Genomic DNA, 60,213 nt, shown 5'->3' with positions numbered 1-60,213 from the left:
CCCTCACTGACACCTCAAAACAGCTCCTCCAGGAAGCTACAGACCTACATCCATGTCACAGATGGGGAAATTGAAGCTTGGCCAGAGTACTTGCCCAAGACCACCAGCTAGGAAGTGGCAGAACCAGGATTAGGATGTTTCTTTGAGGATTTGTGTGTCACTGGTAAGTTGGACCAGATTCATGTAAGATTCACTTGTCATTCAGCAAATATTTCCTGAGCATTTACTATGTGCCAGCTATTGCCCCAAGAGTGAATGAGACTCCATCTCGCTCCTTGGGCTTCAGTAAGCTCCCTTCACAAGGGCTGGGAATGACCTTTTATTGAGCTCCTGCTGTGTGCCAGGAGTGTTACCTAAATGAGGTCATTTAATCCTCACAGCAGTCTGGGGAGGCAGAGATTATTAGTTTCATTTTACAGGTAAGACTGCTGAGATTCAAAGAAGGAAGTGACTTGCTTAAGGTCCCATGGCTGGGAAAGGGCAGAATCTGTCCTCAGATGACCCAACCTGTCTGGTCTATGTGTATTCCTGCCTCTGACCATTAGTTCAGGGATACAGTGCAGACGCTCTGCCAGCTGTGGGCATGGCCTAGAGCCCAAGGGTCCAGGTCTCAGCTGTGCTGGGGGGAACACACTTTTTATTTACATACTAGCTCGGGGTGTCATAAGGGCATTGAATGGGGCCTGGAAGGAGACCTACTATGCCTCCAGCTTTGGCACAGACTGAATGCGGGACCCTGGGCAAGTCCTACCTCTCTCTGGCTTCAATCTTGTCACCATGGAATGGGGTGTAGATTTCTGCCCTGCCTTTGCCTAAGGCCCTTGGGAGGATCAAAGGTGATCAGGAGGACGGAAGAGAGGCATGCCATTTTGGGGTACATACCCTCAATTCTTTTCTTCCCTTGGCAAGTCCTACACAGGCTTCAGTGTTGACTTTGGAATTCTGCCCCAGGAAGGCTTCCCTGACCTACCCATCCGCAGCCTGGGTCAGTGGCCTTCCTCTCTCATAGGCCTGACCACACTGTGTGGTCATTGTTTCCCCTACTACTGTCAGGGCAGAGACCAAGTCTGGGTCCCAGGCACTCTGCACAGTGCCCGCCCAGAGTGGGTTCAGGGTGTCTGGGGGGCCGGCTGAGTCCCGACTGTCCCTGCAACCCCTTGCTCCTCTCTTTAGCCCTGCCCACCCCCACCCCCCACCCCACGCTCCGGCCCTCCTTCCCTCACCCCTTCCTTCCCTCCCCAAAGTGGAGAAGGAGCTGGGATGCCCTTTGCCCAAGTCGTGCCCCCTTGTGGGCCTCAGTTTCCCATCAGCTCTCCCAGACCCCGTGCAGGGCGCTAGGATAAAGAGAGAAATCAGTAACAGTTCCTCAATAAATGACTCTAAAACCCGACCAAATGGCATCCATATTAAACACCAAGAGGGGCCATGAAATCTGCAGGGGCCGGGGAAGGCTCTCTGGCGACGAAGCTCGGAAAATGTGCATGGATGAGCGGAAAAACCAGGGGGCTCCGCGGGGCCGCGGGGGTCGAGGCGTGGCCGGTGTCGCCGGCGAATCACAAGGCCCAGGTTGCCGTGGCAGCGGCGGCGCCGCCGGGGCGACCAGACTCCGGGGACCTCGCTGCGGGCCGGCCGGCGCCATGCCCACCAAGTGGTTCAGCGGGGCGCCCTTCGGGGTGCAGAGCCACAGGTGGGGCCCGTCTGCGCCCCCAGCCACCCTTGGCCTGCCTGAGGGAGAGAACGCCCACCTGCATGGGCAGGGGTGGGGAGTGGGCTGTAGGGGGGGTCTAGGAGGGAGCCAGAGGGAACATGGTGAGGGGGCTGGGCTTTTCTCCCCTCACCCTGCTGCCCTTCCCTGCCCAGAGCTCTTTTACCATCTTTACTAAGTTCCTTAAAACCATTCCAAGAGCACCTACTATGTGCCAGGTTTAGAGAGGCCACATGACCTGGCCCATAGTAGGTCACTCAGCTAAAAAGTCATGGGTGGGATTTCAGCCCTGGTGTCTTTCTTCCTCTCTAGATAGATAGATAGATAGATAGATAGATACCTGTACCTACATATATCCATGTATCTATATATCACCTACTATGTGCCAGGCACAGTTCTAGGATCTGGGGCTGCAGCAGTGAACAAAGCAGCAAAACCCTGTACTCATGGAGTTTGCACTCTTGTGCGGGAGGGCAGAGGGGGTGGATAATAAAAATATGTATATATATAAAATGTTGGGTAGTGATAAGGACTATGAAAAAAATGCATCTGGGAGGAGGGGGGGATGGGGTGGGGTGGGGTGGGGGAGGGGAGCTCTGCTTCCCTGCTGCTTATCCACCATGGGCCAGCTCCAAGGTCATCTCCCCTGGGAAGCCAACTCCCTCATGCCCCACAGCTGCCCAAGCCAGGGCCAGGTGCCAGGCATTGGGCTCTCACTGGGCCTCCGTCCCTCCCTAGGTTTGACGTCTCTGCTGTTTATCCCAACCGCAAGAAGTACAGCACCTTCACAGAGGCCCCATACTCCAATCATTATTCTGTGGAACTGGTGAGTTTGCACAGCTTCCCTGACTCCTCCCATGGGGTCTGGCCACTGCCCCTTGGAGTCACCCACCATGATGGACGAGCTGAGCTGTTACGGGCCTGCCTTCTACCTCCCCATGCCTGCAGCCCCTGGCACAGAGCTTGGCCGGTCGGGGTTTCTGATGTGTGTGACACATGCAGGACTGTGTCATTTCTAGCTCTCGCACTGACCAGCTGTGGGTTCTGGAATGAGCTGTTGTGCTCCCGGAAGTGTGAGGGGGCCAGTGATGGAGAATGTCATGATTGCACCTTGAGTGCCAAGCCCTCCCGTGCCAGGCTTGGTGCTGGGAGTGGGGCCCACAGAGGGGGATTGCTCCTGCCCCCAGGTCAGGTGGGCGGCCTGGTGAGGACCTGCTCTGTGGGTGGACCAGGCGGGTGCAGCTGGCACAGCTCTGACCGTGCTCTGACTCAGTCCCACATAGGACCTGGAACCTACGGCTCCCAGGAGACCTGCTTCAGCAAGAAGAAGCTAAAGAAGGAGATGGGCACAGGCTGGGCCAAGGCCCAGGAAGCCGCCCGGCTGACCCAGATGCCCCACTTCCAGTACCAGGCCATCATGAGAGAGAAGCGGCAGCAGGTGAGGCCTCTGGGGCTGGGTCGTCCTGTCTGTTGCAGCTGCTCCAGGGTGGCCTTCAGTGTCCTCCCAGGGCCAGTGGAGCTCATCCTTTAAGGAACACCGTCCTCCCCTGGGCTTCTCCCTGCGTGGACATTCCCGAGTTTAAAGTTTTCACCTTCTGCTCTCTTCTCTTGGGGCAGGAGCAAAAGCTGGGGCCCGGCTACTACAACTTCAAAGACTTCTTAGAACAGCTGAAGCAGAAACCATGTAGCACCCGGGGGCTGCTCAGCTCTGGGGAGATTCGCTTCCGAGGACTCACCGGGGTAGGTGTTCTCATGTGGAGCAGGGTCCCTTCCGCCCTCCCCCTCTGTCTGCAGAGCACGCAGCCTGGGTGGTGCTGGAAACACCCTCCCTTGTACCTCTCTCCTCCCCGGGCTCGGCCAGGCTCTCTCCGGGTCCCCACAGCCCCTCAGCTTTCTGGTGCCACAGCCTTGGGCCCGCTGGGTGTCTCATATTCTGGCAGGGTTGGGTCTGGCTCATCTCTGGGTCCTCAGCACAGAGCCCAGCATACATTAGGTCCTCAACAAATTCATCCATCCATATATCCAGCCAGCCAGCCAGCCAGGAAGCAGTGCACCTACTAAGTGTCATGCACTGCCCTAGGCCTTGAGGATCCAACAGTGTTGAAGACAAGGTCCCTGTCCTCGTGAAGTGGACATCCTAGTGGCTTTCTACAACAGTAGAAAGAAGGAAATACATGTATAGTCAGGGCTGTGAGGACAGATGAGACAAGGAAGAGATAGTGATGGGGTGCAATATATAGAGTAGTCAGGGAAGGCCTCTAGGAGGAGGTGACATTTGAGCAAACCTGCAGGTCATGAGCAATGGAGACTCATATCTGTGGTAGAGCATTCTAGGCAGCAGTAACATGCTTGTTGATCAGACCAGCAGGCAGGAGGCCGGGGTTACCGGGGGAGTGGGTGGGGGCAAGAGGAGGTGAAAGCGCAGAAGAGTGAATAGCTGGGTCGGGAGGGCTGTGCAGCCAAAGTGGGGCCTTCGAGTGTTATTCCAAGTGTTGTCAGAGGACAGTGGAGGGTTTGACAGGGGCAGGACCTGATTTACATTTTTAGGGGCACACCTTGCTCGTGAGGGCCAGGGTTGGGGCATCGTGGTAGGAGGGGATGGTGGTGAGAGGTGGGGGTGTCAGCATTGTGGGGTGATTGTCCCATGTGGGGAGGACGCTGAGTGAGGCTCACACTCAGAGAGGTTGTGAGAGAGAAGGAAGCAGTCTCCCCCCGACCAAAGGAGCCAGCTCTGTGTTTGTTGGGTGCCCCTCCTCTGCCTTGGCCTTGAACTCTCTGCACTGGACACTCCCAGCTCCTCAGATGTGCCATGCTCTCTCAGCCAGGGCTTTGCTCCTGCTGTTCCCTCTGCTGGGAATGCCCTTCCTCCCCAGCAGCCAGTTTGCCTGAGGCACAGCTACTCATCCTGCAGCTCCCAGCTTCCGGAAGCCTTCCTGAGCCCCACTAGGGGACAGCCCCCTTCCTAGGAGTCCCTAATGTGATTGTGTGTTGTTTCTCCCCAACTGGACAGCAGCCCCTGAGGGTGGACCGGGTCTGCCTGGTTCATTCACTAAGGCATTCTGAGGTCCTAGCAGTGCCCGGCACATAGTAGGAACACAGGTGAGTACTTGTGTACTGCATAAGTGCACGCATGCCTACTAAGGGCCAGGTGCTCTAAAAACGTTCTGTCTAATTCTTTGCAACCACTGCAGATGATGCCCTGGAGGCTCAGAGAGGATGCGCAACTTGTGCCAGGCTGTGTAGCTGGCAAGCGGGCAAACTGGGATCCAATTGTGGGGATGTCCAACCCCAAGCCAGGGCCTTGCTCCCACACCTCACCACGGTGCAACCCTCTACAGAGGCTGGAAATTACTCCTTGCCATGTTCAAGGAACAAGCAGCAGCTGTAACTAACTGTAGCTTAGGGAGAGAGGAGGCCTGGAGGCATCTAAACATGAGTCATTACTTTCGAATCTAAAGTAATAATAGCAGACACTTAGCATAGCACTCACTAATTAATCTTCACTACAGCCCTGTGAAGTAGGCACTGTCATTATGTCCACTCCACAGATGAGAAAACTGGAATAATACAGAGAGGCTAAGTAACCCGTCGCCCAGGGTCACAGAGCCACGGAGCGGCAGAAGCAGGATTTGAATCCGAGGTGTCCAACATACAACACTGAGCTTCACCCACAGGCTTGGCTCCCTTAGCTATTGGATTTTGTTCCTTGACTCTCTGTGGAGGACGGGGTCGAATGTCAAAGCTCAGCCAAGCCGATGGCAGGGCTGTTGGGGGGACAAGTCTGACACGGTCCCTCTTCTTCCTGCCTTTGCTCCTGCCTGGGCAACCTTCCCACCATCCCCCACACCCATCTTTGGGGATCCTTCTCATTCTTCAAGGCCCAGCTTAAAAAAAATCTTACAAGTGATGATTCCTCCATTCCCACACCACCCCCCTGCCGAATGAATCATTCCTTCTTACGTCTCCAAAGCTCTGAAAACATGACATTCTAGTTAAAGTCATAGGCTTTCACATCAGCCCAAGTGTGGCACTAAACCTCTGAACTGGAAGATTTTAAGGAAGAAACGAGACCATGCCAAGTGTCGGGCACTGCGCCATCATGGTTTGTGGGCTCCCGGGGCAGGGCCACTCTCACGCCTTGTCTTGACCCTCAGGTCTCAACCTTCCCAGGACCTGGGCTACCCCCTGCCCTCCCACCCAGGGCCTTCCACAGCGCCTGGCACACAGTAGGGGCTCAGAAAGATCGTAGATTTTGAAGTTGGAACCCTCGTGCTGCCCCTTTCCAGAGGTGGGTCCTCAGACACACGGTTTGCCTCTCCGAAACTGTTTCCCCATCTGATAATTTTGGGTGATGCTGACTTGATCTCATCAGGTCTCCCCCAGGACCAAGGTGTTAAGGCCAGTGGGGGTCCTAACACAGGATGTAGGGGCCCAGCTACCCTTGGCAGTTTTCTCCAGAACACACGTGGGAACCCTGGAAGGAGAAGACAGATGGTGGCATTCCTCAGGGGTGAACGAATCCGATGCCCGCAGTGGCCTGACTCCCCCCAGCAGAGGTCCTTGGCCCCTTAGCGCCCTGCTTCCCCAGGGCCCGGTTTCAGGGCCCAGAGGTGAGCACGGCTGGGCCATCTGTGCAGCGGCAGCGCCCCCGTGTGGCTGTAAGGTGCAGAGCAGCGGCAAGCGTCCTGCCGGGTGTCTAGCCGAGGATCTCGACACACCCACCCGCCTACACCGTGGGTGGCTCTCCTCACCGCACCTGCAAAGACCACACTCCTGCCCGGCAGTCCAGTCCCAGGTGGTCATTTCAGCTATGATTTAAATCTCTCCTTCTACTCTCCGAGACAGTCAGCCCCCTGGCCCTGACTTATGTGTGGGTGCCCACCATGTGCTAGGCACTGTGCAGGGGCCTTCACGTTACTTAACTTCATTGTCATTGCGCTGGTGGAAAGCATTACTATGCCGTGTTACCAATATGGACCACGAAGCCCAGAAGGCCCAAAGCCACTCAGCTAGGAAGCAGCAGAGGCGGGATCTGAACCCAGGGCCACAGGTCCTTCATGTCACAGCATTGCTCACGCACAGTGAGAAAGCCATTCATGTCACGTAGGGCCACGATGCAGGGCAGAAAGGATGGAACTGTCAAGGTTGCCGAAGCTGGCACCTGTCTGAGGTGATGGGGAAGGGGGCTTCATTCCCAGGAGAGAGGAGGTCTGAGCTGGCCTTTCGGGACTCATAGAGTTTTCCCAGGCACAGAGGGCAGGAGGGGCATTCGGGTGGTGGTTGCAGCACGCACAAGCGAGGGCCAGGAGGCTGGGCAGAGTGGCACACGCCTGGGGAGCAGCAAGGAGCCCGTGTTGGCTGAAGAGTGGGGTGTGGCGAGGAAGTAGCAAGTCGTAACTTGGACAGGCCAGCGGGGCCCTGGTGAGGAGGCTGAACTTGGGGGTGAAGGTGTGAGCCACAGTGCTGGGTGCTGGGGGTGGGTGACACGCTGCAAACCCCCTTCCCCTGTTGGGGATGGCGGTCCCAGGTGTCTTTCCCCCAGGTGCCTCAGCACGAGGAGTGGGACTGATGGTCCTCATGCTCCCTCCGCCGCCCCACAGAACTACTATCCAGGCCCTGGGAATTACGGGGAGAAGGGCAACCCCTACACGAAGCTGGAGGAGAATGCCTGGAACCGGTCCCATTCGGAGGGCCTCATGTGCAGGATGACCAACAAGCCGCCCCCCTTGGCTCATCAGGTATCCCCCTCACCCGGCCAGGCCGTGCCTGCCTTCCCGGCCTGGAGGGAGACTCCCAGGGCAGACGGGGAAACCGAGACCCGATGGGGTGGGCCTGCCTCGGCAGCTCTCCTGAGGCCTCATCGCCTCTGCTGTGCTCCAGGGGAGTGGTCTGGGACCTGGCACCTACTTCTTAAAAAGTGGCATCGAGGCATACCTGGAGCGATCCGTCGGCACCCGCGGCCCCTATGACACTTTCTCTGGTGACCGAAGCAAGCCCCTGCCTTACGGACATTACTCTGTGCAGGTGTGTACCTGGGAGACGTGGGGTTCGTTCCCCAGGAGGATGACAGGCCTCGCTAGTTAACACCGGAGACACCACCCTATGTGCCAGGTGCTGCACGGGGCCCTTCCCACACCCCACTCACCTCACCCTCACAGCCAGGGCGGGTTGGGGCTCCCTGGGAGGAAACTGAGGCCGGCCACACAGTGGCTAGGGGCCAGAGCCGGGGTTTGAACCCCAGCGCATCTGTCTGGCTTCATGGTTCCCTGTCCCCTGCAGGGGCATGAACTGCACAGGGGGTGTGGTGGCCCACAGTGTCAGGGCAGGGCAGGTGACTGGCCACGAGGCCTGCGGGGACGCAGCGGTGCAGGGCTGGGTGTCCTGCCGTGTGGGAAACATTTCACAGGCATCGTAGACCCGCCTCAGCTGGCTGGCTTAGTGCCAGTGCTCTGCTGGTGAGGGCCAGGAGGGGAAACTGAGGTAGAATTTTAGCTTGACGCCTCCTTTCCTGCCCACCGCAAGTTTCTGTCAGGTGCTTTCATAGCACGCTGTGCTTTGTTTCTTCTTGATTATAGCAACTGGAATTGAGTGAGTATTTGTCTAATTACCTGTTTATTTTGTCTGCACTGTGCGTTCACTCAGTGTGTACAATTAGGCCAGGTAGGAGTCTAGGCCCAGGGAAATCAGCCTTGTGGAACTTACATTCTAATGGGAAAAGAAACACAATCACCAATGAGTGAAATCAATTCTAGGCGAGTGTTAGCGGGTGACAAGTGCTGTGGCGAAGGCCTCAGGAGGGACAGGAGGGTTGGTGGTTAACGGGGAAAGACTCTGGGACCAGTTGAGAGATCAGCCACTGAATTGAGCCCTGCCCCCCACCCCCAGTTTCCCCTGGGACCTCCCGGACCTCCCCCTGTCCTGCCCAGAACAGCAGGGGCTCAGACCCTCCACAGGCACTGTGGCCAGGGCCCAGGCCACGCCACACTGTTTTTGTTTGTTTACATAGGGTTTTTCTTTTTTTTGAGACAGAGTCTCACTCTGTTGCCCGGTCTAGAGTGCTGTGGCATCAGCCTAGCTCACAGCAACCTCAAGCTCCTGGGCTCAAGTGATCCTCCTGCCTCAGGCTCTCGGGTAGCTGGGACTACAGGCATGTGCCACCATGCCCGGCTAATTTTTCTATATATATTTTTACCTGTCCATATAATTTCTTTCTATTTTTAGTAGAGACGGGTTCTCGCTCTTGCTCAGGCTGGTCTCGAACTCCTGAGCTCAAACGATCCGCCCGCCTCAGCCTCCCAGAGAGCTAGGATTACAGGCATGAGCCACCATGCCCGGCCTTCATAGGCTTTTTAAAAGCTCAGTTTCAGGTTCACAGCAAAACCGAGTGGAAAATACAGAGAATCCTCATACACCCCTCACCTGCCCCCATGACACACAGCCTGCCCTCTCTCAACGTCCCCCCGCAGACGGGGACGTTTGTCCCAGTCGCTGAACCTACACGGCACGCCGTGGTCACTCAGAGTCCATAATTTACCTAGGGTTCACTCTGGGTGCTGTGCGTTCTGTGGGTGTGGACGAGTGTATGACATGCGTCCGCCACTGTAGTGTCACACACAGTAGCTCCCCTGCCCCCCAAATCCTCTCTGCTCCTCCAGTCATGCCTGCTGCTTTTTAAATATTTGACGTACCGTTCCTGCTTAGAACAGTGCCTGACTCAATAAATGTCACAGGTCACTGAAAGAAAGAAGGAATGGGTGAGGATGAGCTGGGTGTAGGGTGTGGCGCGTGGCGGGTACAAGAGCCTAACCCCGTGTCCACCTGCCGCTGGGGGGCTGTCTGCTCCCAGCCGCCTGGGTCGGGGGGGCCTTGAGGCTGGCCTCGCCCCTAGTACGGCCTGCCTGGGACGAGTGCACGGCAGGGTGGTGAGTGATACCGTGTTGCTGGTGGCGCTTGCTTCTCGCTGGTTGTGGCTGAGGGTTGAGAGAGGGGGCTCGTGATTTTGCTGGCATAACAGATCTCTTTCTCTCTGATTCCCAGGAAAAAAACCCCAGGGAGCTGATGAATTTCAAGAGCTTCACAGACGAACTTAACTCACGTCACAATAAGAAGCGAGGGGTTTTTTCCAAAGCTCCCCGCAACCCGAAAACCCCTTCGGAGAGGATTTACTGGGCCACCCTTAGCCAGTGCCCCCGAACACTGGTCAGTGTGCCCCCATGGCCGTCCTTCTGCTCTGGCCCGCCGGAGCGGGGGTGGGTGTGGTGGCTGTTTTGAGGGGGATCAGACGGACCTGGTTTCCAGTCCCGGCCTTGCACATACCAGTCACCTGGGTGAGGCCCTGCCACGCCCTGGGCCTCGGTGTACACCGTGTGCTGCGAGGACAGTGAGGTGGGTGTGAGAATTCGATGAGGTTGTGTACTCAGAGCCTCCCCCAGGGAGGGCCCAGCCAGTGTCCATCTGCACCCTGACCCTCAGGGCGCTGGGGAAAGGGCGAGGGGACACTGGAGCAGGCCGGGGATGCACCCTCCAAGGGCGCAGGGGCTCTGCCGTGGTGTCAAGGCGAGGAGAGGTGGGTGTGGTCCGAGCAGGCCCTGGGCTTCAGTCAGGCCTCCGAGCAGGGTCCACCCCTGAGTGTATGGGAAGGAGCAGAGTCCAGAAGGAAGAAATGGGAGCAGCATTTCCTGAGTGCCTGCTAGGTGCTCTCCTGCCCCCTTGTCCCGCCCCCCCACTATCGTTTGCATTTCACAAAAGGAAACCAAAGTCCAGATCTGGGAGGGGATTTGCCCAGGTGCCCCCAGAAAGGGGGAGAAGGGGCTGGGATTGAAACCCAGCTCCTCTGGCTGCAAGGCCTGTGCCGCTTCCACCCCCCAGGCTGGGATCTGGAACATCTCTCTGGACCCTACCAGACTGTGAGGGCCCTTGGGAACCTAAAACGAGGTGTCAGGCTTCTGGGTGGCGGTTGGAGTGGGGCAGGGGACATGGGCCATGAGGGCACTGCATGGCCCCTTTGCTGGGAGGCAGCTGGGCACCTCCCACCGTCCTTGGCTCAAGGCCCAGGGCTGCTGGGCAGGTGAGGTCAGCTGCCAGAAGCCCTCCCCTGCCCTGGCGCCAGGCTGAGCACTGCCAGGGCCTCCCAGCTTCCAGCCTTCATTCCTCACCCCTAGGCCACATCTGGCCCTGGCTTCTGGCTTCCACCGGTGGAGAAGCCCAAACACACCAACCAGCCGCCGTTCCTGCTGGCCTCCAAGCGGTCTGACACAAAGGCCTGCCAGAATGTTTTGGGGAGCTGGGTGAGTGGGTCTGGAATGGGGGATACGTGGGCAGGGAACACTCTCCTGCCTCTACAGGCAGCCCCGAACCCATCTTGTCCCCTGGGGGCTGATGCTCCGACTGAGCCGATGCTACCCTTCTTTTTTCCCCAGAAGACCTGACAGCCACTCCTATAGTCTTATTTTTCAGAGGCATTGGTTCTCAAGCTTAGGTGAGCAGGTATTAGCATCATCTGCAGGGCTTGTTAAAACACAGGTCACTGGGCTGGTGCCAGAGCAGTCCAGTCTAATACAGCAGTCCTGGGGTGGGACCTGGGAATTTGCATTTCTAGTAGGTTCCCAGGACCACACTTTGAGAACCAGTGAGCTAAGAGACATCTCTCTGCAGCCATCCCATTCTCTTGTCTTCCCAGAGAGCCCGTTCTCTGTTCTCTGTGTTTGCGTTGGGGCCTCACAGCTGGTGAAGTTGGCCCATAGCTCATCCCCGCTGAGCAAGGCCCCCTCTGGCCCCTCCCTCTCCTGCTCCCATGCCCCTCCCCAGAAGCAGCCGTCCCCAGTGGGTGACACCCTTTTGTTTGTTAGTGTTTCCTAAAGCAGCTAAGCTCCTGGGGCTGTGTGCTTGTCTCCTGAATTGACAGTGGCCTTGGGCATTGACCTCACTCTGTTTCTTACTCCACCCTTCAGTTTATAAGCACATTTAGGGTCCAGTAACCATGTAGAAAGGTATGTGAATTCTAAGCGCACAGCTCCATAAATTGTCACAAGTGGCCTCACCTGTGTAACCACCTCCTCGTGCCTTCAGGAGCTCTTGTTTCCAGCACTCAGGAGCCCCTGCACAGCCTGCCCCCTACCGGGTAGCCCCTGGCCTGACTCCCAGCAGCACAGGTCAGTTTTGCCTGGTTTTGAACAGCTTTCTGCTTTCAAGGTCTCTCGTGCTTTCCCTGGGAATGGCTTGCTTGTAATGTCCCTGTCTTCCTGTCCTGCTCTTTCCCGCTGCCCAGCCTGCACCCCCACCTCTGAGCTCTTCCTCCTCCCAGGGGAGCATGCCAGCCACCCCACCTCCTTAGCTGCCCAAGTGATGGCAGGGTCCTCAGTGTGCCCAGCCCCAACTGACCCATCCTGCTGAGGACCAATCCTTCCTTTCCTCACCCCCAGCCTGCACCTCCTGCAGGGCAGGTGGTCTTCACTCGGGGACCCCAAGTAGAATGTTTAGACCAGAGCCAAGTGACCATGCTGCTACCACAGGGCCGGCCACCCCGAAGGGAGACGGGCTGATGTGCAGCCAGGGCTCCCACAGGGCAGGAAGCCCCTCTGCATACACCCTGCAGCCTGGAGCCTGCTCCCTCACGGAACAGGCCTCTCCTGTGTGGGAGGCAAGTTCCGCCTCATGTGGGACTAGTCTCTGGGTCCTACGTCTCCCAGCCCACCACTTGGCACTGTTTCCGCAGATAGCTGGGTTCGTGTCTTGCCTTTCTTCTGCCCCGTGTCACCTTGAGCCAGTTACATCTTCTTTCTGAACCTCTCTGTTGGTGCCTCTTGTATCGTCTACAACCCAGATATCTGGGCGGGCTGGTGTGTTCCCTTCCTAGGGCTGCCCTAACAGAGGATCACAAACTAGGTGGCTTAAAGCAACAGAAATGTATTCTTTTATAGTTCTGAAGGCTGGAAGTCCCAAATCTAGGTGTCAGCGCGTCCATGCTCCCCCTTCTTGCCACTTTGTAGCTTCTGGTGGTGGCCGGCACCCTTGGCGTCCTTTGGCCTGTAGATGCATCGCGGCAACCTCTGCCTCCCTCAGATGGCTGTGTTCCTTCTGTGTGTCCCTTAGAAGGACACCAGTCATGTTGGATTAAGGACTCACCTTACTCCAGTATGACCTTGTCTTAACTATGTCTGCAAAAACCCTATTTCCAAATAAGATCACATTCCTAGGTACTGGGGTTAGGACTTCAATATATCTTTTTGGGGGGCACAGTTCAACTCATAACAGATGGAGCAGAGAAGAGTCTAGGGGGAGGGGAGAAGGCCAAGGTCAAGTCCCCAGGGTAGGTTTGCTGATGTCCTTCCATCCTCTTCCTGGTGCAGAATCCGGTAGGTGTGGGCCGATACCTTAACACCTGGCTGATGGAAACAAAGGACAGACGGCAGCGCTACCGGTCCCTGTTCCTGGGTGAATCCAAACGCTACCTCTCGAACCTGGCCCGGGACATGCTCATGCAGTGAGTGCAACTGACGCTCCAGGAGAGGGGGCGAGGGCAGGGAAGGGCTTACTCTGGGGTGGGCTGGGCGTTCCCCATGCTTGGTTCCCATGGGAACACAGCTGCTGCCCCTAATGCCAGCCAAACTATGGAGGCAGTGGAGAGATGCTCAAGTTCAGATCTTGGCTCTGGCACCTGCTGGCTGTGTGAGATGGGGCCTGTTGCTTAACCTCTCTGAGCCTCATTTCCTTTAGCAGTCAAAAGAGCAGATGTCTGAGAAGACCCAAATGAAATGATCTGTTGAAAACTCTCGGTAAGGAAAAGGTGCTCAATCAGTGCTAAAACCTCCACCCGCAACACACATGGTCTGGGCTCTGCCCCGAGTGGCTTCACCACGTGGAAGGCACTCATTTCTTGATGTTCATAGTGGGGCTGGTGAACTCATTTCAGGAAGTTGTCGTGAAGCCTAAGAAAGCAAAGGTCCATGAAATACTGCGGCAAACTCTAAAACAGCTTGCAAGTGCTAGCTGCCGCCATATTTTATTTATCTAGGAGACCATCAGTTGCAATATAGTCTCAATTTCTGAATGTTGAAATGTGAATAAACATGCCCTTTAGAATTGAGCATTTTGATTTTTGGAAATTATGGTGAGGACATGAGGACCAGCTTCTGGGGACCAGATTGCTCAGGGAAAACTAGCTTTTAAATGTAATTTTTAAAAAACACTTTATTTTATTTTTTTTTTTTGAGATAGCGTCTTGCTCTGTGCCCAGGCTGGAGCGCAGTGGTGTGATCATAGCTCACTGAAGCTTCAAACTCCTGGGCTCAAGTGAAACTACAGGCATGCACCACTATGCCAGGCTAATTTTTAAATTTTTTGTAGAGATGAGGTCTTGCTGTGTTGCCCAGGTTAGTCTTGAACTCCTGGCCTCAAGCAATCCTCCTGCCTCGGCCTCCTGAAGTGCTGGGATTACAGGCATGAGCCACCAGGCCTGGCCCAAAATGTTTTACTTTTTATCAGAGTAGTCCTGTATTTTCTTCCTTCTTGATTTACTCCCGTGTTTTGGGGGATTCCTGAGAAAGGGCGATGGGAGGTAATATTTTTGATAGACTGCAGGCCTGCAAATGTTTCTTTCTTTTTTTTTTTTTTGATGGGATCTTGCTCTTTTGCCTGGGCTATAGTACAGTGGTATCAGCATAGCTCACTGCAACCTCAAACTCCTGGGCTCAAGCGATCCTCCTGCCTCAGCCTCCTGAGTGTCTGGGACTAAAGGCACATGCCACCACGCCTGGCTAATTTTTCTGTTTTCTGTAGAGATGAGGTCTCACTCTGTTGCTCAGGCTGGTCTTGAACTCCTGGGCTCAAGTGATCCTCCTGCCTCAACCTTCCAAGGTGCTGGGATTAGAGACATGAGCCACCATGCTCGGCCTGAAAATGTTTCTTGTATTTCCCACTTGCATATCTGATCAATAGTTTGGTTGGAAATAAAATTCTAGGTGGAAATAATTTTTTCCTTGGAATTTTGAAGGCTTAACTCCATAGCCTCCTAGCTTCAAGTGTGGTTGTTGAGAAGTCTGTCACCATTCTGGTTTTCGATCCTTTGTATGTGACCTGCATTTTCCTTTCTGGAAGCTTCTAGGATCTTCTCTTTGTTCCTCAAATTCTGATGGGTCTTAGTGTGAACCTGTTTTCATCCATTGTGTTGGGTACTCACTGGGTTCCTTTCATCTGGAGACTCAGCACCTTCTATTCTGGGAAAATCTTGTATGAGTTTTTGTCTTTGACAATTCCTCTCTGTGTTTTCTCTTCTCCTTTTCAGGAATCTTTTAGGTGAATGTTCGATGTCCTTGTTTGGCACTCTAGTTTGCTTACTTTTTTTTCCCCCTTTTTCTTATTTTCCATCTCTGCCTTTCCTCTTCTACTTTCTAGCAAAATTTCCTTGTCCTTATCTACCCTACAATTGCCTTTTAAAATTTTGGCTATCATATTTTTTGATTTCCAACAGCTGTTTTTTGTTGTGGATAGCTTCTTTTTTTCCCTTTTGATAGCACCCAGTTCTGTATCATGTATGCAGTATGTTCTTTTATCTAAGGTTATGAGTTGCGGTTTTCCTCAAGTTCTTTTGTCCCCTGCATTGTCTCCAATTCTTCCAGTTTCCATTTTTTCTTTCACCGGTTTGATCCTATTTAAGAGGAAAGCACTAAAATATACCGTGAGTCTGGGTGGGACCAGTGATTGCACTGGCTTCACTGGGAGTGACTGGCTGGGGACCCAGTCTTCCCATTGGCAGACCCTCAAATGCCGGTGTTTCTGGGTGTTTTCTCAGGGATCATTCAGCTTTTCTAGGAGAGAATCCTCCATCCTGGCTGGGGGTAGGTGCGGCTGCTGGTGTTTAGGGAAGGAGGCTGGTGGTCTCTGTCCTTCTCCTTAGGTGTATGGACTTCCTCCTGCTCTTTCTCTTCTCACGGTGGGGCCTGTCTTCCTCCATCCACTGTGCCGGCCTCCTCCCCCCACCCCACACCCCCTCCTATCTGGAACCTCTTCGCAAACTAAACCTCCAGTCTCCTGGGTGGGCGAGCAGTTGGTGGGGCATCGTGTCTAGCTTTCCCTCTCGTTTGCAGCTTGGTCTCCCGCTTGTTTCTGAGATACTGGTGCCTCCGCCTCCTGGGCCTTTCTGAGGTTTTGTGGCAGGAGGGTCTCGTTGGCTTCCCCTACTGCAGGCAGCCTGCTCTTCAGTCTTCTCAGCCCTGCTAATGCCTCCCTGAACGTCTGTTTCCCAAAAACATGGTAACATCCCTTGTCCCGATACTTCCTCTCCCTTTCTTTGTCTATTTTTCTGTTGACACATAATAACTGCATATCACATGGAGTATATATGATATTTTGACACATGTACAGTGTGTAATTATTGAATCAGGGTATTTGGGGTAGCCATCACCATTTATCATTTCTTTGTGTTGGGAACATTTCAAATCTTCTCTTCTAGCTATTTTGAAATATATAATAAATTATTAATTGTAGTCTCCCACTGTGCTATTGAGCACTAGAACTTTTTCCTTCCAACTGTATGTTTATACCCACTAATCAGCCTCTCCTCATCCTCCTCACCCTTCCCAGCCTCTGGTAACCATTGCTCTATTCTACCTCGAGGAGATCAACTTTCTTAGCTTCCACCTGTGAGTAAACACATGCAGTACTTGTCTTTCTGGGTCTGGCTTATTTCACTTAAAATAATGACCTTCGTTTCTATCCATGTTGCTGCAAATGACAGGATTTCATTCTATTTATGGCCAAATAATATTCCATTGTGTTTATATACCATATGTTCTCTATCCATTCATCCACTGATGGGCACTTAGGTTGATTCCATATCTTGCTTATTGTGAATAGTGCTGCAATAAACATGGGATTGCAGACATGTCTTTGACATACTGATTTCATTTCCTTTGGATAAATACCTAGGAGTGGGATTGCTGGATCGTATGGTAGTTCTATTTTTAGTTTTTAAAGAAACCTCCATACTGTCTTCTATAATGGCTTTACTAATTTACATTATCACCAACAGTGTCTAAGAGTTCCCTTTTCTCTGCATTCTTGCCAGCATTATTTTTTTGTCTTTTTAATAATAGCCATTCTAACTGGGGTGAGATGTGGTTTTGATTTACATTTCCTTGATAATTAGTGATGTTGAACATTTTTTCATATACTTGTTGACTATTTGTATTTTCTTCTAAGAAATGTCTGTTTATGTCCTTTGCCTACTTTTTAATGGGATTGTGTTTTTTGCTGTTGAGTTGAGTACCTTGAATATTCTTGATATTAGTCCCTTATCTGATGAATAGTTTAAAAATATTTTCTCCTATTCTACAGGTTCTCTTTGCTCTGTTGCTTGTTTCTTTTGTTGTATAGAAGCTTTAGTCTGATATAGTCCCATTTGTCTATTTTTTGTTTTTGTTGCCTGTGTTTTTGAAGTCGTAGCCATAAAATCTTTGCCTAGAGCAATGTTCTAAAGCATTTCCCCTGTGTTTTCTTCTAGTAGTTTTAAGGTTTCAGGTCTTAATATTTAAGTCTTTAATCCACCTTGAGTTGATTTTTGTATATGGTGAGAGATAGTATAGTTTCATTCTTCTGCACATAGATATCCAGTTTGCCCAGCACCGTTTATTAGAGGGTATCTTTTCCCCAATGTATGTTCTTGACACCTTTGTCAAAAATTGGTTGGCTATAAATATGTGGATTTATTTCTGGGCTCTCTATTCTGTTCCATTGGTCTATGTGTCTGTTTTTATGCCAATACCATGCTGTTTTGGTTACTATAGCTTTGCACTATATTTTGAAGTTACGTAGTATGATGCCTCCAGCTTTTCTTCTTAGCATTCATTGCTTTGGCTATTAAAGGTCTTTTGTGATTCCATATAAATTTTAGGATTGTTTTTCTGTTTCTGTGAAGAATGTCATTGGTATTTGATAGGGATTACATTGAATCTATAGATTGTTTTGGGTAGTATGGTCATTTTAACAATATTAATTTTTCCAGTCCATGAGCATGGGATGTCTTTCCATTTGTTTGTGTCCTTTTCAATTTCTTTCATCATCAGTGTTTTGTAGTTTTCCTTGTAGAGGCCTTTCACCTCCTTGGTTAACTTTATTCCCAGGTATTTTATTATTTTTTTTGGCAGCTATTGTAAGTGGGATTGCTTTCTTGATTTCTTTCTCAGCTAGTTATAAAATCATTATTGATTTTTTTTTTTTTTTTTTTTGAAACAGAGTCTCACTCTGTTGCCCAGGCTAGAGTGCTGTGGCATCAGCCTAGCTCACAGCAACCTCCAACTCCTGGGCTCAAGCAATCCTACTGCCTCAGCCTCTCGAGTAGCTGGGACTGCAGGCATGCACCACCATGCCTGGCTAATTTTTTCTATATATTTTTAGTTGTCCAGCTAGTTTCTTTCTATTTTTAGTAGAGATGGGGTCTCGCACTTGCTCAGGCTGGTCTCGAACTCCTGAGCTCAAACAATCCGCCCGCCTCGGCCTCCCAGAGTGCTAGGATTACAGGCATGAGCCATCGTGTCTTTTGTTTCTTCATGGTTCAATTTTGGTAGGTTTTATTTATCCAGGAATTTATCCATTTCCTCTAGGTTTTCCAATTTGTTAGCATATATTTGTTTATAATAGTCGCTAACGATCCTTTGTATTTTTGTGGTATCAATTGTAATGTCTCCTTTATGATTTCTGAGTATTTGTTTATTTATTTATTTAGGCATGGTCTCACTCTGTTTCCCAGACTAGAGTGCAATGGCATCATCATAGTTCACTGCAAGCTTAAACTCCTAGGCTCAAGCAATCTTCCTGCCTCAGCCTCCCGAGTAGCTGGGACTACAAGTGCATGCTACCACACCTGGCTAATTTTTTAAAAAGTTTTTGTAGAGACGAGGCCTTGGGGTGTTGCTGTGTTGCTCAGGCTGGTCTTAAACACCTGAGCTCCAGCAATCTTCCTGCCTTGGCCTCCCAAAGTGCTGGAATTATAGGTATGAACCACTGTGCCTGGCCTCATCTTTTGTTTTTGAGAAAGTTCAAAGGAAATGGCAGACATCAGTATACTTCTCCTGAATACTTCAGCATGCATACTGCCTTTTTAATATTTTAAACTAAAAGCCAATGGGCACAGGGGAAGCAAAAAAAAAAAAATTAGGGGAAAAAAAAAGGTAGGAAAAAAAATAAACTAAAAGTCATATTCCTTGTCTAGAAATCTAAGATCAAAATCATTAATGTCCATAATAAATTCATATATTCTTGGAGTGTATTTAAAATGGACAAAGTGATTTTGTATGTACTTATTGTATGTGATAACTTCAAAGGGTAGGGATTACTCTTAATGTTTTTCAGTTGAGACAATTGAAGTTGAGTGAGAGAAAGTGATTTCCCAAAGTCACTGTTCATCAATGGTGTTGGTGCATGCATTCCTCAAAAACTGGGCACTTACTATGTGCCAGGCACCATTCTGGGTTCCTGGGACATTGCAGGAGACAACCAGAGAGTAGTTCTCCCCCGGAGTGGCTCCAGCTTCATGAGGGGCACTCACCCCCTTCCCCACAGTTATAGGGCATCTGGAGAAGAGGGGTGAGGGAAGGTGGGACCCAGGACTTCTCTCTCTACATCCAGAATGCTTTCCCCACTCTTTCCCTGGAAGCTTTCTGGAAGATGAGAGCAGGAGGGAAGGCTCTTTGAACCCAGGAAAGCCGAGGCAGAGTTGGCCTTCCCCACCACGCCCCATCCTCCTGTCCTCACCCCACCTGCCCTCACCTGGTCATTGTCCCCTCACCTCCTGGACTTTTGTGCATGTGCTGAATTGGTGAGAGATCTGGAAATTTGGGCAAGAAGGACGACTTAGGAAGCTCGGCCTGTGGAGTTCCCCTCCTCTTCCCCTCAATCCCCTGCACACTTACTATGCAACACGGAAGTCAGGTGGTTGCCATTGGGACGGCAAGAGAGGGCCACATTTAGTCCCTTCCATCCTCCGTCCTTTCCTTCCTTCCTTCCTCCCTCTCACTCTTCCTTCTTCCCTTCCACCCTCCCTTCCTCCGGCGCTCTCTCCCTCCTTTCCACTCTCCCTTCCTCTTTCCTTCCTTTTCCTCTACATTCCTCCCTTTATTTTTGGTGGGGATGGGTAGGAGTGGAGACCTGAGCATATTTCCGGGGTGATGGGCAAGGGAGAAGTGGCAGATTCTGTTGCAAGGTGGGAACACGCTCCTTCCATGGGCGGCAGGGGATCACCCCAGCGCAGGGAGAAAGGTGGGTCTTGGATGGGGGCAGGTGGCGGGGGAGGCAAAAGGTTGTGATTCAATTAAATTTAGTGCACATTTGCAAGGGGGCCAGGGGTCCTGCTGTCAGACAGTCCTGGGCAAAAGGGGCGGAGGGGAGGGACTGATTTAGCGTCAGGTACATGACGGAGGGCTCAGCCAGAGCTGTGGGAGCGTGGAGAGCAGAGAGAAATGCCCACGTCTGCCCGGAAAGGAGATTGCAGGCTGCCAGCAGCGCATGGGGGTGAGCGAGGTGAATGAGCCCGGCCTGTTTAGGGGCGGCTGAGCAGCTGGAGGGTGGAGCACGAGGGAAGTGGAAGAATGAAGCAAGATGGATCAGGCAGAGTGAGGTCCACAGAGTCTTGATGTGGGAGTTTGGCTTTTTTGCCAGCTCCTTTGAGTCTACATCCATACTGCAAATCAGCAGCCAGTAAACTTGCTTCAAAGTGCAGTCGACACAGAAGGAAATCTTTGGAAAGGGCCACTTGGATGTAATATTAGGGTGGGACTCGCCTTGGCTTCCTCTTGTCTGAATTACCGGTTGCTCAGGTAGGGAGCCTGTAGGGGGTTATGAAACATTACAGTAGACCCTAAAACATGGGCCCTGGACTGGGGAGAGACTGGGTTCTGTTGCTGACAGGCTGGGTCAAGGACAAGTCACTTGACCTTCCTGTTGCACACTTTGTTCCCCAAGTGACCTCAGCACGTATAGCCCATGTCCCCGTGGGCAGTCTGGACTCTGCTATATCCAGGTGGTCTGCGTGGTGGCCTCAGTCAGCTCAGCCTGGACTTTTCAACCTGTTTGAAGAGTCCTGCTGAGGCCCGTTTGAGGCTCCGACAAGTTCATGTTTTCAAATCTTTTGCACATTTTGAAAAATGGGTTGCTTGTTTTCTTATATGGAGTTCTGAGAGTTCTTTAGATACCCTAGGCATCAGTCCTTTATCAGATGCGTGTCTTGCAAATATTTTCTCCCACTCAGCAGGATTTTAATGGGAAGTAACTCTTGTGTTGTAAGAACTTACTGTGTGGCACTGTGGGGTGGGGAGTGGGCTGGGGGCAGAGGACAGGAGGCTGTCCTCACACCTGACAGCCCCGATGACAGATGGGCTCTGGGCCGGGCCAGGGCTGGCTCACGGGAGGAGTGAGGAGACAGAGACACCAAGACCTGCCGGATGGCGGGAGAGGCCCCTTTGCCTGCTGAGCCCAGCCTCCCTCCCTCCTTCCTTCCTTTGAAGGTATTTGCTAAGCACAGGTGATGGTCTAGGCATGGGGGAAGTACCAGGAAAGAAATCCAGGTCCTGCCTTCGTGGCGTGCACACCTGGTGGGGAAGGCAGGCGATACACAAGTACGTAAAATGCATAACGTAAGGGCTGGCAGCTGCTGTTGGACACACACAAGGGGCTCTACGGAAGTGCCATCTTCCAGTGGTTTCTGGGATGGGGACCAGGGTCCTTGGGGTTCCACTCCTCGGAAAGAGTCAGAGCATGAGGGGACACAGGACTGAGGTCAGGAGCTCTGGGCTCGACTCTGGCTTGCAGGTGACCTCAGGTAAGTTCCTGCCTCTCATTCTGGTCCTCTGTCTCCTTCTCAGGGTTGGGCTAGAAAATTCTTCAGGCACTATGACTTTTTTTACTTGAATTTCTTGCAAACCAACTTGGGTTCTCTAATGAGCTGAACTAGGTGCGTATTGGCGGGCTCTCCCCCTTAGAACCAAGCCGTTTTGTTGGAAGAGGTCTAGAGGTCATTGATTTTCGCCTCTCACCCGATGTAGGATCCCCTGTGGAGCACAGTCCACAGGTGCCTGTTCATCCCTGTGGGTGTCCCTCAGGGACAGGGAGCCTGCCCACTTCAGAGGGATTACTTCATTTTTTGTTTCTCTCTGTCTTTTTAAAGGGAAAGGATCACACCTTTTACTAAGGGGAAGTGCCCTCCAACGGTGAATTATGATTCAGATCCTACTCCTTAAAGCCGTACGTGAAGGACAGCCTGCGGCAACTGGAGGCCCAAGGCCTGAAGACAAATCTGGGGATGGGAGGATGGGCGTGGGAACGGGGGCGTCTTAGAGAAAGGACACGTGAGAATGCCTAGGAGAGGGGAGAGATGTGCTGGGACCACCCTGGCTGGAGCTGTATACCTGGAGGTCACAATGCCTGCTGGGACACCTGGGGCCAGATATCTTTTGTTCCAAGAGATCAAATATCCTAAGAACTGGAATCAGCCAGTGACACAACCATGGGGGCCCAGAAGATGGACTGAAGGGGTAGAATGTGGTTGACACTCTTGGAAACCTTTCTATTCTAAAGCACGTGCTTGGCTCCTTGTTCATTAAAGTCCAAAAAGGGGTGGCAGAGTGTAGCATATTTGGCAATTCTAGGACTTTCCAGGAACATCCCATCTCCATCCCAGGACACTTCTGGAAGCTCAGCAGAGCCTCATGCTTTGAGGAGACTGCTGACCTCCAGGCAGTGTCCAGCCGTTGGGGACATGGGCTCCACCCACGGAGTCAGCCCTGTGGGCACCCTGTCCAGCCCGCGGGGGGTTCTGTGCAGGCTGGTCACAGCATCCTGGGCTCCTTCCCTCGCTGTTCGTGTCAGTGAGACTTTGGGTGGGTTGTCCCTAGAGAAGAGGAGACCTGGACAGCACAGCCTCAGCCACAAAACTTACATAATAATAAAAAATACTTCAGCCACTTTCTTTAGAGCGTGAATGTCTTACAGAGAGCAGCTACTTCTCACTCGTGTCAGAACAACTGTTTTGGAGGAAGTAAGACCATTTTTATTCACCGGCAGCATGGACATCTATTTAAAAAATCCTACTGAATTTTCAAAAAAGCCACTAGCTCTAAGAAGTCAGTTTAGCAAGTTTTCAGGAAATAGGATAAAAAAAACCAAAGCCAACTATTTCCATATACGAGCAACACATAAACAAAAACTGAAAATTTAAAATACCGTTTATAATAGCATCAAAAATATGAAATACTTGGATATAAATTTGACTAAAGATGCACAATATCTGGCCAGGTGCGGTGGCTCTCGCCTGTAATCCTAACACTTTGGGAGGCCGAGGGAGGAAGATCACTTGAGGCCAGGAGTTCAAGATGTACAAGATCTGTACATTGAAAGCAATAAAGTACTGCTAAGACATTAAAGAAGACATAAATAAGAGGGAGATATGCCATGTTCATGGGTTAAAGGATTCAGTATTTCTGAGCATATTTCAAGATAGCTAAACAAAACCCAAAAAAAGGACTCAATATTGTTAAGAGGTCACTTTTCTCCAAATTGATCTATAAATTCAATGCAATACCAAAAAAAGGTCCATGTAGTTAGGGTGAGCTAAATCGCTCTAATAGTTCCAGATATGTAGTGTTTCAACAATAGTTTATTTTTTGCTCTCATAACAGCCCAGGGTAGGTTTCAGGTTGGTGGGGCAGTTCTCCTCCACACAGTGACTCAGGGATCCAGGTTTCCTCCAACTTAAGTCTCTCCTATTATCTATGGCCTGCTTGTCATTTGCATCCAGTGAAAGAGCCAGGAGACCTCATAGGTTTTGACCACTTCCGTTCACATTCCACTGGAGAAAACTCTCAGCACACTGGACTGCAAGGGAGGCTGGGAAATGTGGTCTAGCTGTGCGTACAAAGAAGGGAAGAATGCATTTTAAGGGACAGCTAGTAGTTTTCACCAGTTCACAAATAAGAACAATAGTCTCAATAGGATTAACTAACTTGCTAAGATTAGTTGGTCACAACCAAGTGACAAAGCCCAGAGCTCCTGACAACCATGTCTGGTGCCTTAAAAAGCATGGTCCCCAGGCTGACCTGAGCCGCCCTCTCTCACTGGTCCGTTGTCCACCTTGCAGATAGAGGGATCCTATGACACCTACTCTGGATCACACTGCGACAGTAATAGAAATAAGCCTGTCATGCCCCCACGTTCTTTCAGCCATTGCCCATGGGCACGCTGGTTCCGAGAGGGTAGCTGAGCTGGGGAGTGGCACAGCCTGCACCCGAGCCCAGGTCCGACTCCACCCTGTGGTCCCCAGAGCAAGAAATGACAAAGGCTAGCTTCCAAGCCATACTTTTATTTTTTCAGAAGCAGCAGCCTCACAGCCACTGGGACATGTGCCTGTAGCTGCAAGAGCCTGAGAGGGGAGATTCATGCCTTTCTCCTTGGTCCCCATGACCAAAGAAAAAAATGAAAATCACACACCACACACTGCCACACCCATTCCCCTCCCCCCTCCCCATCCTTCCCGCCAAAGAAACTGGCTACAATTTTGATTTCACAGAAAACCGTCATGCAGCCAAGAAACTCGGAGCCCTGGAGGGGAGAGGTCTACTCTGGTACTTTCTTTCCACATGCACTGCCCCCTGGCACCAAATGTAACTGCACCGTCACCGTGTGCATGGACAGCGACAGGCCTGGCTACAAGCAGAAGCTGCCGACTCAGCTCATCACGCTGGAGGGGCGGCCTCTTTCCAGGCCAGCGGAGCAACATTAACCTGAGGCTGCTGTGGTTCCAAGATACTTTCTCTTCCAAGCCCCAGACTGTGGGCGAGGTCTGGGAAAGCCTGGATTTTGGTTATGGGACTAAGGGCGACAGAGGCTGCTGCCATTTCTGGCCACAGCCCCAGGGACTTAGGCTCCACTGGCGAAATGGTGGCACTTCAGTAGCTGGATTAACCTAGTTTGTGCTAACCATTCATCTACAGGGAGTAGAATCATCAGTTTCGCACTGAGCAGAAAGCACAGGGGCCTGCGTGAGCTAATGCCAGAATTTCCGTGCTTTGCAAACTAGACAATGAGGTCCATTTTTTTTTTCTGCCCCCTTCGGCAGCCCAGTGGGTAAGGGCGGTTCCTTTGCCTTTTGAGTGCCATGGATGCACCAGCCCTCACAGGACCAGGCCAGGACTCCTCAGTGTGCCAAGCCCTGGGGGGAACGCATGAGCATCCTTCAGCAGAAGCATGATTCCAAGAGGACTCTGGCACCTGGAGCGACAAGACTGACACTTGCCTGCAAGCCAGAGATGAACCTTTCTGAAAATGAGATGGGAACTGGCCTTGGGGCTGAAGGAAGGACCTTGAATGATGGACAACTCTGACATATCCACCTGGATCATGTATTTGTTCTCTGACTTTCAACACAATGAGGCTTTTCAGGGGTTTTGCAACCACAGGACAGCCTAGGACAGTCAGCAGGGCTCCAGGGAGGTCTTGTCTGTACTGCTGTGACAGATGAGGAAACTGCAGCTCAGAGGGACAAACGACCTGCCCAACGTGGCGGCTCCCTGACAGTGGGGTGGGGCTGAAACCCAGGTCTCCTGACTCGCACGCTGCAGCTGCGCCTGGCTGGCTCCCTGATTCCAGCTTCCCTGCATGACACGATTCCTTCTCAGATTCTGGTTGCAGCTGAGGCCAGGCAGTTCTTAAGATGGAGTTGCATAAACAATCAAGCTTTGATAACAAGACGGGGAGGGCCCAGGGAGGTTCCCTTCCCTCTGGAACAGAAACGAGCTAACTTTTCTCTGAGCTTAGGATTTGTAAGGCACTGAAATTAACTACAGCTGGGGGAAGGGTGTTGGTGGGAGAAAGAACAAAAGAGAGATGAGTGGTTGCAGAAATCAAGCTGATGCTCTTTCCTTTCAGCCCTGCAGTGAGAACCTCACGGGAACACAATGGTGGTGGACTCCATTTTCCCACTTGATGTGGGCCACCCCAGCCCCCCAAAGAGCAGCACGGACCCACTCCCACCATGACTACGTGGCTTCTGGGGACAAGAGGAGGCTTGGAGCGTTGGCAAGCCAGGAAGAATGAGCCCAGGTCCCTGGATCCGATTCAGAGCGGAGACCACTTTCTCTACCTGGGCATCCCAGGCCAAAGCTGGGACAGGATTCAGCCCTGAAATGCCTCCTCCAGGAACTCAGTCCTCTCTGAGTGTACCCAGCAGTGGCTGGGGTGGGCCTGCAAGCCAGATGTGAACGAGGAAGGGCAGAATGTCACCAAGGATGGCAGAGAGAACTTTGGAATCGGGCCTGGCTTTGGCACGGCATGTCTTGGGCCTGCCCCAGGGCATCCCCGTCATCATTCCAGCCAAGTCTGGGCACAGGTGACCTAATATGGAGCCTTTCAGACTCATATGCTGACTCCAAAGCACTTTCGTCAGATGTGATGCTGAATGGGAAGCCAGAGTAACAGCCACCACTTACCCAGCTCTGTCGGGGTAACAGGTGCTTGACTGGGATGGTGACAACCTGCAGGCCAGTATTACTGTCCCCTTTCACAGATGAAGAGACCTGGGCTGAGAGGGGCCAAGGGACTTCCCCAGGGTCCCACAGCTTATAAGTGCTAAACTGTTCTTTCTGCCCCACTGGGCTGCCCCTGAAGCCCAGAGGAAGGCGCTGGGCTGTGTGGGTGTGGTTTCTGGAGGGGTTTCTTTTGGAAAGTGTGGATCTGGGAAAGCAGCCAAGCTAGAGTGAAGGGACGATGCCTGTCCGCCCACACGTGTCTGTCTTTCCAGGCGGCTCCAGCTCAGTGCCTGGCGGCCTTGCAGATCTTGTCGTACACCTCGGGGAAGGCGTCCTGGCAGCCGAGCTTCTCCCGCAGCTCATGGTACAAGGAGCCATCAAACATCTCCCAGAACTCCTCCCGGTTCATGTAGCAGTCGGCATACAGCATCTGGAACCTGCAGGGGAGAGAACAGGGTGAGGATGCAGGGAGGTACAAGGGGTACAGGGAGAGGAAAGGGCGTGAGAGAAACCCAACTGCCCCTGCAAGCAGCGTGCTTTGCAGCTCAGAAGTGCTTTAGGAGGACTTTTCTTGTTTAATCCCCCTCACAACCTGGTGAGGCGGCTGGTGCGGGTGGGGACTTGGGGCTGGGGGCAAGGTGGCTGGGCGGCAGAGGCAGAGTCAGGAGTAGAGCTCAGACTGCTCGGCTTCTGCCCCTGTGCTCGGCCCCAGACACCGCTGCCTCCTGATGGGACGGTGGGGATGTTTTCTTTTAATCTTTTATTGGCATCAATAAACTGCACATATTTAAAATGTGCAACAGGGTAAGCTTGACATATGTATGCAACCAAGGAATCGTCACCATGGTCCAGATGGCGGCTGTATCCATCATCCCGAAACTTTTCTCGTGATGCTTTGTTATCCCTCTGCCAGCCCTGGGCAACCACTGATGAGCTTTCTGTCACTACAGATTCAGATGTATTTTCTGGAATTTTCTATCAGTGGAATCATACAGTACTCTTTTCTCCTGGCTTCCTTTAGTCTGCACAATTATTCTGAGATTTGTCCATGTTAATTCATCAGGAGTTGGTTCCAGGCTGTTTTCTGAGCAATGCTCTGTCCAGGGCCTCTTCCGTGGTCATCACAGTCAGGAATCCCTCCCTCCTCAGCGTTGGCTGTTCGATCTAGAGCAGGAGCCCTGAACACACGTAAGCCCACACCCCCCATCTGCCCCGTGGGGAAGAGGGGTGACTCCCGGCTTTCCGGCTTGAGCAGCTGGGAGGGCACCGATGAGCTCGCTGGAGGAGGGGTGCAGGTGGAGAGGCAGGCGGTCCTGCAGGTCTACCCCGACCACCTGCCACACCCGCCTCCCGAGTCAGAGGCCGCCAGAGCCACGGGGTCCCTGAGCAAGGCTGGGGATCCTGGTCCTCAGCCCAGACCGGGCCTCACTGCCCTGGGGCCCTCAGCCAGATGGACCCCACCACACTCTGGGCCACTCACCCGTGCACGCTCCGGACGAACTTCTCCAGCTGCCTCATGCAGGACCTGGCTTCAAAGTGTTTCACGCGTGGCTCCCCGTACGCCCCGATGTCAACGTAGAGCTCGGTCTCATCTCCCTTGGGGTGCACCAGGCCTGGCTGGCTGGGCAGGATGAATGGGCACAGCCAGATGGGGTAGACCTGGGTAGACCAGGGAGGGGGTATTGGAGCTTTTTCTCCAACAGGTGACAGGCTCATGGCTGGCCCACTCTCACCCACCCACAGGGAGGTTTGCAGCATTCTCCAGGGACCCCTCTGGCTGCTCACAGCTCCACCCCCCACCCTCCCAGCCTGGCTGAGAACAGCCGACTCCACCACGCCGAAGGGCGCAGTTGGAACAGGTCACGGGAGTGCTCGTTACCAGGCCCTGTGTGTCGCCTCCCATCGGGGCCATCACTGAATGGGCCGAGGCCTCAGGGGGCATAGGGACAAGGCCCCCATTTTATAGCTGGGAAAACCGAGGCCCAGAGGGCATGTGTGCCCAAAGTTGGTCACATGGTTTAGGGGAGAAGACCGTCGACTCTGTGGGAACATGCCTGGTGCTCCCTCCCTGCCCTGCCCCTGCTCACGTGGATGTCATTGTGGAAGGTGTTCAGGGCCCGCGGCAGGGACTTCATGGGCACCAGCATGTCCTGCACCACGTGGTGCTGCTCGTACAGCTTGCGCAGGGTCTCGCCTTGAGTCAGCTTCAGGAGGGAGATCTTGGGAGGTACCATCCATCCAAAGAGGTAGCGGAAGATCGGGTTGTTGCCGAAGGGGATGATGTCCTGGGAGACAAGGGTGGGGACGGAGAGAAGGAACCAACAGGGGCTGATGTCTCTGTGCGCGAGGGACCAGGTGCTTGTTCTGTGTTCGACATGAGCACGACAGGGTGTAGTTCCCCTGTGTGGAGGGGGCACCATGGGACCTAGGACTTTACCAGTTGGATCTACGTTTGAGTCTCAGCTCTGACCTTGGGCTAGTTACTGAACTTCTCTGAACTCAGTTTCCTTATCTGTAAAGGAGACTCGAGGGCCTGGAGCAAAACGATAAGGTGGCTGTCATGCCTGTTCTAGCTGTTGAGGTCAGAGTGGCTGGGGCAGAGCAGGCATTCCATAAATGTTCGAGAAATGAATGCTGCTGAACGGAGGAGGGACACTCAGAGAACTCAGGCAGTTTCCCTGAGGTCACACAGCTGGGGCGGGCGAAGTCTGCCCCAGGTTCGACAAGGAGCCTGTTGGTTTACAGTAGCCCTTGCTCACAGCTAGACAGCTGCCTGCCTCCCCGACTCAGGCTCCCTGGAAGCCCCTGCCCCCCAGCAGAGTCTGTTCTTCCTCTTCCAAGCCCCAAACTGCCGGAGGGAGGAGCTGCTCCCTCGGTGCTGCTGCTTTGCTAGGAGGGCCTCGGTCCCCCTCCAGCTCTGCCACGGCTCCCGGGGGGGGGCAATCCTGCCCACCCCCCAGCAGAGAAGACTTTGGTCCTGGCTCACAGCTTTCCTCCCTGCTCCAAGTCCTGCCATCTTCCTGAGGGTCACCAGCATCCATTCTCATAGCTCCCAGAGCCCCTGCAGCCAAGGGCATTCTTCCATTCGTCACACGATGGCAAGGTGCCTGTGAGGTCGGGTCCCAGGTTCTATGCTGGGCGCTGGGAAACCAAGATAATTGAGACAAGGTCTCTGTCCTTAAAATGCTTCCTCAGGTGTGGGAGACACAGGCCACTGCACTACGGCACAGGGACAGCTGGGACAAAGAGAGGCAGAGGCAGCTCATGAAAGGGTCCACATCAGCCTAGGGGCAGGGTGGTAGCCACACACACGGAAGCACTGAAGGCTGAGTGACCCTCCCCCTCCACTCCCACAAGGGCAGGGACCTGTCTGCTTCCTTCGGCTAGATCCCAGCCGCTGTGCCAATGCCTGGCACACAACAGGAGCTCAGTAAACAGCATGGCTTTATTGTTTCCTTGGTTATCTCTGGAGAAACTACATGCCCACAGCAGAGATTCCAGCAGTATGAAGGTCAGGCCTCCTCTCACTCCCTGGCCCTACTGCGTTCCCCTCCCCTCTCACCTCCTCCCCCCTCCCCTGTCAAGGGTGCCCAACCGGTGCTTCAGGGGTCCCCAGGTTTGCCCTGCCCTCCGGTTTCGTCTTCCTTTACATATCATCTGTGGCTGCTATCAGGCTACTAGAGACCTCACAGTGCACAAGAGCTGGACTGTTTCCTGCCTGGCCTTTCCATAGAACGTTTGCTGACCCCTGCGCTATTGTATGGATGGACATTTAGATTATTTCCAGATGATTCCAATGAATATCCTTTGTGTCTTTGCCAATATGTGTCAGTAAGATCAATTCCTAGAGGTGGAAAATTCTGGTTCAAATGGTGTGTGCAATTCTAATGGATACTGTTTCAAGAGCTTGTACCACGTTATACTCTCCCGGACGACGCAGGAGAAGGTGGTTTCCCTACGCCCTGCCCTGCGTGGTGTTATCGAACTTCTAGATCTCTGTTGTTCACTCTGATAGGTGAAAGATAGTTTTGTTTTGCCTGTCTTCAATTCTGAATGAGACTGCATCACCTCTTCTAGGTTTAAAAGCCACTTGCATTTTTTTCCCCCTAAAAATAGTCAATTGTTAGCCAAATGTATCAGCTGAAATCACTTCTTTCCTGGTCCCAGCCTCAGAAAATTCCAGTTTTATTAAACATGTGCTCTGCCCTTCTGCTTTCCCTCTGTCCACGCATCACTCATCCTCCGTCCCTTGATGGCCTTGGGTCCCGAGTCCCTGGCTCTACTCCTGGCCCTGGCCCTGCTACACGCTGAGGCCAGTCACTCCAGGGGCCCTGACTGCAGCCTCTTCCTCCCTTGGTCCCTGCTGTCCAGCCGCCCTTGCCCTTTCCCTGTGTCCAGCCTGCCACTGGCGGCCTCTGCTCTGCCCGGCTGCAGGGCTCCCACCCCCCGAGGCAGAGCTGGGGCAACAGCCTTCTAAGAAACACCAATGCCAAGGGCTCCGCTCACATCCCTCCTCACTGGTGGTAATGCCCTGTGTTAGCTGACTGCTTCCACTGCAAATGAGGCAAAGGGAAGGGCAGGAGAGGCTTCTCTGCCCCCTGTCCCTTTCAGGCAGATCGTGCATGCAGCAAGAAAGGGAAACAACAGTCAGGTTAGCTTTACGCGCCACTCTTAAAGGAACCAGGGAACATACATGCACGAGGAGTTAAATGCTCTTATGTTTGCATTTTTAAAAATGAACAGTAAAATTCATGCTAGTAATTTAGATTTTTAGTTCTTCCTTAAGTAGAACATTAAATTGGAAATATTTATGACAATAGAGAGACCACGGGAGAAAGGAAAAAGCGTTATAATTTAGTACCGTTGACAGCACTTTTTGCCTGCTTTTCACACTGGGCCCTGCAAAGCATGCAGCTGGCCCTGAGCCCGTGAGCTGGTAAGGGGACGTGACTGGACTGGCCAGGCCTGGCACGGGTGTGACAGAAGGCAGCTGTTAAGGGGCTTAGCACACAGGCCTGGTTACACTTGGTTCTTTCAAGAGCCCCATGCGGCAGAGGGAACCTGGGCGCAAGGCCAGTCTCCCAGGAGGAGGAGTTATCGCGGGGCAGGGGAAAAGGCAAGCATTTGAAATTTATTCCTCCTTTCTAGACATGTCCTGGCTCCTGCGATTCCACGCTAGCGGATGCTGCTGCACTCTGCCCAGATGCCTCCTCCAGAGAGCTGCCTGCTCCCCAGCAGCGGGGAGTGTTGGAGGCCGGCACGCGGGCAGGACTGCCCTTGGCAGAAGGGAGCTGCCTCGCCCAAGGTCAGTTGCACAATGACGGCTGCTGGGGCGGGTGCCCCTGGCCTCGAGGTGACACAGCCCCAGAGGGCTTCCAGGGTTTTGTTGTGACTTCTCCCTTTCCCTGTCTTGCTTCCCTACTCCCTCACTCTGGAATAAACTTCTACATGCAAATACAGGCTTAAAACCCCTATCCTTCCAGACTCTTCCTTTAAGTAAAGGCAGTGTAGGCCAGGATTTATTTAACAGCACAGAAATATAAGACAAGTTTCATTTTGAATCCTGGCTGTGTGTGGTGGTTTTAAAACACGTCCCTAGAGTCTTTGCTGGTCCTCATTGCCCCTTTCCCTGAGTGTGGGCTGAACTTGGTGACTCAGTTCTAACAGAGAATATGCTGGAAGTGACCAGTGTGACTTGACACTGGGTCACAAAGGCACTATAGACTTCTTGGTCTCTCACTTGCTCTGGGGGAAGCCAGTGCTTTGTTGTGGGGACATTCGAGGAAGCCACGTGGCGAGGAATGGAGGCAGGTCCTGCAGCCTCCAGAGGGCCACCGCCCACCCACAACAGGACAGACCCTGAGCCAGGACCGCCCAGATTGGTCACTCCCAGGTCCATGACTCTTAGACACTGGGAGGTAACAAATGCTAACTGTTTTAACCCTCTACGATAGAGATACACTCCCTCTTACTGAGCTGTTACTTACCTTGGATAACCTAAACGGAAACAGAAATAACACTAGTACCTACCTCACAGGGTTGCTGGGAACATTAAGATAAGTAAGGCAGTGAAGTGTCCAGCACAACATCCCCCATTAGGAGTGGCTGGTGTTGGTGGCGGCTGTTGTCTCTGATGCTCACTCTCAGGGGCCCCTGCTGGCTCCTTTTTGTTTTTCTCTCTTAAGTATCCTTGCTCTTGACAAAACCACCTCCACACCTGCCGCTGCTCTTGGCAGGGATGGAGGGGGACTCATGGTGTCTTCTGCCTCTGCCAAAACTGCCCACGCCACCTGCTCTGGGCCTTGACATTGCCCAAAGTAGGATTCTTGGGTATGAGGGAACCCAGAGCCCCAGGCTACAGTGAGACCCCACGCCCTGCTCCTGCGACCCTGACCGCCGCCCATCACATTCTGCCCGAGACCTGTCCCAACATCACAACTGGCCAGAAACCTCCACCCAAGAGCCCACGAGCTGTGGTTCCGTCATGCCTCATGTCCGGTTTCTCTTAATCACCATGGACTTCCAGGTGCCTCATTACCTGCACTCATGACCTCCTGCAGCAATGCGGTACCTCGTAATCTGACCCCATCTGCCACTGCCCTGATCTCCCAGGGTTCCCTGTGCTCTCATGGTCTGACCTCAGCAAAGCCCCTCCGTCCTCACTGTTCCCTGGACGTGCTGTGCCTCTCCTTGTTCTCAGCTGGAACCTGGCTGTGCCCTGCAGCCCGCTCCAGTGTATCATGTTCTCCCCGGCAACCCTCCTGCCAATGCGACAGACGGAGGTGAGGGAGGGTCCTCCTGGCTCTGAGTTACTGCCTCCATCTCTGTTCTACCCCTGGGGCTAAAAACCAACCCTAGCAACTTTGAAGCACATGCCCAAGACCTCCCCCACCCGACCCCCGGCCCACATAATGCCCAGTTTTGCCTGGATCCTGGATCGCTGGCATCCCCCTCACCACCCACACCCATGGTTCCCTCACTCAAGCCTAGATATCCTCCAAGGTTAACATTTGTGACCTAATGCCCACAGAGATGGTCCTCCCGTGCCTGGCCTCCTGGCTCCTGAAACTCCTCTCTTTATTTTCCTGTGACCAAATCTTTCACATGCCCTTGGCCACTGACTCCCACGTCATCCCTTAGAGCAGTGGCTGGCACTGCCTGCCAGTGGGGAGCCAGTTTGCCAGTCGAGGCCAGCCTGTTGCCCGAATATGGCCTGCTGCCTGTTTTTGTAAATAAGGTCTCACTGGAACTGGTCACACCTGTTCATTTATATATTGTCTGTGGCTGTTCATGTGGCAGAGGTGAGTCTGTGACAGACTGTGTAACTAGTGACATCTAAAATATTTGCCCTTTGGCTCTTTAAAAATGTTTGCCGTGGCCGGGCGTGGTGGCTCACGCCTGTAATCCTAGCACTCTGGAGGCCGAGGCGGGCAGATTGTTTGAGCTCAGGGGTTCGAGACCAGCCTGAGCAAGAGCGAGACCCCGTATCTATTAAAAATAGAAAGAAATTATATGGACAGCTAAAAATATATATATAGAAAAAATTAGCCAGGCATGGTGGCACATGCCTATAGTTCCAGGTACTCGGGAGGCTGAGGCAGGAGGATTGCTTGAGCCCAGGAGTTTGAGGTTGTTGTGAGCTAGGCTGATGCCGCGGCACTCTAGCCTGGGCAACAGAGTGAGACTCTGTCTCAAAAATAAATAAATAAATAAATAAATAAACAACAACCAAAAAAATGCCAATACCTAGCTTTTGCCCCTTCATTCTTTTTTTTTTTTTTTTTGAGACAGGATCTCGCTCTGTCTCCTGGGCTAGAATGGAGTGGCATCATCAAAGCTCACTGCAACCTCAAACTTTGGGGGCTCAATTGATCCACCTGCCTCACTCTCCTGAGTAGCTGGGACTACAGGCACGCACCACTGTGCCCAGGTAAATTTTCTATTGTTTTGTAGAGACGGGGTCTCGTTCTTGGTTAGGCTGGTCTCGAACTCCTGACCTCAAGCGATCCTCCCACTTCGGCCTCTCAGAGTCCTGGGATTACAGGTGTGAGCCACCACCACCCCCCTTTGTGCTTTTGTACACATTCATTGTCTCTGTAGCTTTAATGGTGGGTGTTTGCCCTGTGCCCATCCCCATGCTCTTTAACACCATGTCCCCTCACCCTGACTTCAGTGCTTCCTCCCCTGGGGCGCACAGTCCGCCCTGTCAGCATCTTGTCAGCCCCTGGGAGCTCCTCCCCTCCTGCCTCCCCTCCGTGGCTGGCTTAGGTTTCACCGGAACCATCCCTTGGTTCCTCACGCCTGCCCACTCACCACACTGCCCAGCCGCAGCTGTGGTCAGACGGAACTCTCTACCCGCTCTGCAGCTCTCCCCCAGCTGCATGTGTGACAACCCACCACCACAGGGTGGTCTCACTGTAAATTCATGATCAGGAATCCTAGGCAGGCTGGGAGCTGCCTGGCAGTGCTATGGTATTTCCCCAGTTCATTCACTTCCCACTCTCCAAGGGACAATTTCACATCTCTTCTCTCTGCAAACTGTCAACATCCCCTCCCGCCTTACTTCAGCTGAAATCCTTGCTCCTTCTTCCTGTTTCACTGAGAAATCAGAAGAGAACTCCCCACCTCCCATTTGCAGCAACTGTACCCATTTACACGGCTTCCTCCTGGCTGACGGACAGACCTTCCATGCCCCCATCAAAAGGCAAGCTCTCCACCTAAGCACAGCACCCACCTCTCTCCCCTGCTCAAGACTCCACCCTCTAAATATTCCCTCTCCCCTGGATCATTCTCATGACACGTAAACATGCTGTCATCTCTCCCATCTGAAAATAATCACACAAACAAAATATCTTGTCTTGGTCCTACACCCCCCTCCAGCCAGCGCCCTCCCCCTCTGCTTCCCTCTAGAGAGGCTCTCAGGCTTGTTCTCACTGTCTTACTTCCTTGTCTCCCGTTCTCTCGCCAACTCTGTGGTCAGGGTTTACTGGCTGATCAAAGTCAACGGTGACCTTCCCATGGCTAAGACCCAAGGTCGATCTCTGTCCTCATCTCTCTCAGCAGCATTTGATGCAGTTGTTCATTTTCCTTCTTGAAACAGTCTCCCCGTGGCTTCTGGGATGCCGCATTCTCCTGGCTTGCTCCCACACGCTGCCTGGTGGCATCTTCTCCTCTCTTTAGCTGGCTCCTCTTCCCCTAACCTGCAGGTGTCCCAGGGCTGTGCTCATACCTCTTTTCTTTTCTGTCCACCCTCACTCATCTACCTCCATGGCTTTAAATGACATTTCTCTGCTGCTGCCGCTGCCCACGTTTGTATGTGCAGCCCCAGCCTCTCCTGCACCCCTGAAGTCCTGACACGTGTAACCAGCTGCCTGTCACCGGACAGACGTCTGGAAGGCATCTCAAGCTGACACGTCCCAGACCAAACTTCTCATTCCCCTTCCCAGGCCCCTCCCCCACATCTCCCAGGGCTGTCAGGGGCGCCTCTGTTCACCCTGTTCTTGGGTGTGAGCCTTGGATCACACCCACGACCAATCTGTCTGGAAATGTCTGTTGGTTGGTTCATCTTTCACAGCATCTCTCAGATCTGACACTTCTCTCCTTCTCCACAGCTGCCGCCTCGGACAACAGAAATCTTTCTCCTCTCTTCCACTCCTGCCCACCCCCAGCACCACCCACTCTCCATCTAGCTGTCAAAGTTATTCTTTCAAAGCAAACGTTAGGCCGTGTCACTTGCCTGCTCAAAGCCCTCACCAGTTTCCTGCCCCACTTAGAAGAAAATATAAAGTCCTTCCTGACCTACAAGCAGGCAGGAGATCTAGCCTCTGGCGGCCGTCTGCCCTCATTCCCGCTACGGCTCTGGCTAGCAGCCTTCTTGCTGGTTTCCAACAGGCAGCCCTGCTGGGCAACTGGATAGCTCTATGCAAAAGAATGGGGTTTGACTCCTACCTCACAGCATACATGAAAATCAACTCAAAATGGATCAACAACCTACATATAAGAGCTAGGACCATAATACTCTTAGAAGAAAACACAGGGGTAAATCTTCATGACCTTGGATTTGGCAACAGATTCTCAGATGGGACACTAAAAGCACAAATAACAAAAGGGAAAACAGATGAACTGGACTTCGTCTAAATTAAAAACCTCTGGTCATCAAAGGATATTACCAAGACAGTGAAAAGAAACATAAAGAATAGGAGAAAATATTTGCAAATCATGTATCTGATAAGGATCTAGTATCCGGAATATATAAAGAACTCTTACATCTCAACAACAAAGACAAACAACCCAATTTAAAAAGGGAGCAGAAGACTTGAATGGACACTTCCTGAGAGAAGATATACAATTGGCTAACAAGCATGCAACAAGATGTTCGACATCATTAGTCATTAGGAAAATGCAAATCCAAACCACAATGAGATACCACTTCACACCCACTAGGATAGCTATAATAATAATTTAAAAACCAGAAAATAACAAGTGTTGGTAAGGATGTAGAAAAACTGGAAGACTCGTACACTTCTGGTGGGAAAATAAAATGGCGTGGCCTCTGTGGAAACCAGTTTGGTGATTCCTCAGTGTTAGACGTAGAATCAGCACATGACCCAGCAATTCCACTCCTAGGGATATATCCCCAAGAACTGAAAACAAGGATTCAAACAAATGCTTGTATGTAAATGTTCATAGCAGGACTGTTCACAGTAGCCAAAAGGTTGAAACAACCCACACGTCCAACAACAGATGAGTGGAAAAACAAAATGCAGTCTATACATACAATGGAGTGCTATTCAGCCATAAAAAGAAATGAAATATTGATGCATGGAAATATTATGCTACGTGAAAGAAGCCAGTCACAAAAGGCGCACATGGCATGACTCCATTTATATGCAATATCCAGAACAGGTAAATTCACAGTGACAGAAAGCAAACTGGGGGGTGCCCAGGGTGTACCAGTGGGGAGTGGAGAGCTACTGTTTGACTGGATGAGGTTTCTTTTAGGGGGATGAAAATGCTTTGGAACTAGATAGAGGTAGTAGTTGTGCAACATTGTGAATGTACTAAATTCCTCCAAACTGTACATCGTACGATGGTTAATTTTATGTTAGCCCATTTCAAGCCGTGGGCTTGGCCGGGCGCGGTGGCTCACGCCTGTAATCCTAGCCTTCTGGGAGGCCGAGGCGGGTGGATCGCTTGAGGTCAGGAGTTCAAGACCAGGCTGAGTGAGACCCTGTCTCTACTAAAAATAGAAATAAAAATTATCTGGACAACTAAAAATATATATAGAAAAAATTAGCCGGGCATGGTGGTGCATGCCTGTAGTCCCAGCTACTCAGGAGGCTGAGGCAGTAGGATCACTTAAGCCCAGGAGTTTGAGGTTGCTGTGAGCTAGGCTGAGGCCATGGCACTCACTCTAGCCTGGGCAACAAAGTGAGACTCTGTCTCAAAAAAAAAAAAAAAAAAACAGCCGTGGGCTCTGGCTGTCCCTCTGCCTGGACATGCTCCCCTGGAGTTCCGTGTGGCCTGCTCTCCCTGTGTTCTGGTCCCTGCTCACAAGTCATCTCTTGAGGCGTCTTTCTTGACCCCCCACCCCCTGTCACCTATTTAAAATGTCACTGCTTCCCACTCATCCACCCCCCAGACAGACAATAGCAAATCCTTGCTCACTTTTCAAGGCCAAGCTTGACTGCTACCTTGAACCCTCGGAAGAACTAGCCACTTCCTCCTCTAGTTCCCATGCTCTTTATAGTGCAGGGATCCGTCTGCTTGGCGGGGCCACTGTTCCTCAAGGACAGAACAAGTACCCAGCCAGTGGCTCACGCCCCAGCACGAAGCAAATGCTTGGTAAGGAAATGACCGTGTTGCTGCTTGAGAAGGCATCCAGTTATCTCAGGACAAAGCCACTCTTTTCCCTTAAGGGAGAGACAGAGAGTGGCTACAGTGTTCACCACCCTGGTGCCCTGCCTGGCTGGCCAGGAGGAGCCAGGACTACGGGAAACCCAAGCCTCACCCGGAGCTCCCAGAAGATGCTGCGCGTGTGGCGGTGGTAGTAGTGTCTCAAGGGAACGTACTCCAGGCCCTCTTGGTTTGTCTTCAGGTAATTCTCCACGTGCTTGAAGAACCACGGCTTGTAGTAATTGCCAATGCTATTCAGCTGAAATGACAGAGGGCATTGTCATCAGCCCACAGACAAGCGCCTGATGCCATCAGGGCGTAACAGCGATACCCGGCTTCTGTTCAGCACTCCTGGCCTTTTCAAAGCTCTTTCATGTCTGTCACCACCTTTGTGACTCTTAAAAGCTGGGTAAGGTTAGGCCAGTGGGTATTTTGCAGCAGACAGTGCAGAAGCTCAAAGAGGTTAAGTGGCGTGCCAGTGCCAAACAGCAACCCCATCCTGGCCTGGCGCTCCTTCTCGGTGACAGACAAAAGCACAAATGTCTAAGTGTCTGCCACCATGCCGTGCTCCATGCAGGGGAATTCCCTGCCTTCCGCCCTCCATGAGGCAGTGTTGGCACAAACACTGAATGTGGGTCACCTCCCCACTGCCACCCAGGCCCACGATGCTGCTTGGCCACAGCACTTTCCCTCCTGTCCCTGGGCCGAGCTCCACACCCCTCTGGCACAGCAATTCCCCTGGCAGCCCCCGTCATCTGGAGGAAGCTCACAAGAATAAACCCACACGCCTCCCTGGCACTGGGCCTCCTGGTCTCCAATGCCCAAGAGCCTGTTCACCCAAATCAGTTTCAGCGTGACAGTAAGGGGTGGGGCAAAAGACACCCCACACTGGCCTCTGCCTGCTAATGCGAGGGAAGGTGAAACCCAACAGGAAACAGGGCAACCTGATCTAACCCCAGGTGAGGCCTGGCGCACACCTGGCCGTGGCACCAGCTGCATAATGAAGGTGAGACTCGGTAGTACCTGCATCAGGACCCATTCGTGCCAGAAATGCCCAGGATGTGATAAAGAACCCAGATGTGCGTCTCTTCCGGGCACGGGCCAGCTGAGGCGGCCAGGTAGCCGAATGAGCCCCAGTCCAGCCCTCACAGCTTGATAGCGCCACTTCCTGTCTCTGGGCCTGCCCTGTACAATGGGGACAGGCTGCCTCCTCCCAGGGTCGCGCTGGGCCAGTGGCCAGTGCCTGCAGAGGGCCCCTCAAGGACTTGGCACATATGGACAAAGCGCTGAGCAGCGTTCCAAACAGGGATGTTCGCAAGGAATGCTCCTAAAATAACACATCCACACGTCTTGTGGCATCTACCACTCTCCTGTCCCAGCTCTGTTCCCACTGGGTCTCAGGGTCTTACTCTTTGGGGCACCCGGCAAATATCTATGGCCTTGGAGCCCAGCCCCTCTGCCACTGGTGCCAGGAGAGCCTCTGGGCCTCGGTTTTCTCCTTGGGAAACAAGGGAATCAAGTCATGTGTTCAAGCATTTTAAAATCTGTACAAACCCTCCGCTCAAACATAACCTTAGGTGGCATCGGATACATCAAATGGATGATAGAAGAGCAGTTTTGGGTACAGTGGGGGTGGTGACTCCCCTGGGACCCTCCCTTGGCCTTACTACTGCTGACAGCCTCTAACGCAACACCTTAGAGCAGACCTCTGGTCTAGACGTCCTTGCTAGGTGACCAGTGCTAGATGACACACGGTGACTAGGCTTTGGCCCAGGTCAAGCAGAGCCAGGGCCCGAGTACTTGGACTCAGTGTTCAGGGCTGCTGCCACCACTGCTCCAGGACCCCGTCCCCCAGCACTCAACAGTGTCCCACAGGAAGCAATGTTTGTGGATGATGCTAAGTTCTCGGGGCTGATAAGTAGGGAGCTGACGCTGAACCAGGAATCAGAGACCGAATTTAAATCTGCTCTGTCCTCGCTGTGTGTCCTCAGGAGTCTCTTTCCCTCCCTGGGCCCCTTTTCCTTATATGGAGAGGGGGTTGTACCAGATGATTTTCTAGCCATTTCCAATTTTAAAATGTTTTAAGTACATAGGTATAGATAAGAGCCTTAGGAGCCTTAAGAGATGTCTGTCCTTTGATCTACTAATTCTACTTTATGGAGGCAATGTAACGACATGGAGAAACACTTATCACACTAAACAAGACACATTTGAACAGGTGATCACATCTAAAGACAAACCAACCAAAAAACTCTGCAAAGAGATGCTCAACTTCACAAGTGATCCAAGAACTGCAAAATAAAACGAGATACTATTTTTAACCCTATCAGATTGGCAAAAATGAAAGAGTGATACTATCCAGTGCTGGCAAGAACGCAGGGGAAAAGGCGTTCTCGCATGCCGCCCCTGCGAGCAGGTATATGTACGGCTCTCCTGGAGGGCTGTTTAGTTGTATCTATCAATAGTTAATGTGCTCAAAGCCTTGGGTCAGAAATTCTGTTTTTCACTCGACCCTACACAAATGTTTGTACAAAATGGCAAGGATGGGTAGAAGAGAATCTTCAATCTTCAATGCAATCTTATTTGTTAGAGCAAAACAAGTTGAGCGACATGAATGTTCATCAGTAAGTGATGAGTTAGGCCAGCTATTTACATGCAACGGTGGGATATGATAGAATGAAACGAGGGCCCACACACGTACACACACACAGAAATGGGTCTCAAAGGATGCACACTAAACTGTTACAAGTGGTTACCCTGGGTGGAAAGAGATGCACTTTAACCTTTTCTTTATGTATTTCAACATTGTTATATACTACTTTTGTAATTTACTAGACAGGCGCTTTAACCGCCTAAGCCACAGAGCCAGCACTTCTTTTGTAATTTAAAAACTTAAAAATCTATGCACAGAAAAAGAGGAAATAAAGTTTTCTCCCAGTGTCCATGGGGGATTGGTTCCCCGACCTCCCCAAATCCGAGGAGGCTCAGTCCCTTATGTAAAATGGCACAGTATTTGTATATAAGCTACACACACCCTCCTGTACACTTTGAGCCACTACTAGATTACTTATAATACCTAATACAATGTACAGGCTCTGTAATGGTTATTATACTGTATTGTTGAGGAAATAATTGCAAGGAAAAAAGTCTGTCCATGTTCAGCACAGACACAATCATCCATTTCTCCCCACTGAATATTTTCAATCTGTGCTTGGCTGAACCCACGGATGTGGAGGGCCGACTGCACACCAAACACATTAGCAACAGCTGGTTTGGGGTCATGTTCACAGCTGGAGGCTTTTCTTTCCCTTTGTTTATACCTTCCACGTCTCTTATAATAAGCACAAATCCTTTCTAAATGGAGAAAAACTATTAACAATTACACAGTGTAAGGGGAAGGAGTGTCAATCCGGATTCTGAAGCATCAAATCAGCTACCCAGAGCTTGGCTTCATCACCTCGTGGAAGTTTACGTTAGCTCTTGGAGCCTTGGTTCCTCGTCTATGAAATGGGGTTTGCTGTGGGCACCAAAGATTACATCTATCAAAAGACCAGCACGTCCCTGGCCGGTGGCAGGGGCAGAGTAAATGGAAGCTTCTGTCACTGTCCCAGTCTCTGACGGGAGATCCTGTTGCCTGTACCCAGGTGGGCTGGCCAGGGAGCAGCCTCGAACAGCTGGCTGCCAGGGCCTGGGTGGGGCAATGGGCTCAGTCCCCGCCCCACCCCCGCCAGGCCTTCCTCATCCCCGGCCTACCTTGCTGGGCTCTGCCTCGTCTGTCATGACACCCGTCATGATGACAGCCTCATCCAGGGAGTAGAGCAGCCCTTCAATGAAGTGGTTCTCCGGCCGCTGGGACTCTTGGGTGAATTTTTCACAGATGGCCTCCAGGCCCCGCACCGGCTCAAACCGCAGCTTGACATACTTCTTGGCAGGGATGATGCGGATCTCAGCAGCCACCAGGAAGCCCAGGGTCCCACAGGACCAGGGCACAGCGTAGAACAGGTCTGAGTTTTCGGTCTGAGGGACAGAATTGACACATGTTGAGAGCTGGAGCCCTGGACCCCACGTCGTGGGAGCAAAGAACCAGGGCCTGGCTAAATCCCTGATCTGTCGCTATCTTGTGTAAACCCAAGCAGTGAACTCTACAAACTGCTTTCTGGGCTTTAGTTTCCTTTCTGCAGCTTCCACATGACATTTACCTAATATTGCCCTCTGTCTCAGGGGCGCTCACCGAGAGAGCATCCTCCCGCTTCCACCTGGGCACAGCCCCTGAACCAGAGGCCACCCAGGAAGGAGCCATGACCAGCACTGCCCAAAGACCCACAATGGGGGACTAAGGAGCAGGGGTCCAAGGCCAGGCTAAAAAAGGGCTGAACCCTTACTCTGAGTCAGGGTAGCCAGGGAACATTAAGATGCCTCCTTTCTGGGCGATTACTAAAATTTACAAAGCCTTTCCCGGTCCATTAGCTTGTGGGACCCACCCCCTACAAGGCCCAGGGAGAGCATTAACACCCACTTATGACAGGTAAGGAAAGTGAGTTTCCAAGAGGCAACACGACTCACCCAAGGCTTCCCAGAAAGCCAGCCCACGCTGGGGTTCACACAAGATCATCTAACCCCTGATCTAGCGTTCTTCCTACAACACCTCTTCTGGCTCCAGAAACCTGTACCTAACTTCATCATTTTCTTGTTTTGACATCTGTCTCTGAGACAGACAACTGACTTTTCCTTTGGCCATTCTAATTCTAATAAAGCTTTGGTTAGAATAAAGCTCTTTTTGAAAATGTCCAGCCTTTTCTTGCCTTTACCAAGAGGACAGCGCTGTGCAGTCTCTGCTAAACCTGCACCCCCTTGGTGGTGGGCATGGTGGATGCAGCAGGGAGAGGAGTGGAGCAGGAAGCCCTGCAGCAGGCCGGCAGAAGCCTCTGGAACAGCAGAACTGGACTCACCAACCCCCATTCTTGGCCACCAGCTAATCACACTGTTCGGATCATGGCAGTAATTACGTGGCACCTGCTCTGTGCCCGGCTCTACTCGAGGAGGTTCCCATACAGCCTTGCACACCTACTTACTCCTCCTGACATTTGTCAGGTCAGGAACTTGGGCCTCAGAGAAGGGCTAAGGCACAAATGTTTGTCTCCTTAGAAGACAGGGCCCAGGCACGTGTTCAGGGAAATGTGCTGAGCTGATGTCACTCCTGACACAGATCTCTCTCGTTCAGGATCAGAGCTCTCAAGCTGGGAGTCCCTCCCTGGACTTTCTTCTGTGAGGCCAGTTAACTTTTTTTTTTAATAAGTAGAAAGAGTACACTCTAAAATAGTGATTGAAAGTATAGGATAGTAAATACATAAACCAGTAACACAGTCCTTTATTACCAAGTATTAGGTACTGTACATAATTATATGTGCAACACTTTCACAAGACTAGCAGTGCGGTAGTTTGTTTACAGCAGCCATTGTGGTGGGTCTCTGAAATATCCACTTCAAAAGGACCAGACTGTCCCTCCCATCCCAGGGGCTCCTGACACATGCCAGGACAGATCTCAGGTTGCTTAAAGTTTCAATACTGCTCCACTCCTCAGATAAAATGCCTTAAATGTTTGTGTCCCAGCTTGGGTGGTAGAATTGTCCTTTATTTTTCCAAAACTGCCCCATTAATCACTTTTAGTTATAGTCATGCACTCTGTGAAGTTGTCAGACTCAAATGGATGCATCACTGCTAAGAAAACCCTGATAAATAGAGCCGGGGAAGGCCATGAAGTCAGGGCGCTCCCTACACTTACGTTTGTGCTAACAAAAAAGACTCTACAAAAACCACAACCTTGCACAAAGGCCATCGCAATCTTGCATAAAAAATACTTCTGCAAGGACATCTGTCCAAGGTTGGAGAGGCATCATTCTTGTTATTGATCTTTGTAGCCATGGATAATTATCTCAAAACAAGTATGTAATTCTCCTAATTTTTCCTTTAAAAACCTTTGTCTTCTTTGAATATGCACATAGTTTACCATGGTACGGGAATTCCCATTACAATGCTCTATTTCCAAATACATATCTTTTCTTTTAGAGAGCCCCTCTCTGTTACTTAGTTGGGTTGACAACCACACAATATCATTTTGGTCAGTGATGAACCGCACATATGACGGTGGTCCCATCAGGTTATAGTAGTGGAGCTGAAAAATTCCTGTCGCCTTGTGATGTCATAGCCATCGTAAGGTCACAGCACAACGAATTACTCATGTGTGGTGATGCTACTGTAAACAAGCCTACTGCACTGCTAGTCATATAAAAGTATCGCACATACAATTATGTACAATACATAATACTTGATAACGATAATAAAGGACTATGTTGCTGGTTCATGTATTTACTATGCTGTACTTTTAATAGTTATTTTAGAGTGTACTCCTTCTACTTATTAAAAAAAAAAGTTAACTGTAAAACAGCCTCAGGCAGGCCCCTTGGGAGGTATTCTAGAAAAGGGCATTGTTATCATAGGAGATGACAGCTCCATGCGTATTACTACCCCTGAAGACTTGCCAGTGCGACAAGAAGTGGAGGTGGAAGACAGTGATATTGATGATCCTAACCCTGTGTAGGCCTGGGCTCACGTGTGTGTTGGTGTCTTAGTTTTTAACAAAAAAGTTTAAAAAGCAAAAAAATAAAATATTGTTTTAATAGAGAAAAGCTTTCAGAATAAAGATATAAAGAAAGAAAATATTTTTTGTACAGGTATACAATGTATTTGTGTTTCAAGCTAAGTGTTATTACAAAAGAGTTAAAAAAATAAAAAAGTTTATAAAGTAAAAAAGTTACAGCAAGCTAAGACTAATTTATTAAAGAAAGAAAAATAGTTTTTATAAGTTTAGTGTAGCCTAAGTGTATAGTATTTATCAAGTATACAGTAATGTATTATGATGTCCTAGGCCTTCACATTCACTTGACACTCACTCACTGACTCACTCAGAGAAACTTCCAGTCCTACCAGCTCCATTCCACACTGTAAGTGCCCTATACAGGTGTTCCATTTTTTATCTTATTTTCTTTTGTAGAGACAGAATCTTACTATGTTGCTCAGATTGATCTCGAACTGCTGGCCTCCAGCAATCCTCCCATCTCTGCCTCCCAAAGTGCTGGGATTATAGGTGTGAGCCATCATGCCCGGGCCCCATTTTTAAAACCTTTTGTACCATATTTTTACTTTACCTTTTGTATGTTTAGATATGTTTAGATACACAAATACCATTGTGTTACAAGTCCTACAGTATTCAGAGTACAGTAACATGCTGCACAGGTGTGCAGCCTAGGAGCAATAGGCTACACCATCTAGGTTTCTGTAAACACACTCTGATGTTCACACAATGATGACACTGCCTAAGGCTGTATTTCTCAGAATATGTCCTTGTCATTAAGTAACACACGACTGTACCTAATAACATCTGATGAAGAGCTTTGATGCTGAGGCCTGACTTTCTCCAGAGAGTCAGTATGGTGTAATGAATGGCTAAGGGCAAGGATCTGGGAGCCTGATTACGAGAGTCCAGCTTGTGTGGGATTTACTAGCTGTGTGACCTAGGGCAAGTTATTAACTTCTCTGTGCTGTAGTTTCCTATATATAAAATGAGGATATAATAGTACCTACCTCATAATGTTGTGGAAGGATCAAATGCCTTAGTATATATAAAACATTTACAACACTGCCTAAACACACACAAGGGGTTACATAAATTTTTTAAATTATTATAGATACAGATCCAGACTGAATAGGTGTCTTTGAAATGAAGCACCCCCAGAGAGCCAGAGCAGGCTGGCACGGATGTCCCCACCTCTCAACTCACCGGCGTGCATCGCACAAAGCTGCCATCGGCCAGGACCAGCTCGTAGGCGGTGCAGATGTGTTGGAATAGGCCATACTTGTGAGATGATGACTCTATGCCTGTGCCCATGATCAAGCCCCCTGCAGAGACACACCTGTTAGCCAGGGAGTGCTGTGGGGTACAGGGTGGAGGGTGGTTTGGAGCTGGGGGGCCTCTTAGTACAACAGAGGCGTGACAGGCTGGCAGAAATGGGGCTGTTGACTGAGGGTAGATTTCCCACCTCTGTGACGCTAGAGGGCAGGAGAGAAGGAGGGGCGTAGACGGGGAGGGCATCTTCAGAGGCAGGGGATGGATGGGCAGACCCCGGCAAGGGTGCTCGCACCCTCACCTCTGACCACCTCAACCTAGAAACCTGCATGCATTTATTCGAAGAAAGACTTTAATGAAATGGCATGTTGATGGGGTGGCATTAAGTCGTGTTCTGAAAGTGTTTCCCTGGAAAAGAAAAGACTTTGGGGGCCGTGAATCCTATGGCAGAAAAGAGCGATTAGGCTTATTCTGTGTATACCCGAGGGCAGAACTGGAGCAATGGACACAGGGGAGCAGATTCAAGCCACAGATTAAAAAGTGCTGTCTGATAACTTGAGCCGCTCAGAAACAGAGCAGTGGGCAGTGAACACTCTGCCATCGGAGCAGGCAAATAAGAGACAGGGTAACTTTTGTCACAGATGGAATAGCGGTGATTCCTAGACCAGATGGAAGGTGGCCAAGGCCCAGGGCTCTGATCCTAGGACCACCTGACTCCTCCTGCCCGTTAACATGGAGTCCTCACCCACTGTGAGGTCATCGAGCTCAGGCAACACAGGCAGGGTCCAGCCAATGGAGGTCAGCAGGGCGGTCACCTGACCCATGGACACCAGGGGCTCCACACGGACAATCTGTTGACAGAACAGAAGAGACCCTGGGTCACAAGGAGGCTGCCAGGCCTAGGAGGGGACTGCTGCACACAGAAGGTGTCATCTCAAACCTTCCCAAACACTCAACGCAGGGATTCCTATACAGTCTTTACAGGCTCTTTCTAGAACACTACCCTGCCTTTGATTACAGCGAGTGCAATTTCTAGCTCTGAGTTAGCTAGTGTTTAACCTCATCCCTTCAAATATCTTTACATTTAATGCTTAGTTTATTTTTTTCTAGACTACAGAAGAAATACTCATTTACTTGGAAGATACAGCAAAAATGAAGAAGAAAACAAAAATCATCCATCCTAGTTTTTCAGAGTTACAATGTTAATACTAGAATGTATTTACTTTGTTTTTTTCATACATATCTATATTGCTATTTTCTGTTTTAATACAACACACTCAAACACACGATTTTCTGTCTTGCCTTTTTAAAATTTAACACTATACTATGACCATCACACCCCTTAACATTAAATATTCTTGGAAAACATGATTTTTGAAAGCACACATTAATATGCCATCCCATGGACTTCTACTTCTAGCTGAGATAGAGCAACAGGGACCAGATTTATCCTGCTGCCTGAAATGGAAAAAAACACACAAAAAACCCCAGACAAAATATATGAAACAAGAGTTTTCACTACAGGGGACATAAGCAGTCAAAGTGAGTGATCCCTGAGAGGCAGGAGACAAACAAGGTGAGCTCTATGGATGCCCAGCTAACTGCCTACAGTTAGGCGTGCAGGAAGGGGAACCTGGGTGCAGCCCACAGGCTCCCCGAGTTGAGGAGACAGAGATGAAAGCCCCAGAAGAGCAAGGTGAGTAGAGTATGTAGGACAGAGTACTGGAGAGGACAGAGTTGCACAGAGAGAAAACTTCAGCAACCTGCAAAGGGTGTCCCTTGAATATTCAATTAAGTACTGGTTGGTGCACATACATGAGGCTATTATCTGAGGCTGAAGTCAGGGGAAAAAACCACCAGAGAAGGTAACAGGTAATAGCACCAGGGGCTCACACAGGGCAGGAGACAGTGTCAGTGCCCATAAGTCAGACTGGAAAAACCTCATGATTTTTCTAGTACTCAGGACGCTCTTGCCTCAGCAGTAGGAAATAATTAACCTGAGATTAAATGCTGTCCTGGTCTCACCTAAAACAATCAAGACCGAACAGATCAAACCATTCCAAATAACTTAGCTGCCTCCTAGAACAAAAGTCAAAAATACAGGAATACAAAAACACTCAGCACCCAACAAGGTAAAAATGCCAGAATGTCTCAACGTCACAATCCAATCAAAGTTTACCAGACATGCAAAGAGGCAGGAAAATTTGACCCATAATGAGAAGAAAAATCAATCAAGGAAAACAGACCAGCACTGACACAGATGTTAGAATTAGCAAACAGGAACATCAAATAGTTGTTATAACTATATTCTATATATTCAAAAATTTAAATAGAGGCATTAAAAACATATTAAAAAGGCCCAAATCAAACTTCTAGAAATGAAAACCACAAAGTCTAAAATGAAAGACACACTGGATGGGACTAACAGCAAATTAGAAATTGTAGAAGAAAAGATTAGTGAACTTAAATACACAGCAACAGAAATTATCCAAAATGAAACAGAGAGAGAAAAAAGAATTTTAAAAGTGAACAGTGCCTCAGTGAGCTGAGCTGTGGAACAACTTGAAGAAAACCTAGAAGAAAACCTTTGTGACATTGGATCAGGCAAGGATTTCTTAAATAAGGCATCAAAAACACCATGTGTAAAAGAAGAAATTAATAACTTGGACTTATTAAGAACTTTTGGTTTTCAAAAGACAAGCCACAGACTATGAGAAAATATTTGCAAATCATTTCTCTGCTGAAGGACTTGTTTTCAGATATATAAATGGCAAGTATGCACACGAAATGTGCATAATCATTAGTTATTAGGGAAATGCAAATCAAAACCACAATGAGAAACTACTACACACCTATTGGAATGGCTAAAACTAAGAAGACTAACCATGCCAAGTTTATGATGATATGCAACAACTAAAACGCTCACACTTTTGAAAACCAATTTAGCAGTTTCTTAACAAGTTAAATGTACACCTACCATATGATCTAGTCATTCCACTCCTAAGTACTTGCCCAAGAGAGAGGAAAGCATATGTCCACACACAGACTGTCCACTTTATTTGTAATAGACCCCAAATTGGAAACAGCCAAACTGTCCATCAGCAGGGAATGGATAAACTGCGATGTATCCACACAATGGAACACTCCTCAGCAGTGAAACAGAATGCACTATTGACACATGCATCAACACGGATGAATCTCAAAATAATTATGCTGAGTGAAAGAAGCTAGACAAAAAAAGAGTACTGTATGATCCCAGTTATATAGAACTCTAGATCCAAACTAATTCACAGTGACAGAAAGCAGATACACCATACTTAACGACTCCCCGATTATTGGGTATGTGTTGTTCATTAGAGATAAAGCTGTGATATAATCTGTGTTGGCTCTTTAATTACACTGAAGCCTATTTCCTTTCTCCTTACACCAGGTTTCAAGAAGTAGTTAATTACTAGATGGGCCAAAGACTATGCACATTCCTAAGGCTATTAAACAAGAGGATCTCCAGGAAGCTTGTAACAAGGCCCACACCTGCCAGCCACCTTCAGAATAGCCCATTTTTCACCAGCAAGTTTCCTTACCAGGATGGGTAATTGGGTTTCCTTTTGCCTCTCATTTGTGCCCATGATCCCCCCCATCCCTGACTTCCTGTGGAACTGCAGACAACCAAAGGGTCTCCCTGAGCTCTCAGTTTGCTCTCTTGTGAGATGGGGCTATGACCCATCTCCCCCTGGTGGCTGTGAGGCTTTAGAGGACAGCAATGGTGGACAGAGCCTCATGTGATGACCACGGGCCTTGGTCCTGTTCACTCTGGCATGCCGTTGGCTAAAATCATCTCCCTGAGTCACCTGCACCGGGGGCGGTGCTCCAGAACCAGGGAACAGTGACGCTCTCACCTGTTTCTCGGTGTCCACCTCCAGAATGTCCATCAGGTTGATCATGATGTTTTTGTGTGTCTTCTTGTACTTCCCGACCCGCAGTGAGATGGTGAGCCAGCCAGGGCGCCCTGTGCACATGAAGGTCTTGCTGCCCTGTTCCTTCCATTCCCGCACCTGCAACCAGGGGACAGAGGCTGAGCTGGCCCCACTGGGATCCCCAGAGCAGCTTGCAGCTCTGCTTTCAGGGAGAGGGAGCTGGGAAGGATGCCTCTGTCCAGGCACTGGAAGGAATGGCATGATGGAAACAAAGGCCTGCTGGCCCTGCCCTCTGGCACCTCCCTGGCTAGTGAGGCCGGCAGAAAAGCCAACATGTTGCTATACCACAAGGCAGAATGAAGAAAGAGCTAGAATACAGGATCAAAGTGTTTTGAAAATATTAACTCTAACTGGGAAGTTCAGAAAAGGTTTTATAATGGTAATAATAGCAATTATAAGAATGTACCATTTACTGGGTGTCCACACCCTGCTAGGCACCTATTGCACACTGTCCTGTTTAATTCTCAAAATAATCCCAGGGAGTTAGGATGACACCCTTTTGCAGATGAGACAACTCAGAAGCAAAATAACTTGGCCAATGTCACACAACTGGTGAATGCAGAGCCCAGATTCACAGCCAGGACTGTATGACTTCAGGCCTGGGAGGACAGATGCGCTTGTAGTAATACTCCACAGAGTAAGAGCTGACACTTAATTGAGGCTTATTATGTGCCAAGCCCTGTTCTAAGCATTCACACATGTTAATTCATGTATCACTTTGGGGGAGAGAAGGGGGAGGAAAGGTCCACCAAGCCAATGGAAGGAACAGCTTTTGCAAAACCTCTAAGTGACCAGAGCACAAAACACACAGAATAAATGGCCCAGGGATGACAAGCCCATCAGGAACACAGTGCTCCTTTCCTGTTGAGATGGATAAGAGCAGGGGAGGTAGATATCTGTTGTTCTGACCTGCCACCATCCATTTCCTCTTCATCTGCTTCTAACAATGCCAACTTCCTTTGGTCCAGTGAGGCTAATACTACTCCCACGCCCCAGGAGGTGGGTGCACAACTGAGGTCTGATTCTATCGTCCTGGTCACAGGTTCAGGGATGGACCTATGACCCAACTCAAGCCAATGACACCAGTTCCAGGAGAGGCACTCTCTCTTTCCTGGGGTTTCTAAGCTGGTTGGATATAAGCCAGAAACTGTTGGGGCCTCCACAGGGAGACAGTCTCCCAGGAATGAAGTCAACCCAGAGGAAAACAGAGCCAAGAGATGGCAGATGGATGGAAAGATGGAGATGGGGAAGAGGGGGTCCTGATATAGCCATGCCTGGGCCAGTTTTACTACTGGACTTATCAGAACCTGGGCCAGTAAAGTCCCCCTTTGCTCAAGCATGTTTGAATTTAGCTTCTTTAACTTGCAACCAAAAATCCTACCGAATACTGGTCAGGCCTCCTGGAGGAGGCTGCACTGGAGCTGGCCGGACAAACAGCTCAACATGGGGAAGGACTTTGCGGGAAAGGGCAGGTATTGAGGAAGACATTCCTGCAAGCTGGGAGTGAAAGGATGAAAGGTGGAATTACCTGACCAACCAGGTCTTGTCCTTGCCCTACTCTGTAGCCCCAGGACTTGATACAAACACAGCTGGGAGGGAGTGGATTAGGGGTGCTGCTGCATTTAAGCTGGACAGTGGGCCACATGAAGTGAATGTGGAAGCCATGAAGCCTGAAACACTGATTGGATTGGATCCGGATGGGAGCCAATCAAGATTTTGGGCAGGTACCCGATGACTATGTGCAGGCCAAAGAGAGGTTAGGTGGGCCCAGAAAAGGGGCAACTCATCAGACAGCTATTACAACAAGCCAGGTGTTGTAGAACCAGACCTACAGGATTTTGGGTGGGGAGAAGCATGGGAAAGAAGAAATGTTGGAGTTTGGGCTCTGAGATTAAGATATCCTGGGCTTTAGCCCCATTTACCAGCTACATCATTCTGGGCACATAACTCAATTTGAACCTCAATTTTTTTTCCCATTTGTAAAACAGGTGCAAGACCTCCCAGGGTTGCTGTGAGGATTAGAAATAATGGACATCAATGGGACAGGGTGTGGCACATGGCAGGCCAGGGCAGTGGGCTACTCCAGCTGGGCCCCATGTCTGCCTGCCCACAGTGAGGCCTTTGGTTTAGTTTAGGTTAATAAGCACTCACTAGGCTGCTTTGAGCAAGCCCCATGGGTCAGAGGTGAGTCAGATAACAGTCCCCGCCTTGCAGGAGCTCACAGTCTGATGGAGGAGATGTGCAGGTAGGTGGAGAATCTGAACTTGTGGAAAGAGCTAGGAAAGAGAGTGAAGTTGGGGAGGGAGGGTAGGCAGGGCTCTGGAGCTGTGTGACTGTGGCCAGCAAAACCCAGGGCAGCAGGGCAACGTGCTTCCAGAGTCTGCATTCTCCCACCGGGCCCACGGGCTTCTCTCTCACAAGAATGTCTCTCTGCATCCATCTTCCCGTTCTTGCCCGCAGCACCCAGAGCAGAGCAAACAGAATATGGAGGCTGCTACACTTACTGGAGGGTGGCTGCAGGAAACAGAAGCTCTCTGCAACCTGATGCCAGTAAGAGAGGAACATAAGGAGGGTAGAGGGAGCCAAGAGACTGCCCAGCCCCACGCCCATGCCAGCCCTGGATGTGGAGGTTCCTCTGTGAGATGCAGCAGGGTCACGGGCTCTGTGGGTGCTGGCACAGGGAGGATGTCAGAGGTACTGGGAGATGGACCGACTACCTTTGTCCAGGAGTGAGCCCTCCATCACCAGCGGCTGTGAGGCTCTTCCCTTGGGATTCTACTTTCTTGCTTTAGTTCTCCATGCTAAACGCAGCGAAAGCACCTTGCTGCTACAAAATAAACTCCAAACTCGAACCTGGGATCGAGGCCTCTCTCCAACCTAGCTCCAAATAGACTTTCCAACCTTCTCCCCATCCTGTCGTCCCTGCACTTTCCCTCTTCTCAGCCTTCGCTCTCACCTGACACACCTTCCCCCAATCATTTACCCAATTTTCCAATCTCTAGACCCAGCTCCACCTCCCGGAAGCCTTTCCTCCTCCAAAACGCTTGGGTCTGGTGAGAGTTACCTGAGTGTTGCACACCTTCCCCTGTCTTAGGATTCCTTACAGCCCCGCAGGTGCCCTGCGCGCAGTGGGCACTCCATAAACATCAGAGCAATGTTTTGCTCCCCACTGCCTTTGCTTATTCTGTTAACTCCCCAGAGCCCCCCCATCACATTTTTGTTTCGTTCCAGTCCCCCTCCAACGCCAGCTCCTCGGTGAAGTCCTGGCTTTCCGCTGCACCGCACCTCCCTTCGCCGCCGGCGTACCGCTATCCACGCGCACGCTGCGTCTCCCGGAGCCAGCGTGCCTGGGCCCCGGCCGCGCCCGGCGCCCTCACCTGCTTCTGGATGTCCCGCACGCGCTGCTCGTGCAGGCGCGGCGCGCTGCTGAGCTTGAACACCACCCAGGCGCGCACGTAGTAGTAGATGTCGAAGATAAGCGAGAGTGGCAGGAGGAAGAGGCACACGAATACCCAGCGCTGGTGGATGAGCACGAACTCCAGCCCCTTCAGGCGCACCCAGAGCAGGAAGAGCAGCGCGCACACGGCCAGCGACACGGCGGGCTCCATGGTGCCGCGCCGCGCGGGGAGGGCCGAGGGCTCCGGTCGCCTGCCACCGCCGCCCGCTCCGGTCGCCTGCCACCGCCGCCTAAGCAGCCTGGGGAATCGCCCGCCGCCTCCCGATTGGCTTGGGTCGCCAAGGTTCGGTGGGCCGAGACCCGGGCGGCGACCAATGGCGAGCCGCGCCGGGGATCGGACCAGGAATCCGCTGCTTTCATTGGCTGTGGGAGTCAGGCCGCTCCACCCTCTTCTGCCCGCCGCCGCAGGAGGAGGGGCTGACCGGGGGCAGGGGCGCTGGAGGGATCAGCGGCGCTCTGCGGCGCAGCGCCGGAATGCCGGGCTCCCGGCCCTCGGGGCTGCAGGGCCTCCGCTTCCTCTCCTCCTTGTGTGGCGTTTCCTCCAGACGCTCGTTAAACGGTCACGCGTCCGATTATCTCCCGAGGAGTGGGAAGTGCCCAGGCCCTAAGTTAGTCACCCTGCAGCTCGGCAGGAGCTTCCCGGGCCAGGGAAGGTGGAAACCTGGCTTTGACTTGGGCGGGTCATGTCACTCCATGCGCACAAGGCCTCAGGAGGCACCTTTTCGTTTTAGGGGGCACTTTCCGGAAGTTCATTTGAGCCACACAGCAGTCCTGGGCGGTGGGTAATTCCCAGCGAAAGCTTAAATCCAGTGTCATTTGCATTTCTTCTGAAATGTTAGGAAGCTTCAAGATGTTTTGTTTTAGAAGTCAAACATGAGGTACCAGGCCCTTCTCTGTCTGAGCTTGCTCTCCTCTCCAGCCGCCTCTCCTTTCTTCATCTGTCTCCCAAATGAGTGGCTGAGGCAAAAATCTCAATCAGTGGAGGTTTATCAACCCAAAGTTGAGGAGGTGCCTGGGGAAAACATGAACCGCAAACAGACCTGTGGCTGTTCTTCTGAAGGGGGATTTGTGGGGACTAGTAGTGAGGCAAAATGGCCAGATTCTCGTGAGGCCCAGGATATCTACATTTTACATAAGATTAGGCAGCTGTTAGAAGTGAAAAAGGAAGTGAAGGAAGCATCAATTATGTAGCTGTCCCTGGGTAGGTGGAAGAATGTCTGATCCTGTCTGTCTCCTGTTCTGCACCTGTAAAGATAAACTTGCAATTCATTATTAGTGTGGAATCAAACAAAGTTTAGTTTTAGGAGCTAGATGTAGCCTGGGAACCTAAAATTACAATTTGCATGTCTTTGCTTATGGGAGATCAGCATGGAATTTCCTTAATGAACAATCTCTGGGGACAGTTCTTCACAGGTACCTGAGGCCTTTACCTTCCTTTTGCATAGGGAGTTGGGGGAGTGGCCCTGAGATTTTCATTTTCTTTTTACACATCTTTCCCATGACATGCACTCTTAGGCCATTCTCCAGGCTTCACCATCCCTGATTTCAGTGCTTTTCTTCAAGTTGGCACCTCTGGAATGCCTTTTCCCATCGCCTTCACAAAGCTAACATAACACACCCCTGAAGCTAGCTACATTTATGGCATATCTTTCCACCTTCAGGTGCTCATAAAATCGTGTGCATCTGTGTCATCATTCTTTCATGTTATTTCATAATTGTTTCTTTATGTGTCTCTCACCCCCCCACAGACTGAGCTTTAGGGCAAACAACATCTTGTTCACCAATGAATGAATGAAGATTGTAGGCAAGGGCTCAAATATTCAATAGCAGTCAAAGTCCAGAGAGTGAGAGGCTATTTGCACAGGGCTTCAAAAGTGAATAGCCTAGACCTGTACTGTATTATGTGATGGCCTGTTAATGGACAAGAACCCAAACTCTGTAAAATAAAGAGGTTTATTCTGAGCCAAATATGTGCAACTATGGTCCAGAAAGCCATGCCCAAGAAGCCTTGAGCAAGTGGTCCCACCGTGGTTGGGTTGCAGTTTGGTTTTATACATTTTAGGGAGACAAGAATTACACGTAAAGTCATAAATCAGTACGTGGAAGGTGTACATTGGTTTGGCCTGAAAAGACAGGACATCTTGAAGCAGGAGCTTACAGGTTATAGGTAGGTTTAAAGTTTCTTTGATTTGCAATTGGTTAAAGAAATGAAGCTTTGTCTAAAGGCTTGGGATGTTTTAAGTTAAGATAAGGAAGTCTGTTAATCAGAGAGAAGTCACTGGACATATATCGAGACTCAAGTGATCTGTTAAGTAAATTGATGACCTGCAAGTGTGATTTAACTTTTGTCTTACAGGTGTGTCTGATCTCCCTTCTCCTTATGGCTGGCAACTCAGCTTTAAGGTTTTTCTGGAGTCCCCTTGGCCAACAGGGGGTCCATTTAGTTGGGTGAAGGGCCTAAGAGTTTATTTTAGCTCACATTTCAAGTTGGCTTAGTAAAAAATAATTTTTATATTAATTGCACATTGAAATAACATTTTAATATATTGAGCTAAATAAAATACAGTATGAAAATAAATTTCACCTGCACTGTTTACTTTTTAAAGGAAACTACTAGAAAATTAAAAATTACAGATTTGTCTTGCATTACATCTCTAGAAGCTCCAATCAAGAGATGGGAACCACCTGGGCATGGTGGCTCATGCCTGTAGTCCTAGCACTTTGGGAGGCCTAGATGGGAGGATTGCTTGAGGCCAAGAGTTTGAGACCAGCATGAGCAGCACAGCAAGACCCCAGTCTCTATTAAAAAAATATAAAATTAGCTGGGCTACTCAAGCTTGTCGGGAGGCTGAGGCAGGAGGATCACTTGAGTCTAGGAGTTTGAGGTTGTAGTGAGCAATAATGACACCACTGAACACTAGCCTGGACAACAGAACATGACCTTGTCTCAAAAAAAAAAAAATGTTGGGTGGGAACTGAAGTATAAAATATGAAAAATGCCTCCCCTAGTCCTCTCTGAATTCAGATGTTGAAACTGTTAGACAGGGCTTTATTTTCTGTTTTGGATATTTCTGGAGTATAAGGCAATCTGGAAAGTAAAGTTCAACCTAAAAATTAACTGAGTTGTTGAGTGTTGAGTAGGAGATACATGGGAAATTACTGGTTAATCAGAATAATTTTACACTTGGGAGGAGAAGGAGGAAGCCCCCAAAAGTAGATAAAACCGATCTTGGCCGGTCGCAGTAGCTCACACCTATAATCCTAGCACTTGGGAGGCTGAGGCAGGTGGATTGTTTGAGCTCAGGAGTTCGAGACCAGCCTGAGCAAGAGCGAGACCCCGTCTCTACTAAAAATAGAAAGAAATTATTTGGACAACTAAAAATATATATAGAAAAACTTAGCCAGGCATGGTGGCGCATACCTGTAGTTCCAGCTACTCGGGAGGCTGAGGCAGAAAGATTGCTTAAGCCCAGGAGTTTGAGGTTGCTGTGAGCTAGGCTGATGCCAGGGCAAAAAAGTGAGACTCTGTCTCCAAAAAAAAAAAAACCTGATCTTTAGGGAAAAAATCTGGGGAAAAAAAAAAGGAATGAAAAAGTACTCAGAACAATAGTTTATTCAGCATTCCTGTTTTTTTTTTTTAATTCTCCCTTCCTGCTTACCCTCCTCATAATTTGTGATTCTTCTTTACTCTTTCCACAAACTCCAATCCTTTGGGTTGCTTTTATGTAGGCAAGGAAAACAGTCACCTTGTTAGGTCTGGTGGAGGGTAAACGGCTGGCAAGGAGGTGGCTAGGGGAGAAGAGTGGGAACCGAATTGTAGCTAGGAACCAAACTGCGGCTAGGAACTGTTCCCTGGTGGGAACGTACATAGTAAAAACTTCCTAGTAACCTTTAACTGACAGGGCTGATTACCAGCTAATTAGCATAACATGGGTGGAGATTCATGGAGAATTCCAAAAAACACACATGCCCAGAAAGGGAAACTGTTATATAACCTACCCTGTTATGTAACCTGTCTTGTGATCTGTTATAGACCACCAATCTGTCAATCATCCCCAAAGGCAGGAAATGGCAACCAATCCTGCGAGGGGAAAGGCTGGACAAACTAGTGGGCTTATAACAGGCAACATGTGCTCAGCCTCCAGCGTCTTTCTCCACACGTGGGGACTGACTCATTCTACTCTCTCTGGAACATATTTTCCCTTTGTGTAGCTTCCTTTACTTTCACTCTTTCTTTTATGTGATAAACTATTTGCATTAAGTTGCTCTGTGTTTGTGATCACTCCATTATCAGCTCAACTTGGTACCAGTACTCAATCTCAACACTTGGAACCGGGGAACCAGGGAACATCCACACAGATGAACCTAACAACCTTGAGTTGGGCCAATTAATTCATTTTATTTTGTTATTTTTTAGAGATAGGATCTGATTCTGTCATTCAGGCTGGAGTGCAGTGGCACAATCACAGCTCACTGGAATCTTGAACTCCTGGGCTCAAGTGATCCTCCTGCCTCAAGCCTCCCAAGTAGCTAGGGCTACAGGCTCCTGTGACCACACCTAGCTAATTTTTTAATTTTTTTGTAGAGGTGGGTCTTGCTATATTGTCCAGGCTGCTCTTCAACTGGCCTCAAGTGATCCTCCCCCTTCAGCCTCCCAAAGTGCTGGGATTACAGGTGTGACCCACCACGCCTGATCTATTTTTTTAAATTAACATAGAGTAAAACCACCTATCTTTATGTACAGTTGATGAATTTTAACATGTATAAGGATTCTTGTAACTACCACCACAATGAGGATACAGAATAGTTCCATCACCCTAAAAAACTCTCTCCTGCTGTCCCTTTGTAGTGACACTCTTCCCCCACTCCTAGCTCATGGCAACCACTGCCCCGTTCTCAATCACTATAGTTTTATTTTTTCTGGAAGACCTTATGAATGAAATCACCTGTAACCTTGGGCCCATTGATTTTTGCTGGAGTCAAAGCAGCTCCCTTTGACAGGAAACCTATTCATAATTGTACATTACTTACGGAGTTGATGAACCATGAATATAGTCAGTTAGAATGCTTAGGAACAGGATGTTCTGGGTAATGACTTTTAAGGTTAACTAGAAATTAAGCAAAATCCCTCTTATATTAATAATTTGGCCACCTTGCAATCTTTCTAAAATGTGAGTCTCCTTTTCTTTCTTAAAGCCTTTTTTAGAGCCTAATGAACACAAATAGTTATTTTTTTAAATTAAGGAACACGATAAACACCAGAGTCCTAACAAATACCGTTTTCTTTTATTTGTATATATAACTACCGAGACCATTTGATCTCTACAACCATCTTGAGGGGTGGCAATGCGGGGAATTATTAATCTGTGTTATTTTTAATAAGTGGGGACATTTGGACTCAGAGAGATTAAGTAACTTGCCTGATCATTGTCTTATTCTGGTGAATAGTGATGCCAAGGTATGACTCCCATCTTCTGGATCTTTCCATCATTTGAATTTACTCCCTTTATTATTGTGTGAAAAACCATTTCTTGTGGTTCTATTCCATAAAGTGGAAGTTTTAGAATAAGGTGTCTTAAAGTATGGTTTGCAGAGTAACTGCATCTAAATGCTTGCTAAAATGCAGAGTCTTGGCCTCTACCACATACCACTAAATTTAAATCCCCAGAGGTAGGGCCCAGGAATCTGCCTTTTAAAAAGGTCTCTTAGTTATTCTTGTGCATGCTAAAATTTAGGAGACTGCACTGAATGTGTATTGACTCTGGAACTTCAATAAGAATATTATCCTTGTTTTAATATAAAGTCCTAATAGAGGATTCTTTTCCCTTATAAAGTGTAGCTTTCATCTAAAAGGCCAGTTTATCCAGAAAACTATAATAAGCAAACTTCTAGATAATCAAAAATTTATTATTTTATTGCCTCAAGAACAGGAAGGAGTTTTTGAAGTCTCCGAGACAAGACTACCTCAATTCTGGGGGAACTGGATTTCTTATGCTGGTGGATTGACTCATTCATTGATTCATTCACTCATTTTCTCATTCATGGTGATTTTGGCTGCATATAACAGAAAACCCTGACTCAAACAGCTATTGGCAGATTTTAAAAGAGAGTGCCATGATTATCCCTCCATTTGAAATAATCACTCTGACTGCAGGAAGGAAAATGAATCAGTGGTGAGCAGAAGTGAGGCCAGGTGGGAGTTACAAGCTACGGGCAGTACCAGTATAAATGGAAAGAAGACGAAAAGTTTGAGAGAGACTGAAAGAGAAGGCAGGAAAAGAAGAGGAGTCAAAGATGTTTTCTAGCCATTTTGCTTGGATGACAAGGGTGGATGGGGATGTTTACAAGCATAGCAGAGAATGTTGGTTTAGGATCAGTGCTGGGGGCAGAGTGGGAGGAAAGATGAGTCAGGGGTCATCGGGTCTGGTGCAAAGAAATGGTAACTGGACATCATCAGGGTGTGAGCAGTAGGCAAAGCCATGGGAGCCCATTTCCTGTATCCCTTCCCTTAGGGGTGCTGTCGTCTTCTTTCCAAAATGTCAATGAATCCATCTGATGAGTTACCCCTTACTAAAGCATGGCTTTCTTAGAAGGAGTGATATTTTTTGAAAAGAGATTAATAACAGTTATAACATATTTTATGTAAAATAGTTTTATTGCTTCTAGAAACGGGATATATTCTTCTAAACAATGCAAACTGTATGGGAAAGTACAGAGAATCACCTCAAATCTCATCATGCAGAGCTAAGTTCACATTTTTCATGACATTT

At 50.2% G+C, this 60,213-nt stretch overlaps 2 protein-coding genes and 1 long non-coding RNA gene across 3 annotated transcripts; 2 read left to right on the top strand and 1 right to left on the bottom strand.

Moving 5' to 3' along the window:
- The first annotated feature begins 1,634 nt into the window (after positions 1-1,634).
- LEXM (lymphocyte expansion molecule) lies at positions 1,635-22,313 on the top strand. The gene is made up of 10 exons (XM_045547937.1): positions 1,635-1,687; positions 2,444-2,531; positions 2,979-3,143; positions 3,323-3,445; positions 7,306-7,443; positions 7,586-7,729; positions 9,743-9,904; positions 10,867-10,992; positions 13,054-13,187; positions 21,861-22,313. The coding sequence occupies exons 1-10, from the start codon at positions 1,638-1,640 to the stop codon at positions 21,931-21,933; spliced, it is 1,203 nt and encodes a 400-aa protein (XP_045403893.1). The 5' UTR covers positions 1,635-1,637; the 3' UTR covers positions 21,934-22,313.
- Positions 22,314-24,030: 1,717 nt separating this feature from the next.
- DHCR24 (24-dehydrocholesterol reductase) lies at positions 24,031-53,727 on the bottom strand. The gene is made up of 9 exons (XM_045547935.1): positions 53,364-53,727; positions 49,909-50,064; positions 46,758-46,863; positions 45,947-46,065; positions 41,863-42,126; positions 38,225-38,368; positions 28,302-28,499; positions 27,695-27,873; positions 24,031-26,651 (listed from the first exon to the last, which is right to left on the bottom strand). Exons 1-9 carry the CDS (start codon positions 53,592-53,594, stop codon positions 26,498-26,500), a joined length of 1,551 nt encoding a protein of 516 aa, XP_045403891.1. The 5' UTR covers positions 53,595-53,727; the 3' UTR covers positions 24,031-26,497.
- LOC123635606 lies at positions 26,623-35,881 on the top strand. Its single transcript, XR_006734178.1, has 3 exons — positions 26,623-26,670; positions 31,363-31,519; positions 35,826-35,881. It is a non-coding gene; the product is annotated as an uncharacterized LOC123635606 (long non-coding RNA).
- Positions 53,728-60,213: the final 6,486 nt, after the last annotated feature.

Source organism: Lemur catta, chromosome 3 (genome assembly GCF_020740605.2).
Source record: "Lemur catta isolate mLemCat1 chromosome 3, mLemCat1.pri, whole genome shotgun sequence".
Lineage (NCBI taxonomy): Eukaryota > Metazoa > Chordata > Mammalia > Primates > Lemuridae > Lemur > Lemur catta.
This window is presented reverse-complemented; position numbering and strand designations above follow the sequence as displayed.

Excerpts from the sequence above, each read along its gene's own strand:
- LEXM (XM_045547937.1), top strand. The coding sequence starts at position 1,638 with ATGCCCACCAAGTGGTTCAGCGGGGCGCCCTTCGGGGTGCAGAGCCAC. Across the intron at positions 1,688-2,443 it reads TTCGGGGTGCAGAGCCACAG|GTTTGACGTCTCTGCTGTTT; the intron begins GTGGGGCCCGTC and ends GTCCCTCCCTAG. Across the intron at positions 13,188-21,860 it reads GCCCGGGACATGCTCATGCA|GGAAAGGATCACACCTTTTA; the intron begins GTGAGTGCAACT and ends GTCTTTTTAAAG.
- DHCR24 (XM_045547935.1), bottom strand. The coding sequence starts at position 53,594 with ATGGAGCCCGCCGTGTCGCTGGCCGTGTGCGCGCTGCTCTTCCTGCTC. Across the intron at positions 28,500-38,224 it reads GCATCTTCTGGGAGCTCCGG|GACATCATCCCCTTCGGCAA; the intron begins GTGAGGCTTGGG and ends CTTGTCTCCCAG. Across the intron at positions 27,874-28,301 it reads CCTTCCACAATGACATCCAC|GTCTACCCCATCTGGCTGTG; the intron begins GTGAGCAGGGGC and ends TGGTCTACCCAG.